Raw genomic sequence first — 72,089 nt, forward strand, 5'->3', positions numbered from 1 at the left:
GATAAAATGTAACTCCAGATTACTTTGTGTAACTCCAGATTATGAATCCTGGAGCAGCAATTGGTAAGGTTGTTTCTAGGTCACGTTACTTAACTTTTAAGTTCTGTTCCCTGAAATGAATTCAGCAAGGTAGCAGGGTAAAAGATTAATATACAGAAATCTGTTGCATTTCATTACACTAATAATGAAATATCAGAAAGGAAACAAATAATCCCATTTAAAATCCCATCAAAAAATGAAATACCTAAGAATAAACTTAACCAAGAGGTGAAAGACCTATATGATGAAAACTATAGAACGTTGATAAAAGAAATGGAAGGTGATTCAAAGATATGGAAAGGTGTCCCATGCTCTTAGACTGGAAGACTTAATATTGTTAAAATGGCCATACTACCTAAAGCAATCGACAGACTTAATGTAATCCCTATCAAAATACCTGTTACATTTTTCACAGAACTAGAAATAATAATCCAAAAATTTATATGGCACCACAAAAGACCCAGAATTGCCAAAGCAATCCTGAGGAAAAGAACAGAGCTGGAGGCATAACCTTCCCAGACTTCAGGTTATACTACAAAACTACAGTAATCAAAACAGCATGGTACTGGCACAAAAACAGACATATAGATCAATGGATAGAATAGATAGCCTAGGAATAAACCCACCCACCTACGGTCAAGTAATCTTCAATAAAGGAGGGAAGAATATACAATGGAGAAAAGACTGTCTCTCCAACAAGTGATGCTGGGAAAGCCGGACAGCTCCATGTAAATCAATGAAATCAGAACACTCCTTCACACCATATACAAAAATAAACTTGAAATGATTTAAAGACCTAAATATAAGACGTGACACCATAAAACTCCTAGAAGAGAACATAGGTGAACCAATCTCTGACATAAATCGTAGCAATATTTTCTCAGATCAGGGTCCCAAGGCAAAATAAATTAAAGCAAAAATAAACAAATGGGACCTAATTAAACTTAAAATCTTTTGCACAGCCAAGGAAGCCATCAACAAAATGAAAAGACAACTTATGGAATGGGAGAAAAATGTTTGCAGGTGATGTGACTGACAAGGGGTTAATATCCAAAAATATACAACTCCATATCAAAATATAAACAACTCAAGCAAAAAATGGGCAGAAGATCTAAATAGATATTTTTCCAAAGGAGACATAAAGATGGCCAACAGGCACATGAAAAGATGCTCAACATCACTAATTACAAGGGAAATGCAAATCAAAACCTCACATGAGTCAGAATGGTTATCATCGAAAAGTCTGCAAATAATAAATGCTGGAGAGGATGCAGAGAAAAGGGAACCTCCTACACTGTTGGTTCGAATGTAAATTGGTGCAGCCACGTGGAGAGCAGTATGGAGGTTTCTTAAATAGCTAAACACAGAGCTGCCATAGGATCCAGCAATCCCACTCCTGGGTATATATCCAGAAAGAAATGAAAACTCATACACACACACACACACACACACACACACACACACACACACTGGACTATTACTCAGCCATTTGCAACAACATAGTTGGACTTAGAGAATATTATACTTACTGAAGTAAGTCAGACAGAGAAAGACAAATATTATATGATATCACTTATATGTGGAATCTAAAAAAATAATACAAATGAATCTATATACAAAACAGAAACAGTCTCACAGATATAGAAAACAAACTTATGGTTACCAAAGGGGAGAAGGAGGTGGGAGGGACAAATTAGGAGTATGAGACTGACAGATACAAGCTACTATACATAAAATAGATAAGTAACAAGGAGTTATGGTAATAAAGTATGGGGAATTGTATTCAGTATCTTTTAATAACATATAATGGGAAACAATCTGATATCTGAATCACTTTGCTGTGCACCTGAAACTAACACAATATTGTAAATCAACTGTACTTCAATTTTAAAAAATACACACAAAAAATTCTGATTCTGATCATTTATAAGTACCTATTGGTCTTGAAAAGAGTTTAGGATTAAATGAGATAAAATATAAAACCCCTTTCATATAGTAGTTGTGTACATGTTAATATCCTACCATTCAGGTTCTCTTTCCAAAGGGCAACAGCTTGTGCTGCTTTCTGGGTCCAGTTCAGCACCTCAAGAATCAGCTAGTCATTGTGGCCCCCACACCCAGTCCTCTTGGCCCACAGAGTAGGATTTCATCCCTACCATCATCTTCATGTCCAATGGGGAGCATGACACAGCCCAGATTCCACATCAGGCGAGGTTTCCACTATCAGTCTTTTAAGCCCTGGAATTCTATCATCTAAAACAGGAGGCTGCTGCTTGATCTGTGTAGAGGGCAAAGTGTAGACATGTGACCCTGGAAAATTTACACATTCCGTGAGTCTGAGGTTGGCCCTCTGTAAAATGGGACTAAGGGCGCCTACTTCTAGACTTGTAAGAAGAAAAGGAGAAAATCTCAAAGAATGTCTGGCAGGCAATAGGACTTTGAGATATATTACTCCTGGCCCACCTTGCCTCCTCTGTCCTATAAAATAGATTTGAAACAGCATCTGGAAATGTAGCAGCAAGAAGTGAACTTTGGTGCCATCTCATCATTTCCTTTTTCCTCATGCTTTCTTGTCTCCTTTTTTTCATTCTAGTTTGACCAGAGGCAATTTCTTATTGAGCCCCAGGAAGAAGGATTAGCACAGAAGAGCAAAGAACAGGAACAGGTCAGCTAGACAGAAGTCATCAAACGTATGTCCAGTTCCAGAGCCATCAACTGACCACAGGACCTGGGTTGAGTCTCTTCCCCTGTGTTGGCCTGAGTCCTAACATAGAAGTACACTCAATATAGAAACAGGGGTTAGGGGTGGGGCCTTTTCGGTCAGAAGACCAGGGTTTGATACTGGGAACCAATACTGGCTGGTTGACTTATCTTGAGCAAGTAATTTATCTAATATGTGTGCTATAATTGTTGCTATCTTTTATTACTATTGTGGGTTTATTCTTTCAGTTTTATGAGTATTATTATTTTTCTTACCACCCAGCCAAGTATGAATGGTAGGAGTGGTGATTAGCACAAAGTTAGGGACGAACCCAACTGAGGCTGGAGAATATAGGAAGTGAAGACAGAGAATGGAGGTGAAGTAAGCAGACAAGCCCTGGGCTCTCTCTGGGTGCCAGGCCCTGTGCCCAACCTTTCATGACCCAGGGAAGGTTCTTACCCAACAGAACTCCTGGTTCTCAGCTGCAAACAGTGGCGACCTGGGGGCTGCCAGGGAGGTGCCCAGATGAAGGACTATACCCTTATTAGCTCCCTCCCCACTGAAGACCACCAGAGCTGCCTCTCCTTTGCCATCTCCCTGCTCTTGGCTTCTGGGTATCGGAAAAGGTACCCCGTGGAAACTTCCACACCTGACCCTTGAAGGGCTTTTTCCTCATACAAAAGATACTCTACCTTCCTCAGTCCTCAAAGGTTGTCCTGCACAACTTACATTCCCACCAACAGTGCAAGAGGGTTATGACACAGCAATCCCACTACTGGGCATATACCCTGAGAAAACCATAATTCAAAAAGAGTCAGGTAGCACAATGTTCATTGCAACACTATTTACAATAGCCAGGACATGGAAGCAACCTACGTGGCCACTGACAAATGAATGGATAAAGAAGATGTGACACATATATACAATGCAATATTTACTCAGCCATAAAAAGAAATGAAATTGAGTTATTTGTAGTGAGGTGGATGGACCTAGAGTCTCTCATACAGAGTGAAGTAAGTCAGAAAGAGAAAAACAAATACCGTATGCTAACACATGTATATGGAATCTAAAAACCAAAAGCGGTTCTGAAGAAACTAGGGGCAGGACAGGAATAAAGACGCAGATGTAGAGAATGGACTTGAGGACATGGGGAAGGGAAGGGTAAGCTGGGACGAAATGCGAGAGTGGCATGGACTTATATACACTACCAAATGTAAAACAGACAGCTAGTGGGAAGCAGCTGCATAGCACAGGGAGATCAGCTCGGTGCTTGGTGACCACCTAGAGGGGTGGGTTGGGGAGGGTGGGAGGGAGACGCAAGAGGGAGGCGATATAGGGATATATATATATATATATATATATATACACACACACATATACTGGATTCACTTTGTTATACAGAAGAAACTAACACAATGTTGTAAAGCAATTATACTCCAATAAAGATGTTAAAAAAAAAGTTGTCCTGCACACTAAGGAAGGGGGACTCTGAGGTAAAGAAGGAAGTGCCTGCCTCTCAGAGGTATGTCATCTCCACGTTTTTACCTGACATATTGTACTTTTATCACTAATGACTTTATACATTTCCTATACACAGCCCGTCGATACACACACACAAACACACACACACACGGAGATATGCTGTCAATTCCATTTGGTTCTACTTTACCTCCCCCATGAAATTGAGCACAATGAATGCTTTTCCAAGTTAATGAATGCATGTGCACATGTATGTGCACTATCATATTCTTCAATAGGGGTTTTGAGGGAGTACCCCTTGGGCCTGTTATATCAGGGGAGAACAAAAGGACCATTTCTCCAGGCCTAGAAGCCCACTGTCTAAAAGGGAGGCTGCTCCACTGTCCTCTAGAGAGGGCGAGGGATGGAACCTCATCCCCAAACTCCCACTTACCTGGATAGGTGATAGAAGCTATATGAGGAGGAGTTTGTCATCTGTGAAATGGGACTCATCTTTAACACAGAGCTGTCCTGACGGGTGAATGAGAAAACCTGGGGCTAAGGCAGGCATTATGGAAAGGTGTTTCTCATTGTTTCTCCTAATGAGAATATAGATATCTTTATGAAGGAAGCAAATCTCTCTCTGGTATGCCTTGAGTTCAAAGTTTTAACGACAGAAGGATCTCTAGCTTCTTGGGAGACTCAGAAGCTCCTAAGAGCTGCCCAACATCGTGCCTCTGAGCAGACCCTAACCCAGTTCCCCACGCTGGGAAGACAGGCTTGCCTTTGACTCACCTGGTGAGCTCAGTGAGAGATGGCACCAGGGCAGCAAGCCGTAGTGTTTGCCTAACTGCTGCTCCTGGACTGCTGCGCATGTTAATACGTTTATAGGAAAATTCTAGACCTGTCTCCCATTCAACAGTGCAGGGGTCCTCAGATCATGCGTCATCCAGCCACGTCACACCACAGTTTCAACCATGTGCTGCCTCCCTGTGAGACAAAAACCTAAAAAGTACTACCATTTCATTGAAATACAATTGTCCCTTCTTTCATTCACTAATAACTAAATATATATTGGGCTTAAAATTTATACTTTTCCATTTGAGGTGTCTCATTAGCTCTGTAGTAGAAATAAGATAAGAAGGAAAATTAATATATGGGCAAATTTAAGAGTTACAAATGAGCTGAGATGGCTCCTTCACATTAGCTGTTAACTTGCTCAAGTTTCAAGGCACTAAAGATTAAATAATCCCTCCTTGGACCCCTCTTCCCCATTCAGCCACAAGCCTCTCTTTCTCATTGTCTCAGTCTCTCTATTTCCTTCTCTCTCTCTCTCTCTCATGATGAGATCTCATTTTCTGTAGATAAATATAGAAATATATAAACATGCTTAATAAATATGTAAACACCTACATAAGCAAACTTACAGGAAGATATGATGAAGGTGAAAACATTCAACGGTTACCTCTGGGAGGTATGTTTTGGGGTAATGATTTTTTTCCCCTCCACATGTACTGTGACATATACAGTGGAATGAACCTCATGCACACTCCTGAACACCCAACTGCCTGTTAATACAGAAGCAGCAGCCATGAAATTAATAAAAATAATACAAGGCTGCTCAAAATAACTAGGTAGCTTTATATGTACCACGGATGAAATGTTCAGATTAAAAATGACTGAAATAAACAAGGAAAACAAATTACCTTCAAGTTCCCATTAATCACTCCTCTACTCCTCCCAGCTCCCTCCTATCCCCATGCAACCCCAGCACTCACTTCTGAGACCACTAGAGGTTCATCTCAGATGGGGTGGAGGATGCCTGCATGATGTCCTGCTGCTGCTGGGAGAGGGGGTGCATGGAGCTGGAGGTGGGTGTAGGCAGTGGGATGGAGAACAAACTCTGGGTCTTGCTGGGGTCGGCATCCCTCAGAAACAGCTCGTCATTCACGATGCACAGACTGAAGGAAAAATGGGCCCTCAGACAACTGGTGGATGGACACCCACACCCCCAATACTGACTCTGCTCCCACTGGCACTCAGCAACCAGATTCCTTCCACGTCCCTCCTGTGTCTGTCTCCCAGGTTCCTTGACTGGTACCTCTGCCCCTCCCCACAGAGCCCACCTTTGGAGAGACTGTCTACCACCTTCACTCGATTTATAGGTTTATCCCCAACTCACGGGCAATTTCACATTTACCCTTTACCACAGCCCAAGGGCTGGATGCTCTGATGCCCATTCTCAGAAGAAGACACTGAGTCACACAGAGGTCATGGGAATTGACCAAGGTCACACAGCGAGTGAGTGTTGTTTCAAGGAGAGAACCCATAGGCCGATTCCAGGCCCATACTCTTCTTAACCACTAGGCTACACTGCTCCTGGGATCTCCCTGCTGGCTTTCCACAATACTGAGTAAACCTAAGGTCTTTGCCACCACATTCCCTCGCCCCTGAGCCCAGGTGGGGATGGGCATTCCCGCCCACAACAGGGCTCTCACCTGCAGGAGCCAGCAGGGGTAGCGATGAAGGTCCGGGTGAAGGCACGCACACAGCCCTGAGAACTTCCTTCCACTTCAACAGCAAACAAACAACAGTACCCCTTAGAGCCACACGTGCTGTACATGCTCACATGGCGGTCCCCAGTCAGGGTGTGACTGGACACTCATGCTGAGAGGGCAGTTGTTCACGGGGGCCAGGGTGTCGGGAATGGGGAGGGCAACTATAGGAGCAGTCTGCACCCAGTGACAGGGCCCCTGACGACCACTACACAAGTTCACGGGATGCATTTTTCACAGCCGCCCAAGAGGTGGATACTACTACCCCATTTTGCAAATGAGGAAACTGAGACCTTAAGTAACAGCCCAAGTTCTCAGAGTAAGTATCTGGGTTGAGAGCCACCAAACGCCACAGCCTGTGTCCCCAACGCCCAGGGTGTGCAGGGCAGACAGGCATGGACACAGCTCAGACCTGGATTGTCTGTGGGAAGCCTGAGGGCAGGAGAACACAGTGGGGAAGGGGAGGGGAGAGGAGGGGAGGGGAGGTGGGGGAGGGCAGGTGGGGAGGGGAGGGGTGGAATGCAGGGAAGGGAAGGGAAGGGAAAGGAAGGGAAGGGGTCAGGGAAGCTAGGTGGTTCTGGGAGTGAGCCTGGCCAGGGGGAGGCAGCAGTGGGCCATCTGCGCTGGGGGTCTACACACACTCACCTGCCTTGAACACTCCGCAGACGGAGAAGCAGAGCATCGATTCCTGAAAGGGAAGAGCCCAGGAGCCCAGTCACCACCTCCACCTCCCACCCACCTGCGGCTTCCTGGGCCCACGCGAGGGAGGAAGCAGGCGCTCACCGTCTGGAACCACGTGTCCACCACAAAGGAGCTGAAGGCATGCTGAGTCTTGGGCAACACACAGAGGGTGTGCACAATGACACGTTTTGTGTGCTTCAGCAGCTGGACCCGCAGGTCTGTGAGGGGAGGGGAAGCGAGTGAAGGTCAGGGGCTGCCACGCCCTGGGCCCTATGATTGACCCCTTCACCGCCCTTTCCCACCCAGTCTTCCCATCACACACTCACAGGGGTCCTTGAGCTTCTTCATATTCCTGCTGTCCTTGAAATACTCGCACAAGCTGCTTCTAGGAGACAAAGAGCAACAGTGGGTGGTGGGTGTTTGCAGGAGCTGGCCTGTGTCTGCTGGGGAGCCACACGGCCCGGGAGCACAGCCTGTGCTGTCATACTCACGGGGCTGGGTCCTCGGGGTGGAAGGGAATCGTCAGGGAGAAGCAGGCCTCCTCGTGATAAGCACCTGCGAGAACCTGTCTGTCTCCATAGTCATGGATCAAGTAGTACCTAAGGAGGAGCAATGAAGACAGTCTATCTCTGTGGTCTGGACCTCAAATGAGACTTGAAAACTCCCCTGAGCAGACCTGTGCTTAGGTGGCCTCACCTGTCCTAGACCTGCCCCCCTTGCTCAGCTTCCCAGAGATACTTACTGCTTCAGGAATTGCAGGACTAGACTCTTCAGCTCATCAGATCCAAAGTAGCTTCCCTGGGATCAAATGGCACTTGAGACTATGCAGTAGATAAAGCCTCCCTGCAACACCCCAAATGTTGTTTGATCCTCTTCCTCACCTTGCAGGGCTTTACTATGTAGGGAGTGTCAACGTCAACGGTCACTGGTGATGGTAACTCCTGGCCATCCTGGAGAAGGGAAGAGGAAGTCAGGAGTGGAGACCAGGGGAGTGGCCCTGGATGATCCGGGAAAAGGATGGGCCCAGGAGGGTGAGGGTCAGAGGTCAGGTGTGAAAGGGCCCTGGAAATTCCATGGGAAAGCTTACAGTGGATGTCTTCATCATGAGGTCCTGGAAGTCTCTAGTGTTATATTCAACTTGTGTGTGTGCGTGTGTGTATTTATGGGTATTTTTCCAGCAAGTATATCCATGTCATTTTCAGGAGTCCATGTCCCCCAAAATGGTTAAGGTTCTGATGCTAATATGTGATCTAGGCAAGACCCAAAGGGCTTGAGGGCAGGTGCAGAGGCCACCGACATTCGTAAGAGACAATGATTTACGTAGGCACTTACCAGGCGTAACAACTTCGGGAAACATTCTCTGATGGCCCTGTCCAAAACCAAAAATAGAGAAGAGGTGGTTGATGGTTCAAGGTTGCAATGCTTCCTTTGAGTTAAAACAGTAATACCATAAACAGAGATCAGTGTGTTCTGGCCAATCCAGCAGCACCCTTTGCCCACCTCTGCTCCTGATTTTAGGGGTTTTCAGTCCACTTGCCTGTTGAGCACTGAGCATCTGTCATCTTACTGTCTGAAAGGCACTGTCTCCTCATCTCTCTCAGTACCTTCACTTTAATATTCCTTCCCTCCCTCCCTTCCTCTCCTTCGCCTGGGTAGCTCCCACCCAGACTACTCGGACTCCCTTCTCCAGTGCCACAGGGACCAGCCTTTCAAACCCGTGCTGCAGGGCTTCCTTCTCCTCCCTCCCTTCCTCCAGGGCCCCACTGAAGGCTGTGGGGAGAAGAGGGGATGGAGTGGGAGCCCGGGGCTCTGCTACCTCACTGGGGGTCCAGCATTCTGGCAAGACCCCGACACCCCCCAGGAATGGCCCAGGATGCTGGGCCAGCGAGGTGAGTGAGGTGGGGCTCAGGGAGGGAGATGGAGGGGATGAAGACAGAAAGGGAGTGAAGGTAGGAAGGGAGAGATGAGAGAGACATAGGGGCACAGAGACAGGGGAGAGAAAGACAACAAAGGGAAGGGAAAGAAGCTCTCCCGTGGTCGGGGTCCGGGAAGAAGAGAGAAGAAAGGGGAAACGGCACACTTGTTGCAGCTCTTCACCTGCCCCAGAATCGTCCAGACACACCAGGTAGGAAGGGAAAATATGCACATGTTCGGCTGGGGGCCCACTGGATGCTGGCTGAAACTTTGTCACCTGTGTGAACTCAGCCAGACTTGGGCATGGGAAACCGAGCAGCCATGGGGGCAGATCTTCCCCAGAAGGAGGAAAGGGTCAGGTCCCAGCTCAGTATGGGGCTGAGGATCCGTGGCCCCCTCTGATGATCACCGTCTTCTCTCCCGATGACCCCTGCACCTCTCTGAGTTGGTTCTTTATCTGAGGAATCATACCTGTCTCAGGCTGCCCAGGACTCCTGTGAAGGACCAGGCGGGATGATGTGACATGTGCAGGGAGGGATGGGAAGTGCCCCTGAGAGGCCTGTCCTTCTCTCTCCTCTACCACCTCTGCCCTCTGCCTTCCACTCCTGCCTCGGGAAGCCCTCTGATCACTGGCGGGGGCCCACGTCTGGCCCCTTGACTCAGGGAGCCCTGCTTCTTCCCAAGGAGGGTCCAGCTCCTGGCACTGGGCCAGAAGAATTGATGTCATGACAGCAGCCACCCATGGCCTCAGCCCTCAGCATGGCACAGGAAAGCCCCCATGGCAACCTGGCGGAGGAGGGGGGATCCCTTTGGAGGAAGGGGAAGAGGGCCCCTCTCAGAACGGGGAGGCAAACCCCATCTCAGCACGAAGAAGGAAGGCTTCTCTCAGCAAAAGGCCCTGGACTGGAGGACCCTTCTCAGTCCAGGGCGCCAGCATCTGGATCAAGGCTGGTCGCTCCTGGTCCTGGTGAGGAGGAGAAGCCCTGCTTCCTGGGGCACACTCTTGGGACGCCTTGCTGGAATATAACTGGGCACAGAGAGCTGGAAACAGACCCCAGAGCGCCTGCAGAGGTGAGCAGGTCAGGGGAAGGAAACTCCTCACCGGTGATAGGCACAGAGAGAGCAGAAGGTGGGGCCTGTGATCTTCCCAGAAGACCAGAGCTGCCACCTTTGGCAAAGGGGCACTGTCACAGATAGTCTAGGCTCCCATGGGTGAAGGTCACCAAGAAGGGTGACAGGGTGTTCACACTGACCTTACATAGGTGGACTGGTCTGGGAAGGCGTCACACAATGGGTTCCCTTGCAGCCACAGCTCTTCAAGCTTCAGCCCTTGCATCTTGCTCAACTCCCACACAGACGTCAGCTGAGAAATATGGCGCGGAAGTGGGAAAAGGAATCCCAGGGAAAGAGGGACATCTGGATCCTTGCACCCCCAGACCCCTCCCTCCCACACAGGTACCTTCACCTTCCTCCTGTCATCACTCTGATGGCCACTAACATGCCGCCCCACTCTCAACCCAACTTTGACCTGGCTCCCTCTTCTCACCTCATTTTTGGAGAGGTTCAGGATCTTGACCGTGGGGGCCATCTGTATAATGTCAGACAGGCCATCCAGCTGGTACAGTTTGTTGCTGCTCAAGTTCAAGGACAACAGCTTTGGGGCAAGAAGAGGTAGAGTGAAGGTTACTATCTAGGACCTTGGAGGCAAATCTGCCCTCCACTCCATCTCTTCCATCCCCTACCCTAATACCAGCACTGGGCCTACAGCCTCACCTCAGGGAAATACTTTTCGATGACCTGCGGGGTGGCAGCCATGCAGCTTCTTCGATTCAGAATTATATCAATATCATAGCCCACCAAGTCTTCAGGAAGGAGAGGGGAGGGAATAGGATGGCTGAGTGGGGTGTGGGGCCAGCACCAGCCCCTCCCCACGTTACCATCCCTAAGTCTCCCTCCAGGAAGACCCCTCTGCCCTCGCCCGCCCTAGAATTACTGCTGTCAGCCATACCTGGGTCAAGGCGGAGCCTGTGGAGGTCAAGAGCTTGCTGGGAGACATCAAATCGTTTGCTCAAGGTCAGCTGTGGAGAGAGAGATGGAGAGAGCCGCTCTGAGGCTCTTGTGGTGGCAGGGAAATCGGGGGCGAGGGGGACGGGGGACTGGAAGGAGAGGTGGGTCTGAGCGCTGGCACACTACTCGCCTTGAGTCTGCATTACCTTTAGCTGCTCCATTTCTTCTGGCTTCAACCTGTACCACACAGTGTAGGGAATAGCAGAGTGGCTGACAAAGACAGGTATCTGCAGGAAGAGGTGGGGTAAGCACCAGGAACTGTAGTTCGGAACTGTAGTTCCAAAAAGGAAAAACAGCCCCTGGCCTGTACTCCTTCCTCAGGACGAGGTACACGTAACGCCCTCGACACACACCTTTCGGCTCTCCTCGTCACAATTCTTGTAGCTGACATCCATCAGTGCAGAGGCAGTGCTAGCTTCCTGGACAAAGAATCGAGCCCCATTTTTCACAAAGTGGAACTACAGGGATTGAATGCAACAGCAATAGAATCAGAAGCCAGCAGACCCTGCTGAACCAGGTCTCTCTCTCCCCCTTCCCTGTGCCCACGCGTCTGGCTTCGGCATCCTCTCTTACGTCCACTGGAGTGAAGGGGACACTGCAATGGCTCTGGATTGACTTCATTAGCCATGTCTTGTCATACTTTATCCCACAAGGAATCTAAGGATGAAAAGAAGGCATGGGAGAGAGGACAGACAACAGGGAATTTAGGCTGCAGGAGGAACCTTTTCCTGTTCTTTTCTGGCCTTCTACTAAGCTTTAAAGGGCTTCTAAAAAAGGGTCCACTGGCATGATTTCTTATGGGTGTGCATAATATGGATTTCCTAAATACTCTTTCTCTCCAGTCAAACTCTCTTCCAAATAATCAAGGTGTCAGAAATGATCTTCCTTTTATAAATTTCCAGGAGATCCTACCCAGTGCAGACACAGCTTGCCCCTCAGACAAGGTCTCCAGAGGCTCAACCCTCTTTTTTCTCAAGATTGCTTTGGCAATTCGGGGTCTTTGTGGTTCCATATAAATTTTTGGATTCTTGGTTCTAGTTCTGTGAAAAATGGCATGGGTATATGATAGTGATTGCATTAAATCTGTAGATTACTTTGGGAAGTATGGACATTTTAACAATATTAATTCTTCCAATCCCACAGCATGGGATATCTTTCCATTTCTTTGTTCATCTTCAGTTTCCTGCATCAGTGTTTCATAGTTTTCAGATAGGGCTTTCACCTCCCTGGTTAGGTTTACTCCTAGGTGTTTTATTTTTTCCAATGTGATTTTAAATGGAGTTTTAAAAAAATTTCTGTTGGTGATATTTCACTATTAGTATATAGAAATGCAACAGATTTCTGTATGTTAATCTTGGATCCTGAACGTTTGCTTAATTCATTCATTAGTTCTAATAGTTTTTGGGCGGAGGCTTTAAAACTTTCTATACAAAGTATCATGTCATCCGCAAAGAGTAAGTTTTACCTTGTCCCTTCCAGTGTGGGTAACTTTTATTTCTTTTTTCGTCTGATTGCTGTGGTTAAGACTTCCAGTACTATGTTAAATATAAGTGGTGAGAGTGGGCATCCTTACCTTGTTCCTGAATTTAGTGGAAAGTCTTTCAGCTTTTCGCCATTCACTATGATGTTGGCTGTGGGTTTGTCATAAATGCCCTTGTCGTGTTGGGACATGTTCCCTCTATACACACTTTGTTGAGAGTTGTTGTCATGAATGGATGTTCAATTGTGTCAAAAGATTTTCCTGCGTCTATTGAGATAATCATGTGATTTTTATCTTTCATTTTGTTGATGTGGTGTCTCACACTGATTGATTTGCAAATGTTGAATCTTCCTTGTGACCCTGGAATAAATCCTACGTGATTTATGGTGTATGGTCCTTTTGATATATTGTTCGATTTGTTTTGCTAATATTTTGTCCAGGACCTTTTCATTTGTATTAATCAAAGATATTGCCCTGTCATTTCCTTTTTCTGTAGTGTCTTTGTCTGGCTTTGGTGTCAGGGTATCGGTGGCCTTGTTGCATTCTTATTTTATGATGTCTTTGAAATGCCATGTGTTATCATTTCAACAAAGCAACAACATATACAATTCATTTAACACGTTTATCTTTCTAAGTCAGAAATGCAGTAGCAAAATGGAGGTAACAACAAGTTATTAACTATTTTTATTTATTATTAATTAAGTTTTACATTATTTCCTCTGTTTTTGAAATGCAGTTTATCACTTCAACATGTAAGCAATAAGAAAAAAATAATTGTAAAAAATTTCTTACTGAGTCTTTAAAATGTGTGTGCTATCATTTCAACAAGGAAACAATGTAAGCAACATTCATTACTTTTACATTCTTCTTTCTTACTAAGTCTTTAAACTACAATCTGTTTTCATTTCAACAATGAAAATGCAATCTGTTTTCATTTCAACAAGGAAACACTATACACAAAATACTAATTATTTTTTCCATTCTTTTCTGTTATCGTTGATATTTTCTGTGTTACCATTTCAACATATAAACAGTAGGAACAACCTATTAATTAACTTTATTTTCTCTCAATTAGTCTTTGGAATGCAATGTTTTATCACGTTGACATGTAAACATATAAACAGGTAATTATTACAACATTTTTTCACTAAGTCTTTGAAATACAATGCTATCATTCTAACATGTAAGTATATAAAGAATTTAATTTACATTCTTTTATCTTTACTGTCTTTGATATGCAGTATGCTATCATTTCAAAATGTAAACAATACACGTAAATTATCAATTAGTTATTCTACATCCTTTGTTTCTTACTAACTCTTGGATACACAGAGTGCATTCAACACCTAGGGTACATCACATTTGAGAGTAGCCAAATTTCTAGAGTTCAGAAGCCACATATGGTTAGTGGGCACCATACTGAGCAGTGCAACTCTAGTGGAAGGGCAGAGGGAGCAAATACATAGGCAACAATGTGTACCATGAAGGAAATACACATGGTACCTTAAGAAAAAGCAGCCGCAGAATAAATCTACTTAAATGGGGAAGTAAGAGAAAACCTATCTGAGGACGTAACATTTGAGTCATAACCTAAGCCCTGAGCAGCTATCCAACAGCATAAAGAGGCCATTATCATTTGAGCAGACTACGTAAGGGGAAAGAGTGAAAAAAATACTGTGTTATGGGGGAATAAATAATTTCCCAAGTCCTCTAAGAAAGAGTAGAGAAACTGATAAATCATAGGAATGTCTACACTCTGAGTGAGATCAGGGACTTTATCTTCCTTAGCACCTGGAAAAGTACCTAAATCATAACAGATACTTGGTGAATGTGTGTGGAATAAGGAATAACTGAGCCAGGGGTCTGAGACCTGGGAAATCAGGTAGCAATATGCTGATGAAGATACCAGTAGGTAGTTGACATTGTTTGTTTGTTTCCTTTTAGTTGCATATCGTTTCTCATAAGCCACCTGAGGTAATCAGAAACACAAGAAGTTTGCAGGTCCCTAGAGGGTAAAATTATTCAACAACTACCACCTCTAGGAAGAGTTTCAATTGATCTGACTTGTGTCAAGTGCCCATAAATGGATAAGTGAACCAATCAGTGTGGATAAGGAAATGATGTACCATGACTGGGTCAGCTTACGTCACATACCCAACACTGTGGTTAGCAACCAGAGGATGTAGAGGGCAGTGGGCAAGAGATCCAGCGGACCTTTCAAATTCCTCTATTTCCGTTTTAAAGTTCCTCTTTTATAGAGATCAGTTTACATATCCAGCGTTACTAACCCCAGTTTCCTAGAACAGTAGAACTTTACATATGTGTCTCTACAAACTTGGGCTTCAGGCAAAAAAAAGAAAAAAAGTGAATGCTTTCATGGCCACACATCAGTGTTGAAACACCTCCCTGTGCTGTGGAAATCACTCTGAACAACTGACCCATTTCATGTCGTTCCTCTGTGCCCCGTGCAGCATCGCTTCCAACTGAGCCTGAACTTCAGCAAGTTTCTGTCGGTCCAAACGGTCATGAAAAATCCATTCCTCGTAGCAATGGACAGGGACAGGATAAATCACATGCTTCAGCTTCATCAAGGAAGTCAAGTGCTGCAGAAGGCTCTTGAGCACAGGCATTGTAATGGGATTGAAGGCAAAGCTAAGGACATGGAGCTGAGTACAGTGGCTCAGGGCTGGGATGACGGCAGAGAGAGTAGAATCAGTTATCATACAATTGTTTATCACCAGATGTTGCAGGGTGCTTGAGACCTTCTCCAGCAGAGCCTGGAAGGGCTCATAAACTTCTGAGAAGATGTGGTTGTTACTGAGACTCAATACCCTTAGGTGGGTGGCCTGAGAGCTCTGAGACAGGACAGTGACATCTCTGTGAGAAAGCTGACAGTGAGGTAGATACAGTGAATCCAACTGAGGTGGCACAACTCTATAGAGAGAAAAATGTAAGGTTATTTCAGAAGAATGAGGGCAATGAGCCCCAAATTATAGGTACCTAAGGATCTAGAATAAACTACTGTGTTCATGGTTTGCAATAAGTGGTTAACAATGTGGACTTTGGGATCAGACTTTATAGATTTGTGACCCTGAGAAAGTTACTTTACCACTCTGAGGTACAGGGTTTTAATCTTGAAAACGTGCACAGCAGTAATTATTATACAGAACTGCAGGAAAGATTAAGTGAAGAAATTGCATGCACTTAGTATATACGACATAATCAGTGTTGGATCTGATTCACTTATTTGGCGAGGATGGGTCTGGGAAAGCAGCCAACTGAGGGTTTCCTTTGACTAGTACCCAGATGACAAGCTCGCCATTCAGGTTGTAAGCCTGGGGGTTAATGCAGGAGCAAAATTATCTGGCAGTGTTAACTATTGGGGCCCATCCATGGGCATGTGCATTAGTCCTATAGCTTAATGTTTCTCCATCTGAATGCCTCCCCTTCCTCTCTAGAGAGCTGTAAAATCCAATAGGAGAAGGACTGAGTCTTTCACCAATATATTTACAGACATCTTTTAAGGTCTGCCCACGGTCACTGAATGAACAAATGAATGAATGAGCACAGCTTCCTTTTCTAACCTCATCTGCTGCTCAACATAAGGTACCCCTCTCTCCCCCAGCTATGTTCAAACTCCCAGCAGTGCCTATGCTGAGGCAAAGAGAGAAATGGGTTACAAGGAGCTTAGGAAGATCCAAGCATGGTCTCTTCTGTGTTAACAATGAGGTGATCAGGGAACCCAGGTTCCTCCCCACCCCCTCACCTGAGCAGTTTGTGCAGTTGATCTGTGAGGCAGAAGAAAGACAAGCTGAGCTCCTGGAGATGGTCCAGCCGCCCAAGGCAGAGGAGAAAAGATCTGAATTTCCTTCTATTATAAGTTTTAAAGGGGATGTTACACAGAGTAAGGCTGTTCAGGTGGATCATCTGAGCCAAAAGGGTGATGACTTCACTCAGATTAGCCTGATCCATTTCCAGGTTCTCAATGCACCCCAGATCCAGAAACTGCAGGATACTTTTGTGCCCAGACATTCTATCGATTTGCAAATCTCTGCAGCAGACGTGCAAGGACCCAACATTCTGCTGAATCTTACTACAAAGGAAAGAGAGGAATTGCTCTGTTCTCAAGGTACTATTGAGGGAAATATCCACTAGTAATTCCATGGGTTCCTGAGCTGACTGAGGCTCAGACCCAGAATTACCAATCCCGAGGCACATGACTCTATGCTGAGCTTCTTCTATCTTAAGGATAGAGTGCTGAGAGTAAATGCATGACTTAAAACAGAAAGGGAATGCAGTCCCAATCTCAGAGCATATTGTCTTACAGACCAGGTCACGTCTTAAATCTAGGATCCTCAGTTTGGGCCCCCTGTAAGGAAAGGAAGAGACAGAACACATGAGAGATAGCTGATTTTAATATAACCCAGCAAGATCAATGATGAGAAGCAGGGACAGAACACTTTAACCCTGGTTTTCACTTCATTGCCATTCACCAAGAAGTTCTTTCCACACAAATGCAGCGTCTTTCATCCTTTCCCCACCCCCTCCTTCACCTCCCGTCTTTCCCTGTCTCAATGCCCATATTCCACTTTTGTGTAATCGCACTCAAATCCATTCATAAATCCTCTATTCTATAATCAATTCTATAAGGCAATACAGTCCCAAAGGTGACCCCAAGTGCTGACCGACAGCTCTGCAAAGACTGCAGTATTCACCACTGGCTACTGTTGGGAGACCGTTAGGTATTCCCCTGCCCCAGGCTACAGCATACACTCCTGCTTACTCCCTGTGTCTCTACTGGTCATAGTCTTACCAAGAGGAAGAGTTCTGGGCAGGGAGGATCTGCAGACCATCAATCATGGCTTCCAAGATGTCATAGTATGACTCTCGTGTGTTCAGTGACCCAATATGGAGACAGCGAAAAGGCCAAACCCTCACCATTGCCCTTAGGATCGTCTTATGCCCACCCAAGAAGGCAGCGTTGAACAATGGAACAAAGAGGTCTCTTGGGATTTCGTCCAGGGCATGGATAGCTGCAGGCTCATTATTCAGCAGACTCTTTGCAGCAAGCTCAAGGAGGGCGACAGTGGTCTTTTGGTCCATCTTCAAAAACCTGCTTCAGAGTGGAGAATATTTAGAAATCCTGAGAAGATATCTATAGTCACTTGTTTGCTTCCAGGGTTCGCTATGGACAAAATACTTATTGAATAAGTATGTGGTGAACCATAGGGCCAACTCAAGTGACCTATACTATAGGAATAGAATGAAAATGGACTTCTGTGCAATTTAATTATATATGTGTCCACACACATGCCTGCGCGCGCGCACACACACACACACACTTACATGAGATAAAATGCCGTTAGAAATCAGACATAAGTTAGCAGAAGACAATGCTGACCACTTAGCTGCCTTCCTCAAATTATTTCCTCCTGAGGAGCTTCAAGACGGCAGAAGAGTAAGACGTGGTGATCACCTTCCTCCCCACAAATACATCAGAAATACATGTACATGTGGAACAACTCCTACAGAACACCTACTGAATGCTGGCAGAAGTCCTCAGACCTCCCAAAAGGCAAGAAACTCCCCCACGTACCTGGGTAGGGTAAAAGAAAAAAGAATAAACAGACAAAAGAATAGGGATGGGACCTGCACCAGTGGGGATGAGCTGTGAAGGAGGAAAGGTTTCCACATACTAGGAAGCCCCTTCGTGGGCGGAGACTGCGGGTGGCGAGAGTGGGAGCTTCAGAGCCATGGAGGAGAGTGCAGCAAGAGGGGTGCGGAGGGCAATGCGGAGAGATTCCCGCACAGGGGATCAGTGCCAACCAGCGCTCACCAGCCTGAGAGGCTTGTCTGCTCACCCGTTGGGTGGGCAGTGGCTGGGAGCTGAGGCTTGGGCATCAGAGGTTGGATCCCAGGGAGAGGACTGCGGTTGGCTGCATGAACACAGCCTGAAGGGGGCTAGTGCACCATGGATAGCCGGGAGGGAGTCCGGGAAAAAATCTGGAGCTGCCGAAGAGACAAGAGACTTTTTCTTGCCTCTTTGTTTCCTGGTGCACGAGGAGAGGGGATTAAGAGTGCTGCTTAAAGGAGCTCCAGAGAAGGGTGCAAGGAAATAGTTAATCAAATCCAGGAAGCACAGACAGTCCCATACAGGATAAATCCAAGAAGAAACACGCCAAGACACGTATTAATCAAACTATCAAAAATTAAATACAAAGAACAAATATTAAAAGCAGCAAGGCAAAAACGACAAGTAACACATAAGGGAATCCCCATAATGTAAACAGCTGATCTTCCAGCAGAAACTATGGAAGCCAGAAGGAAGTGGCAGGACATATTTAAAGTGATGAAAGAAAAAAATCTACAACCAAGATTACTCTACCTAGCAAGGATCTCATTCAGATTTGAAGGAGAAATTAAATGCTTTACAGACAACAAAAGCTAAGAGAATTCAGCAGCACCAAACCAGTTTTACAACAAATGCTAAAGGAAGTTCTCTAGGCAAGAAACACAAGAGAAGGAAAAGATCTACAATAAAAAACAACCCAAAACAATTAACAAAATGGTAACGGGAATATACATATCGATAATTACCTTAAATGTAAATGGATTAAATGCTCCAAGCAAAAGACATACATTGGCTGAATGAATACAAAAACAAGACCCGTATATATGCTGTCTACAAGAGACCCACTTCAGACCGAGGGACACATACAGACTGAAAGTGAGGGGATGGAAAAAGATACTCCATGCAAATGGAAATCAAAAGAAAGCTGGAGGAGCAATTCTCATATCAGACAAAATAGACTTTAAAACAAAAACTATTACAAGAGACAAAGAAGGACACTACATAATGATCAAGGAATCAATCCAAGAAGAAGATATAACAATTGTAAATATTTACGCACCCAACATAGGAGCACCTCAATACATAAGGCAAATACTAACAGCCATAAAAGGGGAAATCAACAGTAACCCAACCGTAGTAGGGGACAGTAACACCCCACTTTCACCAATGGACAGATCATCCAAAATGAAAATAAATAAGGAAACACAAGCTTTAAATGATACATTAAACAAATGGACTTAATTGATATTTACAGAACATCCCATCAAAAAACAACAGAATACACATTCTTCTCAAGTGCTCATGGAACATTCTCCAGGATAGATCATATCTTGGGTCACAAATCAAGCCTTGGTAAATTTAAGAAATTTAAAATCGTATCAAGTATCTTTTCCGACCACAACACTATGAGACTAGATATCAATTACAGGAAAAAATCTGTAAGAAATACAAACACATGGAGGTTAAACAATACACTACTAAATAACCAGGAGATCACTGAAGAAATCAAAGAGGAAATCAAAAAGTACGTAGAAACAAATGACAATGAAAAGACGATGAACCAAAACCTATGGGATGCAGCAAAAGCAGTTCTAGGAGGGAAGCTTATAGCAATACAATCCTACCTCAAGAAAGAACATTTCAAATACACAACCTAACCTTACACATAAAGCAATTAGAGAAAGAAGAACTAAAAAACCCCACACTTAGCAGAAGGAAATGAATCATAAAGATCAGATCAGAAATAAATGAAAAAAATTAAGGAAATGATAGCAAAGATCAATAAAACCAAAAGCTGGTTCTTTGAGAAGATAAACAAAATTGATAAACCATTAGCCAGACTCATCGAGAAAAAAAGGGAGAAGACTCAAATCAATAGAATTAGAAATGAAAAAGGAGAAGTAACAACTGACACTGCAGAAATACAAAGGATCATCAGAGATTACTACAAGCAACTCTATGCCAATAAAATGGACAACCTGGAAGAAATGGACAAATTCTTAGAAATGCACAACGTTCCGAGACTGAATCAGGAAGAAATAGAAAATATGAACAGTCCAATCACAAGCACTGAAATTGAAACTGTGATTTAAAATCTTCCAACAAACAAAAACCCAGGACCAGATGGCTTCACAGGCAAATTATATCAAACATTTAGAGAAGAGCTAACACCTATCCTTCACAGACTCTTCGAAAATATAGCAGTGGGAGGAACACCCCCACACTCATTCTATGAGGCCACCATCACTCTGATACCAGAACCAGACAAAGATGTCACAAAGAAGGAAAACTACAGGCCAATATCACTGATGAACATAGACGCAAAAATCCTCAACAAAATCCTAGCAAACAGAATCCAACAGTACATTAAAAGGATTACGTATTATGACCAAGTGGGGTTTATCCCAGGAATGCAAGGATTCTTCAGTATATGCAAATCAATCAATGTGATACACCATATTAAAAAACTGAAGGAGAAAACGCATATGATCATCTCAAGAGATGCAGAGAAAGCTTTTGACAAAGTTCAACACCCATTTATGATAAAACCCCCCAGAAAGTAGGCACAGAGGGAACCTTCCTCAACGTAATAGAGACCGTATATGACAAATCCACAGCCAACATCATCCTCAATGGTGAAAAACTGAAACCATTTCCACTAAGATCAGCAACAAGAAAAGGTTGCCCACTCACACCACTATCATTCAACATAGCTTTGGAAGTTTTAGGCACAGCAATCAGAGAAGGAAAAGAAATAATAGGAATCCAAACTGGAAAAGAAAAAGTAAAGCTGTCACTGTTTGCAGATGACATGATACTATACATATAGGATCCTAAAGATGCTACCAGAAAACTACTAGAGCTAATCAATGAATTTGGTTATGTAGAAGGATACAAAATGAATGCACAGAAATCTCTTTCATTCTTATACATTAATGATGAAAAATCTGAAAGAGAAATTAAGGAAACACTCCCATTTACCATTGCCACAAAAAGAATAAAATATCTAGGAATAAACCTACCTAGGAGACAAAAGACCTGTATGCAGAAAATTATAAGACACTGATGAAAGAAATTAAAGATGATACAAATAGATGGAGAGATATACCATGTTCTTGGATTGGAAAAATCAACATTGTGAAAATGGCTCTACTACCCAAAGCAATCTACGGATTCAATGCAATCCCTATCAAACTACCACTGGCATTTTTCACAGAACTAGAACAAAACATTTCACAATTTGTATGGAAACACAAAAGATCCCGAATAGCCAAAGCAGTATTGAGAAAGAAACACAGAGCTGGAGGAATCAGGCTCCCTGACTTCAGACTATACTACAAAGCTACAGTAATCAAGACAGTATTTTACTAGCACAAAACCAGTAATATAGATCAATGGAAGAGGATAGAAATCCCAGAGATAAACCCATGCACATATGGTCAACTTATCTTCAATAAAGGAGGTAAGAATATACAGTGGAGAAAAGACAGCCTCTGCAATAAGTGGTGCTGGGAAAACTGTACAGCTACATGTAAAAGAATGAAATTCAAACACTCTCTAACACCATACACAAAAATACACTCAAAATGGATTAAAGACCTAAATGTAAGGCCAGACACCATCAAACCCTTAGAGGAAAACATAGGCAGAACACTCTATGACATAAATCACAGCAAGATCCCTTTTGACTCACCTCCTAGACAAATGGAAATAAAAACAAAAATAAACAAATGGGACCTAATGAAACTTAAAAGCTTTTGCACAGCAAAGGAAACCATGAACAAGACAAAAAGACAACCTTCAGAATGGGAGAAAATATTTTCAAATGAAGCAACTGACAAACGATTAATCTCCAAAGTATACAAGCAGCTCATGCAGCTCAATATCAAAAAAAACAAACAACCCAATCCAAAAATGGGTAGAAGACCTAAATAGACGTTTTTCCAAAGAAGATATACCGATTGCCAACAAACACATGAAAGGATGCTCAACATCACTAATCATTAGAGAAATGCAAATCAAAACTACAATGAGATATCATCTCACACCAGTCAGAATGGCCACCATCAAAATATCTACAAACAATAAATGCTGGAGAGGGTGTGGTGCAAAGGGAACCCTCTTGCACTGTTAGTGGGAATGTAAATTGATACAGCCCCTATGGAGAACAGTATGGAGGTTCCTTAAAAAACTAAAAATAGAATACCATATGACCCAGCAATCCCACTACTGGGCATATACCCTGAGAAAACCATAATTCAAACAGAGTCATGTACCAAAATGTTCATTAGAGCTCTATTTACAATAGCCAGGAGATGGAAGCAACCTAATGTCCATCATCAGATGAATGCATAAAGAAGATGTGGCACATATATACAATAGAATATTACTCAGCCATAAAAAGAAACGAAATTGAGTAATTTGTAGTGAGGTGGATGGACCTAGAGACTGTCATACAGAGTGAAGTAAGTCAGAAAGAGAAAAACAAATACCGTATGCTAACATATATATATGGAATCTAAAAAAAAAAAAAAGGAAAAGGAAATGGTCAGAAGAATCTAGGGGCAAGATGGGAACAAAGATGCAGACCTACTAGAGACTGGACTTGACGATACGGGGAGGGGGAAGGGTAAGCTGGGACCAAGTGAGAGAGTGTCATGGACATATATGCACTACCAAACATAAAATAGATCGCTAGTGGGAAGCAGCGACATAGCACAGGGAGATCAGGTCGTTGCTTTGTGACCACCTAGAGGGGTGGAATAGGGAGGGTAGGAGGGAGGGAGATGCAAGAGGGAAGAGATATGGGGACATATGTATATGTATAACTGATTCCCTTTGTTATAAGGCAGAAACTGACACACCATTGTAAAGCAATTATACTCTAATAGATGTTATAAAAATATTTTCTCCCAAAAGGATACAAACCAATAAGAAGGAAAATGTACATCTACACAAAAGCCACACCCTCATCATTACTTTAAACTGGAGAAGGCCAAAAATTCAAAAGAATTGTAAGTAGAAAAAGAACAATCATGAATCCTGGCATAAGATTTGTCACACTCCCATTGCTAGGCTTTGTGGAAAACAAAAGACAGGCCAAGAAAAGCTGCCAAGAGAGAGGAAAGAAGATGGAAAAGGGCTGAAAGCTGATCTAAAACTACAGCAGAAGGACTAAGCCCAGAATAAATCTAAAAATACCAAAAAGTTGTCCTAGAATATGAGAGCCCGGACTACAGGGAAGGCACTCCAAAATCGGAGCTTATGAAGGGACAGGGATGATTTAAAGTGCAGTCTTTGAAAGATATAACTCTTAGGGAAGAATAAAGGCAAAGAGTTAAAGAGAAGCATCCGTTGGTGCTTGGGTAATGACGGAGAAAATAAACAAAAGGGGAAAATTAAGGATCTTGCAAGACATAAGAGAACCGCAAAATCAGAGCACTCAGGACTTCTCCCTTCATCACCAAAACAAACAAACAAAATAAAAAGGATATGGACTTTGCCATACTAACAAAAAAAATCACATTATTAAATTAGGAATCTTGTTGAAAAAACCAATATCATACAGATGAACAGAATGAAGGGAATTCCATACCAAACTTTGTAAAAAAAAAAAAAAGAGAGATGAGTATACAAAAGTGCATACATATTAAACAACCATGAAGGAGAAAAAGACTGGAAGTCAACACTCCAAACAAAATTCATTACACTCTAGCAAGCATTGGAGGATATGAAACCCACCTTAAATAGGATATTTAAAAAAAATCAAAAGACAGAGATTGACTAAACTGAAAGGCTGAAGCAAAGATTTTATAACCAACTGGGGTATCCTTTAAATATCACAGCCTACAGAAAAAGCTTTTCAACTTGTAGAAACTTAGGAAATTCTGCAGCCCTTCGTAAGGAAGCTACTAGAGCAGGGGTCTGCAAACTGGCCCACTGAGCCTAATCCAGCCCACTGCTTGATTTTGTAAATAACGTTTTATTCGAACAAAGCCATGATCAATCATTTATGTATTGTCTATGAATGCTTTTGCACTACAGTAGCAAAGTTGAGTAGAGTGACAGCGACACTGTGACCCAGGAACTTACAATATTTCCTATACTTCTCTTTACAGAATGTTTGCCAAGTAATCTAAAAGAGGAACTGGGATTGTGATCCCACTGCGATGAGAAGGAAAACTTCACCAAAATACCCAATGGTGAGTATTTTACATACAATAGTAAAATCAAGGTGGAGGAAAGGGGAGAAGACTAATGTACAAAAGTTTTATGCTGTGAAAAAAAAAAACACAGAAACTGTGCAACTAAAAATGAGAGAAGGGATAGAAGTAGAAGAAAATAGAACAAACTTTTTATCATAATGCAGTAGGAGAGTGTTAAATGATACTGGAGGAAAAAATGCATAGGCCAGCGAGTAAAGTGTTAAGAAAACAGGTGGTTCAGGATGATTTTAAGAAATCATTAAACGTGACCAATAACATGTCTTAATGATAAAAGCCAAAACTCACAATGAAGATATAACCCTTAAGAATATTTATGCACCAATAACAAACAAACATCTTTATAAAGCAAAAATGCAAGGAAACATAGATAAAATAATAATAATAACAGGAAACAGTAACAGTAGGAGATTTAATACACCAAACTCAGTCTAAGGCTGATCAAGTCATACAGAAAAAAGAGAAAGCTAATCAACAATGTTATATAGGGAATATATTCTTGTCAAAAATGGATAATAGGGCTTCCCTGGTGGTGCAGTGGTTGAGAATCTGCCTGCTAATGCAGGGGACACGGGTTCGACCCCTGGTCTGGGAAGATCCCACATGCCGCGGAGCAACTGTGCCCATGAGCCACAACTACTGAGCCTGCGCGCCTGGAGCCTGTGCTCCGCAACAAGAGAGGCCTTGATAGTGAGAGGCCCGCGCACCGCGATGAAGAGTGGCCCCCGCTTGCCACAACTAGAGAAAGCCCTCGCACAGAAACGAAGACCCAACACAGCCAAAAAAATAAATAAATAAATAAATAAATAAATAAACAAATGTGGGGTTTAAAACAAAAAAAAGAAAATAATTTACAATTAATACAATCATAAATAGCATGTAGGTCAAATAATAAAGCATAATTAAAATTAGTAAAATATTTTTAAATGGATCATAATTATCTCACAGAGATTAGATAATTAATTTCTATAAAGTAGAAATAGTACAAACAATCCTCTCTAACCCCAATGCAATAAAATTTAGTAACAAAAATTGAAAACAGAAAGGCCTTTCCACCTGAAAAAATTTTTTACAGCTTCTCTTAAAAACTGTTGAATATAAGAAGAGATGCAAACTGAAGTTGTAAAGAAATTTTTTAAAAGATTGACTGAAAAACTACATATTGGCATCTATGGGATACATTTAGAGCAGTGATCTGAGGCAAATTCACACAGTAGGCACTTTTATAAGTAAAAATGGAAGAATGAAGATAAATTAATTAAAGTATGGCCTCAAAAAATGAAGAAAAACAACTAGGAAAAAAAGAACAACTAAAGAAAGCAAAACGTAAAAGCAGAAATGAATATGATACAAAATAGAAAAACGAAATCTTGTTTTTCAAAACAGGCAAACCCCTAGCTGGCTTGATGAAGGAAGAAAGGGAGAGATCACACATAGACAAAATAATAAAAGACAAAGGAGAAATAATCATTGAAACAGAAAAAGGAAGAGATTACTTTGCCAACCTCTATGCAAATAAACTTGAAAATCTATATGAAATAGGTAACTTCCTAGATAAATACAAATTACCAAAATTCTGATTCTAGTGTTAGAAAGCTTAAATTAGGCAATTTTCATAGAAGAAATAAAGTTATTACAGCAATACCCCCAAGAAGCACCTTGCTCAGATGGTTTTACAGGAGAATCCTAGTAAACCATCAAAGATCAAATAGTACCAAAGCTCTATGAGTTATGTAAGAACATTAGAAAGGAAGGAAACTTCCCTAACTTCTTATATGAAGCCAGTAGGATGCTAACAGGTAAAAGGTAGATACCAAAATACTAAATAGAATATTAGCAAACATCCAACAATACATTTAGAAACTAATATACTGTGATCAAGTGCAATTTATTCCATTAATACAAGGCTGGCTCTATATTAGGAACTCCATTGATATCATTCACCATCGTCATATAATTAAGGACAAATATCATATGATTAAAACCACAGATGCCAAACAAATCTTTGGGAAACTTCAACACCCATTCATGTTAAGAAAAGAAAAACCTCAAGAAGTGGGAAAGAGGGATGCATTCTTTTTTTTTTAATTTTTTTTTATTTTTTTTATTTTTATTTTTTTTTTAACATCTTTATTGGGGTATAATTACTTTACAATAGTGTGTTAGTTTCTGCTTCATAACAAAGTGAATCAGTTATACATATAGATATGTTCCCATATCTCTTCCCTCTTGCGTCTCCCGGGATGCATTCTTAAGATGATAAAAGATATATAATTAATTCCTCATGCAAGTATTTTATTTAGTGGGGGACTACCAGAGGTTTTCCAATAAGCTCAGGAACAAGAAAAGTATGCCCATTACATCATTCCTGTTCAGTCTTCAACTACAAGCATTAGTCAGTTGACTAGAGAAATCAATTAGATTTATGAGAATGAATAACAAGAAGTAAAGCCACCTCTGTGTGCAGATGATATTACCGTACACCTGAAAAGCCCTATAGAAACAATGACAGATTGAGTAAAACAATAAGAGAAATCATCAAGGTAGTAGGATATAGAGCGACATACAAAAGTCAATGGTCTTTGTGTACACACACACACACAGCTGGAGGACACTTTAGTAGAGAAAATTCCATACACAATAGCAAAAACAAAGCTTAAATGCATAGAAATAAACTTAATGAGAGCAGCTATGCAAGGACAATTTTTAGACACTCCTGAACGACATAGAAGGAAACTTGAATAAGTACAAAGACATTGGTCAATGTTCTTGGATAGAATAACACAACATTAAGAAGATGTCAGTTCTCCCTAAACTAATGTATAAATTTAATATAATCTCAAAAATACCAGCAAATGTTTCTATGGAGTTAGATCAATGGATAATAAAATTAATATATTTTTTAAAAATCATGCAAGAATAGCCAGGATATAAGTGAAAAAGAAAACCTGTAAATGGGGAGTAATGATACCAGACATTAAAGCATGCTATAAAGCCTCAGTAATTATAACACTGTGGTACTGGTACATGAGTAGACAAATAGTCCAGTGAAACAGAATAGAAAACCCAGAAAAATGAGAATAATATATGGAAATTTCAGTATATGATGAAAGGGCATTTAAAAGCACTGAGGCAAAGATGGACGTTCAATAAATGATGCTGGAACAAATGAGACATCTGGGAAAAGAATCAATGTAGATCCATACCACACACCATACACAGAAATAAACTGTAAACGGGTTAGGAATCTAAACAAATGAAACCATAACAAAATCTTTAAGAAAATATGGCAGGACTCTGCTTTAACCTCAGCGTAGGGAAAGGCTTTCTAACTGTGACTCAAATTTCCAGAGGCAATGAAAGAAAACAATGATCTATGTGACTACGAAGGATTTTTTTAATGTACAGCAAACACATCATAACTAAGTCAAAAGGCAATTGACAAACTGAGATAAAGTATTTGCACATGCCTCACTGACAAATGAATAATAGTCCAAGTATATACAGAACTCTGAAGTATTGAAGGACAAAAGGCTAATATTTCTACAGAAAAATGGGAAAAGATATGAACAGATAATTCACAAAAAATATATAAAACAGTCCTCAAAATATAGTCACACTTTCTCATAATTAGACAAGTGCATACTAAGACAATGCCGAGATATCATTTCTCACCTACCACATCAACAAAGGTCACAAAAGTAGGGCAACATGTTCTGTTAGTGAGTCTGTGGGGAAACAGTCACAGTAGCTAGTGGGAGTGAAAACCAGTACAACCCTTCTGGAGAGAAATTTGGAAATACCTAACAGAAATACACATGCACTTAACTTTCGGCCCAACAATACTACTGCTGGGAATAAAACTTGAAGATCCATTTCCGCCAACACAAAAATACTTATGCCTAAGGTTATTCACTGCAGCATTGTTTGTAGTTGCAGAATGTTGAAAACCAGTTAAATGCCCCTACATATGTCAGCCGAGTCCAATGCAGCTGTATAAAAAGAGAAACAAAAACAAAAAAACAATGAAGCCCTCTATGGCATAAAGAGTTTTTTATGGGATGCTGTTAACTGAAAAAGGAAAAGTGCAAAGGAGCATTATAAAATGCCATCCTTCATTTAATATACAAGGGAATATAAGAACACATATATGTATCAGTTCATTTGTGCAGAGTAAATACAGGAAAGATTAAACCAGAAGCTAACGAGATTGGTTATCTACAGGGGGAGTGTGGGAAATAAGTGGTGAATGGGAGGGGCTTAGAAGGCATGAGGAAAGAGTGACACTTGTCTAATAGATGTTTCTGTGCAGTCCTGACTCTTTGAATCACAGTAATATTTCACATACCCCAGAATTAAATAAAAAATTAAAATCAACTAAGATGTGGGGAGGAGGCAAAGTCAAATACAAACACCAACAAATTAACCTAACTATATTACAAATGAATGTCTTAACCACAGCTGAAGAGGGGAGAAAGAAAATAGCTAAGCTAAGCAACTTAGGGAAATAGTAGTTCTTTGACTGCATCCTCTGAGGCCTAAGACATAAAGAACTGTACACAAACACAAGTTATCAAATCTGTTTCTAACAGGTGTATTGGGTAGCCTTTCTGCAAGTACTTCATGTATATATCAGGAATGAACAAGTAAGTAAATATTGAAGATAAGGAGACAGGTGAGACAAAGAAGTTACAAACAAGGCTACAATGGATTAAAATAAGAAGTATCAGTATGAGCTCCTGGCTTTCAATATCCATACATATAGGTAGAGAAATTGAGAAGTATCTGTAAGCATGAGTATATACATACAATATATTTCCTTCATTTGTGGATGGAGAGGGAGGACTTAGCAGCAATGAAACCGCAACAGCAATGAACACACACTGAGATATTGGTTTCCAAATGTCATTTTCCAAGAAAAGGAAGCATGGCTCTTTGCAGAAGTGTTTTGATTTCAGGGCCGTGGTGGGGACAAAAACACAAGATGAACAGGAATACCTTACAATGCCAGCAAGGAAGTACACAAAAAAGGATCAGGTCATGCTGAAAGAACACAGACCCCACCAAAAGGAGCTTGCAGTCACCAAAGCTGGAACAATTCAAGAAACTAAATAATGATTTAATTTGATTATAAGTCACAATATAACATAGTTATTCATGATTCAATACTGACAAATAATTTGATTAGCTATTTGATTCAATAATTTGAAATAAAACAAGTTTTATCAACAATTTGAAAATTTATAAATAAATAAATGGGGGAGAAAAGACAGTTCTTCAGAATTCCAGTGAACCAATGTAGTAGGAATAAGGAAATAGAAAGTCACCATTAAGTCATAATTGTTGTAGGCAAGATCAACAGATGGATTTTAAAAGTCGTGAATAACAGTCTGAGAAGAAATAGGATATTTTCATGGTCTGAAAGTATTTCCTACACGATATTTAGTACTTACAAATAGGAAAACAGTACTATTACAATGAAGCAACACAGTTGTCCCTACCTTAATCAAGTGTTGCAAATGAATATCATCATTAATACAACATATGGACATCATGTACCCCCTCACATGATGCTTGGAGCAAGGAACAGAATCGCTTTTGCAGCACCGTGGTATAAGACCTAAAGTTAAGGCACAGTGACACGTATGCCTTGACATTTGGGGGAAAACCCAGAGGGTCTCAAATGGACTAACCACAAGTACCCATTCCCCTTTTGTGCTGCCGGGAAGAAGGTCCCCTAGCCAAAGAACCAGCCTTATCATGGGAACTAGCCACAGTGCCTGCTCGTCCCTGACTATCAGGTTTCAGTTCCCTACCAGCTCACAGAAGTATTCAAACAAGCCAATCACATCCTCCCATGTGAACCAAGGGTCACCTCGTCCTCTTGCTACTACAGACTGCCCCCCACAGCCCCTGCTTGTTCACTCTCTTCCAGAGAATGTCTCCTGTGGGGCTCTATCTGGCCAGTAATGCCCTCCTCCCCAGGCTGTGAGTAAACGTTACTAATAAGCTGCCGTGGGTAGTATCTGTCCAGTGTCAGGTGTCGTGTGTTCAGCCACCCCCATAACACTAGGGTGGAAATTCCTCCATCACCAATGGGATGAAGGGGAGGAGAATAAAACAGGTATTGTTGCCAAAAATGTGTAAGTTCAATCAAATCACAAGAACACATCAGACAAACCCAAGTTGACACACATTCTATAAAATACCTGACCAGTATCTTCAAAAGCGTCAAGATTGGGAAACACCCAGAAAGCTTAAGGAACTGTCAGCCTGGAGGAGACTAAGGAGAAATGATGGCCAAATGCAATGTGGTATCCAGAATGGGATGCTGGAATAGAAAAATGAGATTACTGGGACAAATGGTGAAATTCAAATAAAGTATGTAGATTAGTTAATAGTACTGCATCAATGTTAATTTCCTAATTTTGATACGTTTTTCTATGGCTATATAAGATGTTAACATTAGGGAAATCTGGGTGAAGGCTTTCTATACTACTTGCAAAGTTTCTGTGAGCCTAAAATTATTTCAAAATAAAGAATTAAAAAAAAATTCAGGGCTTTCCTGGTGGCACAGTGGCTTAGAGTCCGCCTGCTGATGCAGGGGACACGGGTTCATGCCCCGGTCTGGGAAGATCCCACATGCCATGGAGCAGCTAGGCCAGTGAGTCATGGCCACTGAGCCTGCGCATCCAGAGCCTGTGCTCCACAACGGGAGAGGCCACAACAGTGAGAGGCCCGCGTACCACAAAAAAAAAAAAAAAAAAAGAATTCAGTGGTTAAAGGAATGGTTATTGTATAAACGACACTGTTTAATAATAGTTTAACTAATTGAAATATGGTTAGGAGGATGGATATATGCTCGTGTCGCATCATACATTAAAAAGCTATTTCAAACTGCTTTAGAGAGCCCATTAAAATAAATGAAAGTGCAGTTATCTCCAAGATGTAGATGAGTATTTATCTGCTTTTCAGAAGATAAACATTTTAAGTATGAAAGCAATGAAATACCATAAATATATATATATAGAGAGAGAGAGAGACCAGAGAGAGACAGGGAGAGGTGGGGGGGGGAGAGAGAGACATACATTTCAATCCTTACAATTTAAAGTCTGAGATATCAAAACAAACCACAAACAAAACTGAGGTGCAAAGGAGAAATACAATTTTTTTTTTTTAAGAAGCGGAAGGCTGATTGAGGGATTTTAAAGAGAGAGCAGGAAATGATTAGCCACACAACTGAAGCGAATCTCAGCTGAGGAAAGAGGAACCCACGGAGAGTGGACAGGACAGTGGACCCAGCAATCCGTTCCATTGCCTTTCTTATTAACCCCCAAACCTTGATCCTGGGTAATTTAATTTAGGTCAATAGAGGCGTAATTTACAGAAAGAATGCTGTTGTAATTTACCTGATTGGAACAAGAGTTGGAAAAAACTTCAGCTGTCCAAGACCCCAGCAGTAGGAGCAGGTTCCTCCCTCTCCAGAGCTCGCAGCGGAAAAGCCTCAGTGTTTCCGGAACTGGGCGTCTTAACCGTTCCCTCTCAAAGTTAAGCTCGCCGGAAAAGGACTTGGATTGGTGCAGCTCAGGTCACGTGACCCTCTATCACTCAATCTACTCTGTACTGGGAGGAGGGGCCGGATTCCCGACCCCACCCAGAGGGACCGAGGGGAGAGAGCCTCGTGCGTGAGAGGGTTCTTCTCAGGCGCCAGCGCCACCCTCTGACATCTCCTTGTCACAGTGTCTCTCCTTGTCGCCTGGGCACTGCCTGGCCAGGGTTTCTGCCAGGCCGGGTCTCAAACCTAGAGAATTGATGTCCAAATTGATAGTCTACACAACAGAGGGTGTGAACTTAAAAATGAGTGGCGGGCTTCCCTGGTGGCGCAGTGGTTGAGAGTCCGCCTGCTGATGCAGGGGACACGGGTTCGTGCCCTGGTCCGGGAAGACCCCATGTGCCGTGGAGCGGCTGGACGTGTGAGCCATGGCTGCTGAGCCTGCGCATCCCGAGCCTGTGCTCCGCAACGGGAGAGGTCACGACAGTGAGAGGCCCGTGTAGCGCAAAAAAAAAAAAAAAAAGAAAAGAAAAGAAAAAGAAAAAACACGAGTGGCCAATGACGACATAAAGCCATCAGACTTTAGTTTCCCTGGGGCTCCGCTATATTAAACAAGCAGTCGAGTCCCCACCAAAACATAGGAAAAATGTATTCTTGCCTCTGTGCAGTAAAGCCAGCATAGCATTTACACTGATATTTGACAAAAGCAATGTAATGGAGAAAACTGCCGCCCACTAATAACTCTACTATCAATTGCAAGAATAGCTAATAGTATTTGTTTCCAACCCTCTCCCTGGACTCCTGCTTCCACTTCTTCCCTGTCTGCTTCCTTTTCTGGTCCCAATTGTTTACCACATTTTGGACTACAATACACTTTATTCATATGCAATTTTGTAAATTGGCCATCTCCCTTCGTGGAAAAATATAAATTCCAGGAGGGCAGGAACCTTTGTTGGTTTGTTCATTAACATCTGCTAAGTGCCTATAGTAATGCCTGGTTCACTGGATACTTGAATATTTGTTGAATGAATTTTTCTCCAGCCTCACTAGCCTCTTTTCTGTGCCTCTAACCCTAACTCACCAAACATGTTCCCCTACAATTATATGTTTTCCTGTAACAGCCTGCCCCAGATAGCCCTATAACCACCTTCCTTACTAAACTCACATCTCTGTCAACTTATCAGACAAGGCTTACTTTTCTTCATGACACTTAGCATTTGATCATCGCTTTTCTGGGTTGTTTCCTTTGTTTGTTCGTTTGTTTTCTTTTTTGTTTCTGTTTTGCTTTAGTTTACTTTTTTTTTCTGTTTTCTTTCTTCAACACTTTTTCTTTTCCTTTTTGAATTTTAATTTTAGTTTATTTTTGGCTGCGTTGGGTCTTTGTTGGTGCGCGTGGGCTCTCCCAAGTTGCAGCCAGTGCGGACTACTCTTCGTTGCGGTGCACAGGTTTCTCATTGCAGTGGCTTCTCTTGTTGCGGAGCACGGGCTCTAGGTGCGCGGACTTCACTAGCTGTGGCACACGGGCTCAGTAATTTTGGCTCACGCACTCCAGAGCACAGGCTCAGTAGTTGTGTCACATGGGTTTAGTTGCTCCGTGGTTGTGGGATATTCCCGGACCAGGGCTCGAACCTGTGTCCCCTGCATTGGCAGGCAGATTCTTAACCCCTGTGCCACCAGGGAAGACCAACATTTTTTCTTACACTCTAATTGAAGATAAAGAAGTAGACCAGCCACAGCCATTTTAATTTTTGTAGTACAATGTCATCTGTCAGTAGATGGGGTAATGGCATCAAATATCTTAAGACTGGATCCCTGGTTTTATGGCTTTACCACTTAGTGGTACCACAAGCTACATGACCTTGGCCAGGCACATCAACTCTTCCAAGATTTCATTATCCATATTCAAAAGGAGAATGGCAATTTTTTTGAATTTTATTTATTTACTGATTGATTTTCAGCAGGTTCTTATTACTTATCTATTTTATACATATTAGTGTATACATGTCAATCCCAAGCTCCCAATTCATCCCAGCACCACCCACAACCCACCCGCCCGCACTTTCTCCCCTTGGTGTCCACACATTTGTTCTCTATATCTGTGTCTCCATTTCTGCTTTGCAAACTGGTGCATCGGCACTATTTTTCTAGATTACACATATATGTGTTATTCTACGATATTTGTTTTTCTTTTTCTGACTTAATTCAGTCTGTATGACAGTCTCTAGGCCCACACACATCTCTATAAATGACCCAATTTTTTTCTTTTTATGGCTGAGTAATATTCCATTGTATATATGTACCACATCTTCTTTATCCATTCATCTGATGATGGGCATTTACGTTGCTTCCATGACCTGGCTGTTGTAAATAGTGCTGCATTGGTGTGCCTGTGTCTTTTTGAATTATGGTTTTCTCTGGGTATATGCCCAGTAGTGGGATTGCTGGGTCATACGGTAATTCTATTTTTAGAATTTTATTCTATTTTATTTTATTTTTATCTATTTTATTTTATTTTTAGTTTTTTAAGGAACCTCCATACTACTCTCCCTATTGGCTATACCAATTTACATTCCCACCAACAGTGCAAGAGTTTTCCCTTTTCTCCACACCATCTTTAGCATTTGTTGTTTGTAGATTTTCTGATGATGCCCATTCCAATTGGTGTGAGGTGATACCTCATTGTAGTTTTGATTTGCATTTCTCTAATAATTAGTGATGTTCAGCAGCTTTTCATGTGCCTCTTAGCCATCTGTATATCTTCTTTGGAGAAATGTCTATTTAGGTCTTCTGCCCAGTTTTTAATTGGGTTTTCCTTTTTTTTAATATTGAGCTGCATGTGCTGTTTATATATACTTGAGATAGTTCCTTTGTCCATTGATTTGCTTGCAAATACTCTCTCCTATTCTGAGGGTTGTCTTTTTGTCTTTTTTATAGTTTCCTTTGCTGTGCAAAAGCTTTTAAGTTTCATTAGGTCCCATTTGTTTATTTTTGTTTTTATTTCCATTACTCTAGGAGGTGGATAAAAAAGATCTTGCTGTGATTTATGTCAAAGAGTGTTCTTCCGAAGTTTTCCTTTAAGAGTTTTATAGTGTTCGGTCTTACATTTAGATCTCTAATCCATTTTGAGTTTATTTTTGTGTATGGTGTTAGGGAGTGTTCTAATCTCATTCTTTTACTTGTAGCTGTCCAGTTTTCCCAGAACCACTTATTGAAGAGACTGTCTTTTCTCCATTGTATATCCTTGCCTCCTTTGGCATACATTAGTCAACCATAGGTGCATGGGTTTATCTCTGGCTTTTCTACCCTGTTCCATCGATCTGTATTTCTGTTTTTGTGCCAATATCATATTGTCTTGACTACTGTAGATTTGTAGTATAGTCTGAAGTCAGCGAGTCTGATTCCTCCAACTCTGTTTTTCTCCCTCAGGATTGCACTGGCTATTCAGGGTCTTTTGTGTCTCCATATAACTTTTAAGACATTTTGTTCTAGTTCTGTAAAAAAATGCCTTTAGTAATTTGTTAGGGATTGCATTGAATCTGTAGATTGCTTACGGTTGTATAGTCATTTTCACAATGTTGATTCTTCCAGTCCAAGAACATGGTACATCTCTCCATCTGTTTTTGTCATCTTTGATTTCTTTCATCAGTGTCTTATAGTTTTCTGAGCCCAGGTTTTTTACCTCCTTAGGTAGGTTATTCCTAGTTATTTTATTCTTTTTGTTGCAGTGGTAAATGGGAGTGTTTCCTTACTTTCTCTTTCTAATCTTTTGTTGTTAGTGTATAGGAATGCAAGAGATTTCTGTGCATTCATTCTGTATCCTGCTATTTTACCAAATTCATTGATTAGCTCTGGTAGATTTCTGGTGGCATCTTTACGATTATCTATGTATAGTATCATGTCATCTGCAGACAGTGACAGTTTTACTTCTTCTTTTCCAATTTAGGTTCCATTTATTTCTTTTCCTTCTCTGATTGCCGTGGCTAGGACTTCCAAAACTATGTTGAATAATAGTGGTGAGAGTGGACATCCTTGTCTTCTTCCTGATCTTAGAGGAAATGCTTTCAGTTTTTCACCATTGAGAATGATGTTTGCTGTGGGTTTGTCGTATATGGTCTTTATTATGTTGAGGTAGTTTCCCTCTATGCCCACTTTCTGGAGAATTTTTATCATAAATGGGTGTTGAATTTGGTTGAAAGCTCTTTCTGCCTCTGTTGAGATTATCATACAGTTTTTATCCTTCAATTTGTTAATATGGTGTTTCACAATGATTGATTTACATATATTGAAGAATCCTTGCATTCCTGGTATAAATCCCACTTGATCCTGGTGTATGATCCTTTTGATGTGTTGGTGGATTCTGTTTGCTAGTATTTTGTTGAGGATTTTTGTATCTATATTTATCAGTGATATTGGTCTGTAATTTTCTTTTTTTCGTAGTGTCTTTTTCTGGTTCTGGTATCAGGGTGATGGTGGCCTAGTAAAATGACTTTGGGAGTGTTCCTTCCTTTGCAATTTTTTGGAAGAGTTTGACAAGGATGGGTGTTAGCTCTTCTCTAAATGTTTGATAGAAGTCACCTCTGAAACCATCAGGTCCTGGACTTTTGTTTGTTGGAAGATTTTTAATCACAGTTTCAACTTTATTACTTCTGATTGGTCTGTTCATATTTTCTATTTCTTCCTGTTCAGTCTTGGAAGGTTATACCTTTCTAAGAATTTGTCCATTTCTTCCAGGTTGTCCATTTTATTGGCATATAGTTGCTTGTAGTAGTCTCTTATGATCCTTTGTATTTCTGCTGTGTCTGTTGTACCTTCTCCTTTTTCATTTCTAATTTTATTGATTTGAGCCCTCTCCCTCTTTTTCTTGATGAGTCTGGCTAAAGGTTTATCAGTTTTGATAATCTTCTGAAAGAACCAGCTTTTAGTTTCATTGACCTTTGCTATTCTCTTCTTTGTTTCTTTTTCATTTATTTGTGCTCTGGTCTTTACGAATTCTTTCCTTCTACTAACTTGGGGTTTGTTTGTTCTTCTTTCTCTAGTTCCTTTAGGTGTAAGGTTAGATTGCTTATTTGGGATTTTTCTTGTTTCTTGAGGTAGGATTGTATTGCTATTAACTTCATTCTTAGAATTGCTTTTGCTGCATCCCATAGGTTTGGGGTCGTCATGCTTTCATTGTCATTTTTTTAACATCTTTATTGGAGTATAATTTCTTTACAGTGGTGTGTTAGTTTCTGCTTTATAACAAAGTGACTCAACTATACATATTCATATATCCCCATATCTCCTCCTTCCCTCTTGTGTTCATTGTCATTTGTCTCTAGGTATTTTTCGATTTCCTCTTTGATTTCTTCTTGATCTCTTGGTTATTTTGTAACATATTGTTTAGCCTCCAGGAGTTTGTGTTTTTTACGTTTTTTTCCTATAATTTATTTTTAGTCTCATAGCTTTGGGGTCCGAAAACCTTCTTGATATGATTTCAATTTTCTTAAATTTACTGAGGCTTGACTTGTGACACAAGGTGTGATCTATCCTGGAGAATGTTCCGTGTGCACTTGCGAAGAAAGTGTAACCTGCTGTTTTTGGATGGAATGTCTTATAAATATCAATTAAAGCTATCCGGTCTATTGTGTCATTTAAAGCTTGTGTTTCCTTGTTAATTTTCTGTCTGGATGATCTGTCCATTGCTCTAAGTGAGGTGTTAAAGTCTCCCACTATTATTGTGTTACTGTCAATTTCCCTGTTTATAGCTGTTATCATTTGCTTTATGTATTGAGGTGCTCCTATGTTGGGTGCATATATATTTATAATTTTTATATCTTTTTCTTGGATTGATCCCTTGATCGTTATGTAGTGTCCTTCCTTGTCTGTTGTAACATTCTTTATTTTAAAGTCTATTTTGTCTTGTATGAGTATTGCTACTCCAGCTTTCTTTCGATTTCCATTTACATGGAATATCTTTTTTCCATCCCCTCACTTTCATTCTGTATGTGTCCCTAGTTCTGAAGTGGGTCTCTTGTAGACAGCATATATATGGGTCTTGCTTTTGTATCCATTCAGCAAGTCCGTGTCTTTTGGTTGGAGCATTTATGCATTCACATTTAAGGTAATTATCAATATGTATGTTCCTATTACCATTTTCTTAATTGTTTTGGCTTTGTTTTTGTTGGTCCTTTTCTTCTCTTGTGTTTCCCACTTAGAGAAGTTCCTTTAGCATTTGTTGTAGAGCTGGTTTGGTGGTGGTGAATTCTGTTAGCTTTTGCTTGCCTGTAAAGCTTTTGATTTCTCTGTCGAATCTATCCTTGCTGGGTAGAGTAATCTTGGTTTAAGGTTCTTCCCTTTCATCACTTTAAATGTACCGTGCCACTCCCTTCTGGCTTGTAGAATTTCTGTTGAGAAATCAGATGTTAACCTCTGCAAGTTCCCTTGTATGTTGTCATTTTTCCTTTGTTGCTTTTAATGATTTTTCTTTGCCTTTAAATTTTGTCCGTTTGATTACTATGTGCCTTTGTGTGTTTCTCCTTGGGTTTATCCTGCCTTGTACTCTCTGTGCTTCCTGGACTGGGCGGCTATTTCCTTTCCCATGTTAGGGAATTTTTCGACTATAATCTCTTCATATATTTTCTTGGGTCCTTTCTCTCTCTCTTCTCCTTCTGGGACTCCTATAATGCAAATGTTGGTGCATTTATTGTTGTCCCAGATGTCTCTTAAGCTGTCTTCATTTGTTTTCATTCTTTTTTCTTTATTCTGTTCCACAACAGTGAATTCCACCATTCTGTCTTCCAGGTCTCTTATTCGTTCTTCTGCCTCAGTTATTCTCCTGTTGGTTCCTTCTAGTGTATTTTTCATTTCAGTTATTGTATTGTTCATCTCTGTTTGTTTGTTCTTTGATTCATCTATGTCTTTGTTAAAGATGTCTTGCATCTTCTCGATCTTTGCCTCCATTCTTTTTCTGAGGTCCTGGATCATCTTCACTATCATTATTCTGAATTCTTTTTCTGGAAGGTTGCCTATCTCCACTTCATTTAGTTGTTTTTCTGGGGTTTTATCTTGTTCCTTCATTTGGTACAAAGTCCTCTGCCTTTTCATTTTGTCTATCTTTCTGTGAATGTGGTTTTTCTTCCACAGCCTGCAGGAATGTAGTTCTTGCTTCTGCTGTCTGCCCTCTGGTGGATGAGGCTATCCAAGAGTGGCAATTGATGTGACTTCTTAAGACTGTTGATTGTGTTCCGTTCAGATAATGCATATATAGGGCTTAGCAGAACACTTGACAGTGATGGTAAATGGATAATTATTATCATTATCATTGACTTATGTTATCAGGATTGAGCATCAAGAGATCTACGGTTCTTCCTAGTCTCTATTGCTTAAAAATATATTTTGCAATTTCCAAGAAGTCACTTTAAACCACACTGTGCTTTAGATTGTGTTTCAGTCCAAGGGAATAATAACCCCTGTCAATACTATTTACCATAAGTGGTTTAAGGAAAATGTAATGATTTAATGAATCTCAAACCCAGTATCACTTTTTTAATGGGTAATCGCCAGTTGAAGTGCTTAGGGTGTCCAGAAAAATTTCTAAAGATCCCCAGGCAAGGATAATGAAAAGCCAGTTCTCCCTCCATCAAAGGACAAGACATTAGCCCAGCCTAATGTCAGGTTCTGCCCAGACCATCCTGAAGAGAAAACAACTGATAGGTTGAATTGGTGCGCCACTTATACAGACAGCAACTGGGCAGGGTGCAATGATAATGCACTTAACATCTTCCTCTAGGTCGACCATTGCTGGGTGAAGATCCAGAATAGCAGAAACTTTTCAAAAGAAGAATTTTAAGGTAATATTTTCCTTCTCATACTCCTACAAGAATCTTGAAAACAGGCTTCTCATATTTTTAATTTGCAAAGGATGTAATTTCTGGTATATTGTAGATATACCTGATGAATATGTTTTAGATATCCTTTTTCCAAATCTTGGCACTACAAGTATAGTTCACTCAGTTTATGGAAAATGTTTAGCATATGACTGAACAATTGGAAATATAGTTCTCACTGAAAAAAATTTCAAATATGAAGAGAATTACCATTTATAAGTAAAAGTCTGACTTCATTTGTCAATTTCAGTAAATGTGTAAATGACACTCTATTGTATCTTCCTTCTGAATTCCAAATCTAATATTAATTGGTGGATAGTAAGATAGAAAGCAAGGTAGAAGAAGCCCACTTTGTGGTCTCAGAACTATCTCCCAGGATCCATGCAGTTTCAATAAGAGATACACTATTTTTGAGTTCTATAGTTTCCACTTGTTTCTTTCTTTTAAATCCCAATGCTTTGCTGAGATTTTCATTTGTTTTAAGAGAATCTGTAACTGCTTCATAATTACTTTAGGATGGTCACTTCAAAATTCTTGTCATTATTCCAACATTATTCACTTCAGCGTTGGCATCTGTACATTGTCTTTTATTATTCAAGATGTGATTTTCTTGATTCTTGGTATTTTGATCTCTGTCATATCCTGGGCATTTTGAATACCACATTATCAGACTCTGGACCCTATTTATCTTTATTGTTTGCGTGATATTTCGGTGTAACACAGAGTGGTATGGGTTATATGTTCAGATTCCTGTTCTGATTCCACCCTAGCAAAAGTGGATTACTCTGTCACACTGCCTCAGTGGTAGCTGAACTCCCACCCCAGCGCTGCCTACCTTTCCAATGAACGAGAGGCACCAATTCACAACATTTTGTTGCCTCAGAATGGGAGTATAAGCTCAGTTCCCCTCTGGGCATTGGTGACACTATGGAAGGGGGATGGGAATGGCAGACTGAATAATTTGTGGCTGCCTGCAGGGCTGGGGGAAGAAGCTTGGCTAGCTTGCCACTGGTCTCTGAGACTTCAAGGGAAAAAGAGGGAAAGCTGAGTGCGAAGCAACCCTGCCTCCCACTACCGGGTTTTGTCTTGATGATGAGTGGAGGAGAGGCTCAGCTCTCAAAAGGGCCCAGCACACAAAGACGGGTGAGGGAGAAAGTGGAGTGTTGAGTAGTCCCACCTGATACCACCTCATTAATGCCGGGTGGACGTGGAGGTTCAGCTAACCACTGGCATCACTGACACCAGAAATGGGGATAATGGAATGCTTACTAGTCCCAATCTGCACTGCCTCCTTCAGTGTCATTGTTGTTGAATGGGGGTGGAGCCTTAGGTTGCTGATGGACCCCTCTGATATTACCCTGATGGGTGAATTGAATGGTCATCACCTGCTTCAGAGAGGCAGGGTAGCAGATTAGCCCCCCACCCCAGCCTCTGAAACCTCAGGGGTTGGGGTAAAGTTTTTCCATTGGTGTTTGTCTGGAGAGGAGGTGCATTATTACCAAACAGGTCTTCTGTGTTTAGACCACACTTTTCATGATCCTTTGGCTAGAGGAATAGACTTTTCTTAGAGCTTTGTGTGTATCATTGTTGGTGGTTCTGAGTTGGAGGCTTCTGCAGTGCCCTATCTGGGACGTTTTGGAGGAAATAAGAAAACTGAGGGAACTTTACTCTTGTGTCCTTGTTCAAGTCCCAAGGACAGTAAGCAGTTCATCTTCTGCTTTCTACCCTTTACATTTTCCTTTGCTTTTTTGCTATGCTATAGCCACGTTGTTGTTATTATGTTCTCAAGCTTAGCTGGTACTGGAAATTTCAAGGAAATTGATTTTAATCAGTATTTTTTTTATGTGAACCATTTTTAAAGTCTTTATTGAATTTGTTACAATATTGCTTCTGTTTTACGCTTTTGGGTTTTTTGTCTGCAAGGCATGTGGGATCTTAGCTCCCCGACCAGGGACCAAACCCGCCCCCCCTGCATTGGAAGGCAAAGTCTTAACCACTGGACCATGAGGGAAGTCCCTAGTCATTGTATTTTGATGATTCTGGTGAGCTTACCAGAATCTGCTCATCTTTTGATCACCCACTGGATTGGAGAGCAGTTCCTCAATAAGAAAATGTAACATCAAGCTTGCCTTTTCAGTACTTTGCTTCTCCTTGAACTTCCTGATGCCTGAGCTGCCATGGCCCGTGATGGGCTCTTCCTGAAATGTGGCAGATCAAATTCATTTTCTGTGTTTTCAGGTTTCCAAGTATGATGCTCATTTAACTCTCTAAGTTATACATTATTTTAAAAATATGTTTCTCTGAGTAGTAAAGCAATACTAGTTGCAAACCACTGCGTCTTGCTTATTCAAAAGTATTCTTTACCAGTGGGAGTCTCAATGATATGGTCTGGTTTGCCAATGGAATTCATGAATGAAAATTTCAGCTACAGAGAAGAGACTGGTAAACTTTTCTCTCAGTTTAGGGACTGGTGTCCTAGTTTTGATAACTAGGTTCAAGACTGGAAGCCTGTGAAACCTTCAAAATGTGGAAAAGAGTATTATGGTTTTTTGTTTAATGAATTCCATGGGTTGGGAAGGGGGTCATGAAATTCTTGAGTGAATGTGAAAGAATGGCGAGAATATTATATGAAGAACACATAAAGTTCCTATACGAATGAGTAAAAAGGCCAAGTATCCATTCTCTGTCATCTCCTTGTAATGATTATTTTTTTTTCCTGCAGAACTTGTTTGCATATGTATTTGTGTCTGATTTAGCATTAGACTCATTGGTCAGGTTGTGGAGCTGAAGCTGTGAGCTCTCTGTCTGTGAATCTGTAAATGAAAAGCTTTTCTTCCTAAGACTGTGAGGGTTTAATATTTTTTATACTAAAAAGGATTTAATAAGTCTTATTATTTTCTTAAAATTATCATATCTTAGTTTGTTTGGCTTATTGCATCTGAAAAATGTTTAAATAGTTTTAATAAAAAGAAATACGATAAGTCCCAGAGAAGAAACTAATCTTCCACTACTTTCAATTTGCTGTCCTTTCAATATACGATCAATATACAGAAGTCACTTGTCTTTCCACACACTTGCAATGAGCAATCTAAAATGAAATTTAGAAAACATTTCCTTTTACAATGGTATCAAAAAAATAAAATACTTATGAGTTAATTTAACAAAAAAATTACAGAATCCACATCTGAAAAATACAAAATATTGTTAAAAGTTATTAAACAAGATCTAAATAAATGGGAAAATATCCCATGATCGTGGATCAGAACACTTAATAATATTAGGATGGCAATAATCTCCAAATTGATCTACAGATGTAATGCAATGTCTGTCAGAAACACAGCAGATTGCTTTGTAGAATTTAACAAGCTGACTTTTAAATGCATACATATGGAATTGCAAGGAACTCAGATTAGTCAAAACAAACTTGAAAAAGGATAAAGCAAGAGGACTCCCAGTTCTCTATTTCAAGGCTTACCACAAAGCAATGGTAATCAAGATACTGTGATACTGGCACAGGGATATACATACAGCTTAACAGAATGGAATGGAGAGTCCAGAAACAACACCAAGCATCTTTGGTTAAGCAATTTTTGACAAGGGTTTCAAGGCCATTCAATGGGAAATAAGAATAGCCTTTTCTGCAAATGCTGCTGGGACAACTAGAGAGCCACATGCAAAAGAATGGAGCTGGAACTTTAATCTCACATGATATACAAAAATTAACACCAAATGGATCAAAAACCTAAATGTGAGATCTAAATCCATAAAATCCTTAGAAGAAAATATAGTGGTAAATCTTGATGACCTTGGATTTTGCAAAGAATTATTAGACATGTCAACAAAAGCATGAGCAAGAAAATATAGATATTAGGGACTTTATCAAAAGTGAGACTTTTCTTCAAAGGACATCATCCAGAAAGTGAAAATAGCACCCACAGAATTGAGGGAACTATTTGTAAATCATATATCTGATAAGAGACTTGTATCCTTAATATGTAAGGAACACTTACAACTCACTAATAATAAGACAACTAACCCAATTTTTAAAACTGGGCAAGTGATCTTAATAGACATTTCTCCAAGCAACATATAAAAATGTGCAATGAGATACTCAACATCATTAGTCATTGGGGAAATTCAAATCAAAACCACAATGAGATACCACTTCAAACCCACTAAAGTAGCTGGAATGAAAAAGGCAGGTAACACCGAACATTAGTGAGGATACGGAGAAATCCGAACCCTCATACACTCCTGGTGGGAATGTAAAATGGCACAGCCACTTTGTAAAACAGTCTGCAATTTCCTGAAATGAACGAACAGAGTTACCATACAACCCAATAATTCCACTCTAGGTATATATCCAAGAGAAATGAATACATATTCAAACAAAAATTAGTGGGAAGCAGCCGCATAGCACAGGGAGATCAGCTCGGTGCTATGTGACCACCTAGAAGGGTGGGATAGGTAGGGTGGGAGGGAGGGAGACGCAAGAGGGAAGAGATATGGGAACATATATATATGTATAACTGATTCATTTTGTTATAAAGCAGAAACTAACACACCATTGTAAAGCAATTATACTCCAATAAAGATGTTAAGAAAATTACAGAGTAAAGTTTATAGCAGCATTATTCATAATGGCCCAAAGTGGAAACAATCCAATTGCCCATCAACTGACTGACAGTTAAACAAAGTGAGGTATATCCACACTACAGACTATTATTCAGAAATGAAAAGGAGTGATTTACTGATATATCCTACAACATGGATCAACATTGAAAATATATACTAAGTGAAAGAAGCCAGTCACAAAAGGCCACATATTATATAATTTCATTCACGTAAAATGTCCAAAATAAGCAAATCTTTAAAGACAAAGTAGATTATTAGTTGCTTAAGGCTTAAGGGATAGGAGTATAAGCGGTGACAACTCAAGGGTTGGGTGCGTCTTTTTGAAGTGATGAAAACGTTCTAAAATTGCCTATGGTGGTGGTGGCTGTGAATATCCTAAAGACAACTGAATTGTACAGTTTGGGTGAATTGTATGATATGTGAATTATATCTCACTAAAGCAGTTAAATACACAAACAAAACAAAAAAAAACCCCAAGAGACATAAATCTATATATTTCAAACTTAAAATATATTTCAAATAGACAATTTTTATAAGCCTATATCTGTTAAAGAAATTGAATCAATAACTAATAACTTTCTAAAACAGAAAGCATCAACCCAGATGGCTTAATTGGTGATTTATACCAATACATTTATGTAAGAAATTAGAATAAGTCTCTATAATCTCTTCCAGAAGATAGAAGCAGAGAGAGTACTTCCTAACTCAGTCTATGAGGCCAACATTAACCCAATACAAAAACCAGACAATCACCATTACAAAAATAGAAATCTACAGACCAATATTTCTCATGAAGATAGATGCAAAAATCCTCAACAACATGTTAGCAAATAGAATCTTACAATATATTTAAAAATTATACACCATGACCATGTGGGATTCATTACAAGTATGTAAGGTTGATTCAACATTTGAAAATCAATTAATGTAATCCTTCAAATCAACAGCATAAGGAAGAAAGCTCCCATGCTTATATTAACGATGCAGAAGTATTTGACACAATCCAATACCCATTAATGATAAAAGCTGTCAACAGACTGAGAATAGGGTGTAATTTCCTCAACTTAAAGGGCTTGAGGACAGGTTCAGAGGTCACCAATGTTAGTAAGAGACAATGATGAATGTAGGCAGTCACTGGCTATCAACTTGGGGAAACAATTCCTATGGCACTGTCTGAAAACAAAAATAGAAAGAAGTAATTAACAGTTCAGGGTTGTGAAGCCTCTCTCTCTCTGCCTCTCCATCTTTCTCTCCTTCCTCTCCTTCCCCTGGGTAGCTCCCACCCAGACTACCCAGACTCCCTTCTCCAGTGGCACAAGGGCCAGCATTTCAAACCCATGCTGCGGGGCTTTCTTACACCCTCTTCCTTCCTCTAGGGCCCCACTGAAGGCTGTGGAGAGAAGAGGGAATGAGGTGGGAGCCCAGGGCTCTGCTACCTCACTGGGGGTCCAGCACTCTGACAAGACCTGGACACCCCCCAGGGATGGCCCAGGATGCTGGGGCAGAGAGGAGAGTGAGGTGGGGTTCAGGAGGCAAGGAGGGAGACGGAGGGGAATGAAGACAGGAAGGGAGTGAAGGTAGGAGGGGAGAGATGAGAGAGACATAGGGGCACAGAGACGAGGGAGAGAGAGAAAACAAAGGGAAGGGAAAGAAGCTCTCCCGTGGTGGGGGTCAGTGAAGAAGAGGAAAGAAAGGGGAAATGGTGCCTCTGCTGCAGCCCTTCCCTTCACCTGCCCCTGAATGGCCCTGGTACCCCAGGTAGGAATGGAAAATATGCACAATTTGGGCTGGTGACCCATTGGATGCTGGTTGAAACTTCGTCACCTGTGTGAGCTCAACCAGACTTGGGCATGGAAAACAGAGCAGCCATGGGGGCAGACCTTCCCCAGAAGGAGGAAAGGGTCAGGTCCCAGGTCAGCATGGGGCTGAGGATCTGTGGCCCCCTCTTATGATCACCGTCCTCTCTCCTGATGGCCCCTTCACCTGTCTGAGTTGGTTCTTTATCTGAGAGCTCATACCTGTCTCAGGATGCCCAGGGTTCCTGTGAAGGACCAGGCAGGATGATGTGACATGGGCATACTGGCACAGGGATATACATACAGCTTAACAGAATGGAATGGAGAGTCCAGAAACAACAGGAGGGAGGAGAAGTGCTCCTGAGAGACCTGTCCTGCTGTCTTTTCTACCACCTCTGCCCTCTGCCTTCCACTCCTGCCTCAGGAAGCCCTCTGCTCACTGGGGGGGTGGGGCCCACGTCTGGCCCCTTGACTCAAAGAACACTGCTTTTTCCCAAGGAGGGCCCAGCTCCTGGCATTTGGCCAGAGAAATGAATGTCATGATGGTAGCTAAATAGAACCTCAGACCTTAGCCTGGGGAAGTAAAGCCCCCATGCCAACCTAGGATTGAAAGGGAGACCCTTTAGGAGCAAGGCAAGGAGAGCCCCTCTCAGACAGAGGAGGAAACCTCTATGTCTGTATGGATTAGGCAGGCCTGCCTCAATATTAGACTGCAAGAAGGACCGCAGAACCTCCAGCCCCCATACTGTCAACTTGAGGCAAACTGAGGTACTGGTGAGGAGTTGCTGCATCTCCTTAGCAGGAGTTTCCTCCTTTGCCTTTAGACAATCTCCCTGGTCCTTCTGTAGTCAGCCTGTTCCATGTTGTCACTTCTCTGAACCTGCCCTTAGAAGACTGAGAATATTAACTCCTAGTAATGAAAAGGACAGATCATCAACTTTTCCTGGCTCCAGCAAAGTACCTAGCATTTCTACATAAGACTAATACAACTCCTTCTGAGCTACCTCACCTATATATTCTCTGTACTTTGCCAAAGTACTCACTGTGATCTCAAACCACCTCCCTGAAGTTCCATCCTCCCAATTCTACATCTCTTTCTTTGGAGGAATTATTCCTCTCCACATGTTAACATGGATATGGTCTTGATAATGCCTTTGGTTCACTGAAAAGAATTTTCCTGAGATGAGGCCATAGGCTCAGAGCTGGTATTATGGTATGGGGTAGAACAGATGGAATAGAGGGCAGATTTGTCTCCCTGACCCTAAACAGTAACACTCTAATTCTTCTTTCATCACTCTAAACCCTTGAACTTGGGCAGCAACAAACTGTACGCGCTGGATGGCCTGTCTCCCATTATACAGACGGTCCCCATAGTAAAGATCCTGAACCTCTGCCAAACTGAGGTGAGAAGAGGGAGCCAGATCAAAGTTGTGTTGAGAGTGGAGGTGGGTAGTGGTCCTCACAGTGATGACAGGAGGAAGGTGAGGGTACCTGTGGGGGAGGGTGGGGATTTGGGAAGTGGAGAGAAGGAAGGAGTTCATGAATTCTAAGAAAGTCCTCTACACATGTTCACTCCACTGATACCACCACTATAATAAAGCAATTAATTAATCCTTGTATTCCTCAGGCTGCCAAGAGGGAGAAAGGAGAAGAATGAAAGTGTTAAATGTTTGGCCATCTATTCTGCTTGCTGACACATTGCACTCATACTGACTACACAGGGGCCCATTTGGAAATCACTCATTGCTCTGTCTCCATCTTGCTCCTGGTGGGATGAAAGATGTATACCAAAACTGTTGTGTTCAGGACAATTGCCATACCTCCCTGGGTAAACATCCTCGGATTTGCTCTTCTTTGAAATGAACTAACTTGGTCATTGTAATCTGATTTGGGAACAATACATCAATGCTCCAAATGCCAGAACAAAGTCCTAGGAAAATATCATAACCAATGAAGCAAAATCACTGACTTTTATAATCTAAAAAGAAGTATTTCACAGCTCTAAAAACGTTGGAAACCTCACTATGGTTTTATTTCCTGGGATATGAGAGATTGGGAGTATCCACAGCCCAGGAGAAAGCAAGCACAGTTGGAAGGACTTCGGCTGAGGGACTAATCTATGATGTTAGTTTGGGCTCTGTGTTTTTCATGCTGGGTCACCTGGGAATATTCATTTAACATCTCTAAACCTTACCTCCCTTTAATACGCTAGGGGCATCATAAAATATGCCCTGAATGTTTGGTGCTGTGGTTCAAAGGTCAAAGGTAAATTTTCTACTTGAAAGAAGAATTAGAAAAATGAAAAAGAGGTCTGAAGAAATTATACAGAATGTAACATGAAGAGACAGAATGATGGAAAGTACCAAAAGAGAGTGGGTGAGAGTTAAAGGGAATATGGTGAATAAATCTAATACATGTTTAATCAGAGTCCAAGAAAGAAAGAGTGGAGAATTATTTGAAGAGATTATGATTGAGAAATATCCAAAGTAACCAAAGACATCAAACTGTTATAACCATATTAATAAGAGAAAAATACATTAAGAAAAATATGACTGTAGAAGAGTACTTCAGGTGCCAAATTCAGAGCAAGACATGTTTGAAGAGTCCTTGGTTTTGGTAGAATGACTTTGATTCATTCTACCAAATAATATTCCTGAACTGAGGAGACTGCGGTTCATTTCCACAACTAGTCTTAGTGCTCCAGCTGTGTGTCAGACATGAGCCTCTGAGGTGGGAGAGCCGAGTTCAGGACATTGGTCCACCAGAGACCTCCTGGCCCCATGCAATATCAAATGGTGAAAGATCTCTCAGATATCTCCACCTCAATGCTAAGACGCAGCACTACTCAATGACCAGCAAGCTACAGTGATGGACACCCTATGTGAAACAAATAGCAAGACAGGAACATAAACCACCAATTAGCAGAGAGGCTGCTTAAAATCATAATAAGGTCACAGACACCCCGTAACACACCACCAGACACAGTCCTGCTCACCAAAAAGACAAGATCCAGCCTCATGCACCAGAACACAGGCACCATTCTCCTCCACCAGGAAGCCTACACAACCCACTAAACCAACCTTACTCATTGGGGGCAGATACCAAAAAAATGGGAACTACAAACCAGCAGCCTGCAGAAAGGAGACCCCAAACACAAAGAGTTAAGCAAAATGATAAGACAGAGAAACACACAACAGATGAAGGAACAAGGTAAAACAAATGAAGAGGAAATAGGAAGCATACCTGAAAAAGAATTCAGAGTTATGATAGTAAAGATGATACAAAATCTTGAAAATAGAATGGAGAAAATACAAGAAACGTTTAACAAGGACCTAGAAGAACGAAAGAGCAAACAAACAATGATGAATAACACAATAAACAAAATTTTAAATTCTCTAGAAGGAATCAATAGCAAAATAACTGAGGCAGAAGAACGGACAAGTGAACAGGAAGATAAAATAGTGGAAATAACTACTGCAGAGCAGAATAAAGAAAAAGAATGAAAAGAATTGAGGACAGTCTCAGGGACCTTTGGGACAACATTAAATGCACCAACATTTGAATTATAGGAGTGCCAGAAGAAAAAGTGAAAAAGAAAGGGACTGAGAAAGTATTTGAACAGATTATGGTCAAAAACTTCCCTAATATGGGAAAGGAAACAGTTAATCAAGTCCAGGAAGCACAGAGAGTCCCATACAGAATAAATCCAAGGAGAAACACGCCAAGACACATATTAATCAAACTGTCAAAAATTAAATACAAAGAACAAATATTAAAAGCAGCAAGGGAAAAACAACAAGTAATAGATAAGTGAATAGCCGTAAGTTTAACAGCTGATCTTTCAACAGAAACTCTGAAAGACAGAAGGGACTGGCAGGACATATTTAAAGGGATGAAAGAAAAAACCTACAACCAAGATTATTCTAACCAGCAAGGATCTCATTCAGATTTGACAGAGAAATTAAAAGCTTTACAGACAAGGAAAAGCTAAGAGAATTCAGCACCACCAAACCAGCATTACAACAAATGCTAAAGGAACTTCTCTAGTCAGGAAACAAAAGAGAAGGAAAACACCTACAATAATAAACCCAAAACAATTAAGAAAATGGGAATAGGAACATACATATTGATAATTACCTTAAATGTAAATGGATTAAATGCTCCCACCAAAAGACACAGATTGGCTGAATGGATACAAAAACAAGACCCATATATATGCTGTCTACAAGAGACCCACTTCAGACCTAGAGACAAGTACAGACTGAAAGTAAGGGGATGGAAAAAGATATTCCGTGCAAATGGAAACCAAAAGAAAGCTGGAGTAGCAATTCTCATATCAGACAAAATAGACTTTAAAACAAACACTATTAAAAGAGACAAAGAAGGACACTAGATAATGATCAAGGGATCAATCCAAGAAGAAAATAAAACAATTGTAAATATTTATGAACCAAACATAGGACCATCTCAATACATAAGGCAAATACTAACAGCCATAAAAGGGGAAATCGACAGTAACACAATCATAGTAGGGGACTTTAACACCTCGCTTTCATCAATGGACAGATCATCCAAAATGAAAATAAATAAGGAAACACAGGCTTTAAATGATACATTAAAAAAAGATGGACTTAACTGATATTTACAGGACATTCCATCCAAAAACAACAGAATACACATTCTTCTCAAGTGCTCATGGAACATTCTCCAGGAGAGCTCATATCTAGGGCCATAATCAAGCCATGGTAAATTTAAGAAAATTGAAATCAATGAAGTATCTTTTCTGACCACAACGCTATGAGACTACATATCAATTAGAGGGAAAAAATCTGTAAGAAATACAAACACATGGAGGATAAAAAACACACTAACCAAGAGATCACTGAAGATACCAAAGAGGAAATCAAAAAAAACATAGAAACAAATGACAATGAAAACACAACGACCAAAACACTATGGGATGCAGCAAAAGCAGTTCTAAGAGGGAAGTTTATATCTTTACAAGCCTACCTTAAGAAACAAGAAATATCTCTAATAAACAACCTAACCTTACACCTAAAGCAATTACAGAAAGAAGAACAAAAAAGCCCCAAAGTTAGCAGAAGGAAAGAAACCATAAAGATCACATCAGAAAGAAATGAAAAATAAATGAAGGAAACGATAGCAAAGATCAATAAAACTAAAAGCTGGTTCTTTGAGAAGATAAACAAAATTGATAAACCATTAGAGAACTTATCAACAAAATAAGGGACAAGGCTCAAATCAATAGAATTAGAAATGAAAAAGGAGAAGTAACAACTGACACTGCAAAGGATATACAAAGGATACACTGAAATACAAAGGATCATCAGAGATTACTACAAGCAAATATATGCCAATAAAATGGATGACCTGGAAGAAATGGAAAAATTCTTAGAAATGCACAACCTTCTGAGACTAAACCAGGAAGAAATAGAAAATATGAACAGACCAATCACAAGCACTGAAATTGAAACTGTGATTAAAAATCTTCCAACAAACAAAAGCTCAGGAACAGATGGCTTCACAGGCGAATTCTATCAAACATTTCAAGACAAGCTAACACCTATACTTCTCAAACTCTTCCAAAATATAGCAGAGGGAGGAACACTCCCAAGTCACTCACCACAATGACAACAAAAGCAGACAAATATGTCACAAGGAAAAAAAACTACAGGCCACTATCACTGATGAACATAGATGCAAAAATCCTCAACAAAATACTAACAAACAGAATCCAACAGCACATTAAAAGGCTCATACATTATGATCAAGTGCGGTTTATCCCAGGAATGCAAGGATTCTTCCATATATGCATATCAATCAATGTGATACACCAATTTAACAAATTGAAGGGGAAAAACCATATGATCATCTCAATATATGCAGAGAAAGCTTTTGACAAAATTTAACACCGATTTATTAAAAAATGCCCTCCAGAAAGTAGGCGTAGAGGGAACTTTATTCAACATAATAAAGGCCATATATGACAAATGCACAGCCAACATCATCCTCAATGGTGAAAAACTGAAACCATTTCCACTAAGATCAGGAACAAGACAAGGTTGCCCACACTCACCACTATTATTCAACATAGTTATGGAAGTTTTAGCCACAACAATCAGAGAAGAAAAAGAAATAAACAGAATCCAAATTGGAAAAGAAGTAGTAAAGATGTCACTGTTTGCAGATGACATGATACTATACATAAAGAATTCTAAAAATGCTACCAGAAAACTAGTAGAGCTAATCAATGAATTTGCTAAAGTATCAGGATACAAAATGAATGCTCAGAAATCTCTTGCATTCCTATACACTAATGATGAAAATCTGAAAGCTAAATTAAGTAAACACTCCCATTTACCATTGCAAAAAAAGAATAAAATATCTCGGAATAAACCTACTAGGAGACAAAAGAACTCTGTGCAGAACATTATAAGATACTGATGAAAGAAATTAAAGATGATACAAATAGATGGAGAGATATACCATGTCCTTGGATTGGAAGAATCAAAGTTGTGAAAATGACTCTATTACCCAAAGCAATCTACAGATTCAAAGCAATCCCTATAAAACTACCACTGGCATTTTCCACAGAACTAGAACAAAAAATTTCACAATTTGTATGGAAACACAAAAGACCCCAATTAGCCAAAGCAATCTTGAGAGAGAAAAAGAGAGCTGGAGGAATCAGGCTCCCTGACTTCAGACTATACTACAAAGCTACAGTAAACAAGACAGTCTGGTACTGGCACAAAACAGAAATATACATCAATGGAACAGGATAGAAAGCCCAGAGATAAACCCATGCACATATGGTTACCGTATCTTTGATAAAGGAGGCAAGAATATACAGTGGAGAAAAGACAGCCTCTTCAATAAGTGGTGCTGGGAAAACTGGACAGGTACATGTAAAAGTATGAGATTAGAACACTCTCTAACACCACACACAAAAATAAGCTCAAAATGGATTAAAGACCTAAATGTAAGGCCAGAAACTCTCAAACTCTTAGAGGAAAACATAGGCAGAACACTCTATGACATAAATCACAGCAAGATCCGTTTTGACCCACCTCCTAGAGTAATGGAAATAAAAACAAAAATAAACAAATGGGACCTAATGAAACTTCAAAGCTTTTGCACAGCAAAGGAAACCATAAACAAGACCAAAAGACAACCCTCAGAATGGGAGAAAATATTTGCAAATGAAGCAACTGACAAAGGATTAATCTCCAAAGTATACAAGCAGCTCATGCAGCTCAATATCAAAAAAACAAACAACCCAGTGCAAAAATGGGCAGAAAACCTAAATAGACATTTCTCCAAAGAAGATATACAGATTGCCAACAAAGACATGAAAGAATGCTCAATATCATTAATCATTAGAGAAATGTAAATCAAAACTACAATGAGATATCATCTCACACCGGTCAGAAGGGCCATCATCAAAAAATCTACAAACAATAAGTGCTGGAGAGGGTGTGGAGAGAAGGGAACACTCTTGCACTGCTGGTGGGAATGTGAATTGATACAGCCACTGTGGAGAACAGTATGGAGGTTCCTTAAATAAATAAAAATAGAAATACCATAAGATGCTTCAATCCCACTACCTGGCATATACCCTGCGAAAACCATAATTCAAAAAGGGTCATGTACCAAAATGTTCATTTCAGCTCTATTTACAATAGCCAGGACATGGAAGCAACCTAAGTGTCCATCAACAGATGAATGGATAAAGAAGATGTGGCACATATATACAATGGAATATTACTCAGCCATAAAAGAAACGAAATTGAGTTATTTGTAGTGAGGTGGATGGACCTAGAGTCTGTCATACAAAGTGAAGTAAGTCAGAAAGAGAAAGACAAATACCATATGGTAACACATATATATGGAATCTAAGGAAAAAAATGTCATGAAGAACCTAGGGGTAAGACAGGAATAAAGACACAGACCTACTAGAGAATGGACTTGAGGATATGGGGAGGAGGAAGGGTAAGCTGTAACAAAGTGAGAGAGTGGCATGGACATATATACACTACCAAACGTAAAATAGATAGCTAGTGGGAAGCAGCCACATAGCACAGGGAGATCAGCTCAGTGGTTTGTGACCACCTAGAGAGGTGGGATAGGTAGAGTGAGAGGGAGGGAGACACAAGAGGGAAGAGATAAGGGAAGATATGTATATGTAAAACTGATTCACTTTGTTATAAAGCAGAAACTAACACACCATTGTAAAGCAATTATACTCCAATAAAGATGTTTAAAAAAAAAAGAAAAAGGGGAGGAACCGAAAACAACACTTTGCCTAAATAACTAGAAAATGTTAATACCTTTTACAGAAAACAAAAGAGATAAACACAAAAACAAGAAAAAGTTGTGTTTGGGGCGGGCAAACAAACAAGCCAAAACAAAGAATTCAGACGGAAAGCTCTCACGGTCAGGAAGAAAAAAAAAAAAACAGAAGAAGATGTGGCACATATATACAGTGGAATATTACTCAGCCATAAAAAGGAATGAAACTGTGTTATTTGTAGTGAGGTGGATGGACCTAGAGACCATCATACAGAGTGAAGTAAGTCAGAAAGAGAAAAGCAAATACCGTATGCTCACATATGTATATGGAATCTAAACAAAAAAGAAAAAGAAAAAGGTCAGAAGAACCTAGGAGCATGACAGGAATAAAGATACAGACCTACTAGAGAATGGACTTGAGGATACGGGGAGGGGGAAGGGTAAGCTGGGACAAAGTGAGAGAGTGGCATGTACATATATACACTACCAAAGGTAAAATAGGTAGCTAGTGGGAAGCAGCCGCATAGCACAGGGAGAACAGCTCAGTGCTTTGTGACCACCTAGAGGGGTGGGATAGCGAGGGTGGGAGGGAGGGAGATGCAAGCGGGAAGAGATATGGGGACATATGTATATGTACAACTGATTCACTTTGTTATGAAGCAGAAACTGACACACCATTGTAAAGCAATTATACTCCAATAAAGATGTTTTTAAAAAAAGACATATTAATCAAACTATCAAAAATTAAATACAAAGAAAATATATTAAAAGCAGCAAGGGAAAAGCAACAAATATCACACAAGGAAATCCCAATAAGGATAACAGCTGACTTTTCTGCAGAAACTCTGCAAGCCAGAAGCGAGTTGCAGGACATATTTAAAGTGATGAAAGAGAAAAAACTACAACCAAGATTACTCTACCCAGCAAGGATCTCATTCAGATTTGATGGAGAAATTAAAACCTTTACAGACTAGCTAAAGCTGTAAGAATTCAGCACCACCAAACCAGCTTTACAAGTGTTAAAGGAACTTCTCTAGGCAGGAAACACAGAGAAGGAAAAGATCTACAATAACAAACCCGAAACAATTAAGAAAATGGTAATAGGTACATACATATAGAAAATTACCTTAAATGTAAATGGATTAAGTGCTCCCACCAAAAGACATAGACTGCCTGACTGGTTACAAAAACAAGACCAATATATATGCTGTCAACAAGAGTCCACTTCAGACCTAGGGACACATACAGACTGAAAGTGCGGGGATGGAGAAAGTTATTCCATGCAAATAGAAATCAAAAGAAAGCTAGAGTAGCAATACTCATCTCAGGAAGAAAAGATAGTTTAGTTTGATAGGGATTGCATTGAATCTGTAGATTGCTTTGGGTAGTATAGTCATTTTCACTATGTTGATTCCTCCAATCCAAGAACATGGTATATCTCTCCAACTGTTTCTATCATCTTTAATTTCTTTCATCAGTGTCTTATAGCTTTCTGCATACAGGTCTTTTGCCTCCTTAGGTAGGTTTATTCCTAGGTATTTTATTCTTTTTGTTGCAATGGTAAATGGGAGTGTTTCCATAATTTTTTCTTTCATTTCTTTTTCATATTTTTCACCACTAGTGTATAGGAATACAAGAGGTTTCTGTGCATTAATTTTGTATCCTGCTACTTTACCAAATTCATTGAATAGCTCTAGTAGTTTTCTGGTAGCATCTTTAGGATTCTCCATTGATAGTATCATATCACCTGCAAACAGTGAGAGTTTTACTTCTTTTTTCCAATTTGGATTCCCTTTCCTTTCCTTCCCTTCTCTGATTGCTGTGGCTGTAACTTCTAAAACTATGTTGAATAATAGTGGTGCGAGTGGGCAACCTTACCTTGTTCCTGATCTTAGGGAAAATGGTTTCAGTTTTTCCCCATTGAGAACGTTGTTCGCTATGAGTTTGTCATATATGGCCTTTATTGTGTTGAGGTAGGTTCCCTCTATGCCTACTTTCTGGAGAGTTTTTATCATAAATGTGCGTTGAATTTTGTCAAAAGCTTTTTTGGCATCTATTGAAATGATCATATGGTTTTTATTCTTCAGTTTGTTAATATGGTGTATCACATTGGTTGATTTGCATATATTGAAGAATCCTTGCATTCCTGGGATAAATCCCACTTGATCGTGCTTTATGATCCCTTTAATGTGCTGCTGGGTTTTGTTTGCTAGTATTTTCTTGAGGATTTTTGCGTGTATGTTCATCAGTGATATTGGCCTGTAGCTTTCTTTTTTGTGACATCTTTGTCTGGTTTTGGTATCAGGGTGATGGTGACCATGTAGAATGAGTTTGGGAGTGTTCTTCCCTCTGCTATGCTTTGGAAGAGTTTGAGAAGGAGAGGTGTTAGCTCTTCTCTAAGTGTTTGAGAGAATTCGCCTGTGAAGCCATCTGGTCCTGGGCTTTTGTTTGTTGGAAGATATTTAATCACAGTTTGAAATTAAATGTTTGTGATTGGTCTGTTTATATATTCTATTTCTCCCTGGTTCAGTCTCGGAAGGTTGTGCTTTTCTAAGAATGTGTCCATTTCTTCCAGGTTGTGCATTTTATTGGCATATAGCTTCTTGTAGTAACCTCTAATTATCCTTCGTATTTCTGCAGTGTCAGTTGTTACTTCTCCTTTGCATTTCTAATTCTGTTGATTTGAGTCTTCTCCCTTTTTCGCTTGATGAATCTGGCTAATGGTTTATCAATTTTGTTTATCTTCTCAAAGAACCAGCTTTTAGTTTTATTGATCTTTGCTATCATTTCCTTCATTTCTTTTTCATTTATTTCTGATCTGATCTTTATGATTTCTTTCCTTCTGCTAACTTTGGGGTTTTTTTCTTATTCTTTCTCTAATTGCTTATGTGTAAGGTTAGGTTGTTTATTTGAGATGTTTCTTGTTTCTTGAGGTAGGATTGTATTGCTATAAGCTTCCCTCCTAGAACTGCTTTTGCTGCATCCCATAGGTTTTGGGTCGTCGTGTTTTCATTGTCATTTGTTTCTAGGTATATTTTGATTTCCTCTTTGATTTCTTCAATGATCTCTTGGTTATTTAGTAGTGTATTGTTTAGCCTCCATGTGTTTGTACTTCTTAAAGTTTTTTTCCTGTAATTGATATGTAGTCTCATGACACTGTGGTTGGAAAAGACACTTGATACGATTTTAATTTTCTTAAATTTACCAAGGCTTGATTTGTGACCCAAGATATGATCTCTCCTGGAGAATGTTCCATGAGCACTTGAGAAGAAAGTGAAGTGTTTTGTTTTTGGATGGAATGTCCTTTAAATATCAATTAAGTCCATCTTGTTTAATGTATCATTTAAAGCTTGTGTTTCCTTATTTATTTTCATCTTGGATGATTTGCCCATTAGTGAAAGTGGGCTGTTCAAGTCCCCTACTGTGATTCTGTTACTGTCGATTTCCCCCTTTATGTCTGTTAGCATTTGCCTTATGTCCTGAGGTGCTCCTATGTTGGGTGCATAAATATTTACAATTGTTATACCTCCTTCTTGGATTGATTCCTTGACCATTATGTAGTGTCCTTCTTTGCCTCTTGCAATAGTCTTTATTTTAAAGTCTATTTTGTCTGATATGAGTATTGCTACTCCAGCTTTCTTATGATTTCCATTTATATGGAATATCTTTTTCCGTCTCATCACTTTTAGTCTGTATGTCTCCCTAAGTCTGAAGTGGGTCTCTTGTAGACAGCATATATATGGGTCTTGTTTTTTGTATGCATTCATCCAGTCTATGTGTTTTGGTTGGAGCATTTAATCCATTTACATTTAAGGTAATTTTCTATATGTACGCTCCTATTCCCATTTTCTTAATTGTTTTGGGTTTGTTGTTGTAGGTCTTTTCCTTCTCTTGTGCTTCCTGCCTAGAGAAGTTCCTTTAGTATTTGTTGTAAAGCTGGTTTGGTGGTGCTGAATTTTGTTACCTTTTGCTTATCTCATAAGGTTTTAAATTCTCTGTCAAATCTGAATGAGATCCTTGCTGGGATCTTCGTTGTAGGTTTTTCTCTTTCATCACATTATATATGTCTCTCCCTTCTGGCTTGAAGAGTTTTTGCTGAAAGTTCAGCTGTTAACCTTATAGGGATTCCCTTGTATGTTATTTGTTGCTTTTCCCTTGCTGCTTTTAATACTTTTTCTCTGTATTTAATTTTTGATAGTTTGATTAATATGTGTCTTGGCATGTTTCTCCTTGGATTTATCCTGTATAGGACTCTCTGTGCTTCCTGGACTTGACAGACTATTTCCTTTCCCATATTAGGGAAGTGTTCAACTATAATCTCTTCAAATATTTTCTCTGTCCTTTTCTTTATCTCTTCTTCTTGGACACTTATAATTAGAATGTTGGTGCATTTATCATTTTCCCAGAGGTCTCTGAGACTGTCCTCAGTTCTTTTCATTCTTTTTTCTTTATTCTGCTCTGCAGTAGTTATTTCCACAATTTATCTTCCAGGTCACTTATACGTCCTTCTGTCTCAGTTATTCTGCTATTGATTCCTTCTAGAAAGTTTTAAATTTCATTTATTGTGTTGTTCATCATTATTTGTTTGCTCTTTAGTTCTACTAGGTCTTTGTTAAATCTTTCTTGTATTTTCTCATTCTATACCAAATTTTGGATCATCTTTACTATCCTTACTCTGAATTCTTTTTCAGGGTGACTGCCTATTTCATCTTCATTTGTTCGGTCTGATGGGTTTTTGCCTCGCTCCTTCATCTGCTGTGTATTTCTCTGTCTTCTCATTTTGTTTAACCTACTGTGTTTGGGGTCTCCTTTGAGCAGGCTGCAGGTTTGTAGTTTCCATTGTTTTTGGTGTTTTCCCCAAGTGGGTAAGGTTGGTTCAGTGGGTTGTGTAGGCTTCCTGGTGGAGGGGACTGGTGCCTGTGTTCTGGTGGATGAGGTTGGATCTCATCTTTCTGGTGGGCAGGGCCGTGTCTGGTGGTTTGTTTTGGGGTGTCTGTGAACTTATTATGATTTTAGGCAGGCTCTCTGCTAATGGGTGGGGTTGTGTTCCTGTCTTGCTCATTGTTTGGTATGGGGTGTGCAGCATTGGAGCTTGCTGTTCGCTGAGTGGAGCTGGGTCTTAGTTTTGAGACAGAGATCTCTGGGAGAGGTCTCACCAATTGATATTACCTGGGGCCAGGAGTTCTCTGATGGACCAATGTCCTGAACTCGGCTTCCTACCTCAGTGGCTCAGGCCTGACACGCAGCTGGAGCACCAAGACCCTGTCACCCACATGGCTCAGAGGATAAGTGAGAAAAAAAAAGAAATAAAATTTTTAAAATAAAAAAATTTTTAAATAAAAAATTTAAAAAGCAATTAAAAAACGAAAAAGACAGCAAACAAACCAATAAGCAAATCCACCAATGATAACATGTGCTAAAAACATACTCAAAAAAAAAAAAAAAAGGACAGACAGAACCCTAGGACAAATGGTAAAAGCAAACCTATAAAGACAAAATCACACAAATAAGCATACACATATGCCCACAAAGAGAGAAAAAGGAAAAAAAAATGTATATATATATATATATATATGGAAGAGAGCAACCAAATGAATAAACATATCTACCAATGATAATAAGCTCTAAACACTAAACTAAGATAAACATAAAACGAGAAACAAATCAGATGCAGAAAGCAAACCCCAAGCCCACATTTGCTCCCAAAGTCCACTGTCTCAGTTTTGGGATGATTCTTTTTCTATTCAAGTATTCCACAGATGCAGTGTACATCAAGTTGATTGTGATTTAATCCACTGCTCCTGAGGCTGCACAAAGAAATTTCCCTTTCTCTTCTTTGTTCCCACAGGTCCTGTGATTCAGTTTTGCATTTGGCCCCGCCTCTGATATAGGTAACCCTCTGGCGTCTGTTGTTCACCCAGACAGGAGGGGGTTAAAGGAGCAGCTAATTAGGGAGCTCTGGCTCAGTCAGGCCGGGGGGAGGGAGAGGTACAGAATGTGGGGCAAGCCTGCACCGGCAGAGACTGGCATGACATTGCAACAGCCTAAGGCGCACCGTGTGTTCTCCTGGGGAATTTGTCCCTGGATCACAGTACCCTGGCAGTGGTGGGCTGCACAGGCTCCTGGGAGGGGAGGTGTGGATAGTGACCTGTGCTTGCACACAGGCTTCTTGGTGGCTGCAACAGCAGCTTTAGCATTTCATGCCCATCTCTGATGTGCATGCTGATAGCCGCGGCTTGCACCAGTCTCTGGAGCTCGTTTAGGTGGTGCTCTGAATCCCCTTTCCTCCCTCACCCTGAAACAATGGTCTGTTGCCTCTTAGGCAGTTCCAGACTTTTTCCTGGACTCCCTCCCTGCTAGCTGTGACAGACTAGCCCCCTTCAGGCTGTGTTCACACAGCCAACCCCAGTCCTCTCCTTGGGATCTGACCTCTGACGCCCGAGCCTCAGCTCCCAGCCCCCACCTTCCTTGGCAGGTGAGCAGACAATCCTCTCAGGCTGGTGAGTGCTGCTTGGTACCGATACTCTGTGTGGGAATCTCTCCGCTTTGCCATCTACACCCCTGTTGTTGCACTCTCCTCCGTGGCTCTGAAGCTTCCCCACACACACACCCCGTTTCCACCAGTGAAGGGGCTTCCTAGTATGTGGAATCTTTTCCTCCTTCACAGCTCCCTCCCAGAGGTGCGGGTCCCATCCCTATTCTTTTGTCTCTGTTTTTTCTTTTATCTTTTGCCCTACCCATGTATGTGGGGATTTTCTTGCTTTGGGGAAGTCTGAGGTCTCTGCCAGTGTTCAGTAGGTGTTCTGTAGGAGTTGTTCCACATGTAGATGTGTTTTTGATGTGTTTGTGGGGAGGAAGTGATCTCCACATCTTACTCCTCCACCATCTTGAATGTACCCCCACACCATTTTATATAAGGGACTTGAGCACCATGGATTTTGGTATCGTAAGGGGTGGGGGGAGGGAGAGTCCTGGAACGAATCCCTTGTGGATACAGAGGAATAGCTGTACAGACTAAATTACAGCAAAGACACATAGTAAGCACACATAGTAGTTATAATTATTACTTGGTATATAAAATAAACCATGCAATAAAACTATTTTCTCTCTCACTTTCAATACTGTTCCATAATTTGTTCAAGAACTATTTATAACCAAAATATAAAAAGACTCACATATAAGAATCCTAAAACTTCACCAAGAAGATGGTTTCCTTATGTACGTTTATCTCTGATTTAAAAAGTCTTTCACCAAAAGTTAGTATCATCAATCCCCTCCCCATCAAGCTAACCAAAAAAGCTACATATGTTAAAATATACCATCAAATCAATTCAATAAGCCATTTATTTGAGAGACACTGTGAACTAATAATTGTTCCATTCCATTTACTAGCAGTGACCCTAAATGGCCACTAGAGAAACATACATGATTCAAGTTGATAATATTGTGGCTTCCAACTATTTTTCCCATTTCTGTCTTCAAGAGTTTAGATCAAGTCACTACATTTGGACAGATATTCAGATTTATGTTTGGTTAAATTCATTGGAGATTTTCATAAAAGAATTGCAATTTGAGTTCCTATGTGGTTGGACTAGCCAAACAAAAACCTCAAATAAATGCCTACCATAAGATGTGGAAGAGGCCTCATGCCTCTATGTATCTGTTATTATAGATCTAAAAAATTTACCCTAGGGCTTCCCTGGTGGCACAGTGGTTGAGAGTCCACCTGCCGATGCAGGGGACACGGGTTTGTGCCCCAGTATGGGAAGATCCCACATGCCGCGGAGCAGCTGGGCCCGTGAGCCATGGCCACTGAGCCTGCGTGTCTGGAGCCTGTGCTCCACAATGGGAGAGGCCACAACAGTTAGAGGCCCGTGTACTGCAAAAATAAAAAAATAAAAAATTTACCCTAGAGCAATGATAATTCTTATGTCAACAAAGTACTCCTGGAAAGAACAGAACACAATTCCAGCATTAGGTAATTAGAATTCTTTCAAATCCATCCTAGATCTATTATTTACAATCTACAATATCAAAATATAAGAGTGGAACCAATTTCCCATGTTTTGAACTAACTTAGACACTTCAGGTCTTTTCAATCACAAGTCATTATGCTTTGTTGGCCTCTTTCTCTAGAGTTAAAAAGTCTTTTAATTTCACTTGACAATCAGGGACCTAGGTCCAATATGTTAAGATTAGAGGGGAAAAAAGACAAGGAAAAGAATAATCTGAAAGAGGAGTAGCAGAAGGATGAGGGAACAACGTAAGGTTGCAAGAGCCTTCTATGCTCCTTAAAGGTACTTAAGCCATCTATTCATTTAACCTAACTGCTATCAAGCACTACCCAAGTAAGTGACAATAGAATTCTAGACCTACCAGAAGAGTGGTTATCTAAACAGAAGCTCTTATTTTTCTTGCTCTACCCTCGTGTTTTAGGCTTATGGGCTCCACTCTCTGCTTCACTGGGATCATTCTGGAGCACATGTTTTTCAATCTTGGGCATCTTGATGTTATCTGGAATTGGGGCAAAAAGAAGAGGCAAGCTGTTGGTGGTGTAAGATTTGGCTCTGACCCAGGGATGAGGGGAGGAGGGCTCTTCAACTGCCTTTTTGTACCTTGACCGAACCTACTGGTCCAAGTTGAGGAAGTTGGAGACAAGGGCTTCATGGGGCTCTTACTGGAACAACTAAGTTCCTCAAACAGGCTTGGGGGAAGGAGAACGTGGGTCTAGTGGGGTTGCCTTTCCTGAAATCAAAGAAGTTTAGCATTGGGCAAGCAAAAGAGAAAAATCAAGGCCCAGAGATGGACAATGACTTGCCAGAGGGCACACTGCATGGGACTGGCCGAACTGGGAGAGGAAACTTCCTCAACTCCAGCTGTCTTTAATTAGTCTGGGAATAACCCCCTTCCTCCTTAACTTCGGCCCCAGACTCGCCTTTGTTTATGAAGAGGGCTGGCAGCTGGACTCAGGCAGCAAGAGACACCCCACAGCCCATGGGACCCTGGCTCCTCACCTCCTCCCAGTCCTTGACCAGCTGCCCCACAGTTGTCTGTTAGTGAGGCCCCTCTGCCTCTCCAATCTGGTCCTGGGATATACCATGGAGGACAGGGCAGGAGGGGAGATCAGCAGGAAGGGGTTGGGCACAACTGTGGAGATGATGAAACCAACCCAGAGTGCACCCCTGCTAATGACTCTAAGTAGAAGAGTCCAAAACCTGAAAACAAAGAGTGGCCAGTCTCCCAGGTAGCAGGACGGGTCACGTGCCCAAGGTACCATGGGAACCAAGAGAGCAGGAAAGGCAAGTGGGGATGCACCATTTGGTGATAAAGGCGGGAGGGTGAGATTCTCCAGGCTACGGGCTCATACCCTTCTTCAAATGCTCAAAGCCCTTCAGGAGCTTGCAATTAATCTTCTCAAGTCCTGTTCCTCCCCCACAGGCAGGGAACTGTCTAAAACTACTATCCTCTCTCACCTAGTGGAAAAAAACAACACATTTAAATAACCATTTAGAAAGGAAAAGGAGAATTATTTTTTGTTTGTTTCACCTCAAGCTCATGTAGCCTTTGAAATGAAGAATCAACAGGGTTACAGAAATCCAGAGTTATGTTTTGAAGGGTTTTTTTTTTCTTTTGTTTAGGTGAATCCTCCACACAATGTGAAGGAGACAAATAGGCAGTTAAACTTCCATTTTACAAATATGGAAACCAAGCATCATTTTAAAGGCCTGGAAAGGACCAAAGATGGTGGAAGAGTAAGACACGGAGATAACCTTCCTCCCCACAGATACACCAGAAATACATCTACACGTGGAACAACTCCTACAGAACACCTACTGAATGCTGGCAGAAGACCTCAGACCTCCCAAAAGGCAAGAAACTCCCCACGTACCTGGGTAGGGCAAAAGAAAAAAAGAAAAAACTGAGACAAAAGAATAGGGACGGGACCTGCACCAGTGGGAGGGAGCTGTGAAGGAGGAAAGGTTTCCACACACTAGGAAGCCCCTTCGCGGGCGGAGACTGCGGGTGGTGGAGGGGGGAGCTTCGAAGCCGCGGAGGAGAGCACAGCAACAGGGGTGCGGAGGGCAAAGCGGGGAAATTCCCGAACAGAGGATCGGTGCCGACCGGCACTCACCAGCCCGAGAGGCTTGAATGCTCACCCGCCGGGGTGGGCGGGGCTATGAGCTGAGGCTCGGGCTTTTGGTCGGGGAGCAAGGAGATGACTGGGGTTGGCTGCGTGAACACAGCCTGAAGGGGTTAGTGCACCACGGCTAGCCGGGAGGGAGTCCAGGAAAAGGTCTGGAGCTTCGGAAGAGGCAAGAGACTTTTTCTTCCGTCTTTGTTTCCTGGTGCATGAAGAGAGGTGATTAAGAGCACTGCTTAAAGGAACTCCAGAGACGGGCGTGAGCCGTTAAGGCTGCTGCTGCTGCCACCAAGGGGCCTGTGTGCGAGCACAGGTCACTATCCACACCCCTCTTCCAGGGAGCCTGTGCAGCCCACCACTGCCAGGTTCCCGGGATCCAGGGACAACTACCCCGAGAGAATGCACGGCGGGCCTCAGGCTGGTGCAATGTCACGCCGGCCTCTGCTGCCGCAGGCTCGCCCTGCACACCACGCCCCTCCCTCACCCCGGCCTGAGTGAGCCAGAACCCCCACATCAGCGGCTCCTTTAACTCCGTCCTGTCTGAGCGAAGAACAGATGCCCTCCAGCGACCTACACGCAGAGGCGGGGCCAAATCCAAAGCTGAGCCCCTGGGAGCTGTGCGAACAAAGAAGAGAAAGGGAAATCTCTCCCAGCAGCCTCAGAAGCAGCAGATTAAAGCTCCACAATCAACTTGATGTACCCTGCATCTGAGGAATACATGAATAGACAACGAATCATCCCAAATTGAGGAAGTGGACTTTGACAGCAAGATTTATGATTTTTCCCCTTTTCCTCTTTTTGTGAGTGTGTATGTTTATGCTTCTGTGTGAGATTTTGTCTGTATAGCTTTGCTTCCACCATTTGTTCTAAGGTTCTATCTGTCCGTTTTTTAAAAAAATTTTTTCTTAATAATTATTTTTTAATTTAATAACTTTATTATATTTTATTTTACTTTACCTTATTTATTTCTTTCTTTTTTCCTTCCTTGCCTCCTTCCTTCCTCCCTTCCTTCCTTCCTTCCTTCCTCCCACTGTCCCTCCCTCCCTCCCTCCTTTCTTTCTTTCTTTCTTTCCTTCTTTCCTTCTTTTCTTCTTTCTTTCTTCCTTCCTTCCTTCCCTCCTTTCTTTCTTTCTTTCTTTCTTTCTTCCTACTTCTGCTAATTCTTTCTCTCTATTTTTTCTCCCTTTTATTCTGAGCCATGTGGATGAAAGGCTCTTGGTGCTGCAGCCAGGAGTCAGTGCTGTGCCTCTGAGGTGGGAGAACCAACTTCAGGACACTGGTCAACAAGAGACCTGCCAGCTCCACATAATATCAAACGGCGAAAATCTCCCAGAGATCTCCATCTCAACACCAGCACTCAACAACCAGCAAGCTACAGTGCTGGACACCCTATGCCAAACAACTAGCAAAACAGGAACACAACCCCACCCATTAGCAGAGATGCTGCCTAAAATCATAATAAGTCCATAGACACCCCAAAACACACGACCAGACGTGGACCTGCCCACCAGAGAGACAAGATCAAGCCTCATCCACCACAACACAGGCACTAGTCCCCTCCACCAGGAAGCCTACACAACCCACTGAACCAACCTTAGCCACTGGGGACAGACATCAAAAACAACGGGAACTACGAACCTTCAGCCTGCAAAAAGGAGACCCCAAACACAGTAAGATAAGCAAAATGAGAAGACAGAAAAACACACAGCAGATGAAGGAGCAAGATTAAAACACACCAGACCTAACAAATGAAGAGGAAGTAGGCAGTCTACCTGAAAAAGAATTCAGAATAATGATAGTAAACATGATCCAAAATCTTGGATATAGAATAGAGAAAATGCAAGAAACATTTAACAAGGACCTAGAAGAACTAAAGATGAAACAAACAATGATGAACAACACAATAAATGAAATGAAAAATACTCTAGATGGGATCAATAGCAGAATAACTGAGGCAGAAGAACAGATAAGTGACCTGGAAGATAAAATAGTGGAAATAACTACTGCAGAGCAGAATAAAGAAAAAAGAATGAAAAGAACTGAGGACAGTCTCAGAGACCTCTGGGACAACATTAAACGCACCAACATTCGAATTATAGGGGTTCCAGAAGAAGAAGACAAAAAGAAAGCGACTGAGAAAATATTTGAAGAGATTATAGTTGAAAACTTCCCTAATATGGGAAAGGAAATAGTTAATCAAGTCCAGGAAGCACAGAGAGTCCCATACAGGATAAATCCAAGGAGAAATATGCCAAGACACATATTAATCAAACTGTCAAAAATTAAATACAAAGAAAGCATATTAAAAGCAACAAGGGAAAAACAACAAATAACACACAAAGGAATCCCCATAAGGTTAACAACTGATCTCTCAGCAGAAATTCTGCAAGCCAGAAGGGAGTGGCAGGACATACTGAAAGTGATGAAGGAGAAAAAGCTGCAACCAAGATTACTCTACCCAGCAAGGATCTCATTCAGATTTGATGGAGAAATTAAAACCTTTACAGACAAGCAAAAGCTGAGAGAGTTCAGCACCACCAAACCAGCTTTACAACAAATGCTAAAGGAACTTCTCTAGGCAAGAAACACAAGAGAAGGAAAAGACCTACAATAACGAACCCAAAACAATTTAGAAAATGGGAATAGGAACATACATTTCGATAATTACCTTAAATGTAAATAGATTAAATGCTCCCACCAAAAGACACAGATTGGCTGAATGGATACAAAAACAAGGCCCATATATATGCTGTCTACAAGAGACCCACTTCAGACCTAGAGACGCATACAGACTGAAAGTAAGGGGATGGAAAAAGATATTCCATGCAAATGGAAACCAAAAGAAAGCTGGAGTAGCAATTCTCATATCAGACAAAATAGATTTTAAAATAAAGACTATTAGAAGAGACAAAGAAGGACACTACATAATGATCAAGGGATCGATCCAAGAAGAAGATATAACAATTGTAAATATTTACGCACCCAGCATAGGAGCACCTCAATACATAAGGCAAATACTAACAGCCATAAAAGGGGAAATCGACAGTAACACATTCATAGTAGGGGACTTTAACACCCCACTTTCACCAATGGACAGATCATCCAAAATGAAAATAAATAAGGAAACACAAGCGCTAAATGATACATTAAACAAGATGGACTTAATTGATATTTATAGGACACTCCATCCAAAAACAACAGAATACACATTTTTCTCAAGTGCTCATGGAACATTCTCCAGGATAGATCATATCTTGGGTCGCAAATCAAGCCTTGGTAAATTTAAGAAAATTGAAATTGTATCAAATATCTTTTCCGACCACAACGCCATGAGACTAGATATCAATTACAGGAAAAGATCTGTAAAAAATACAAACACATGGAGGCTAAACAATACACTACTTAATAACGAAGTGATCACTGAAGAAATCAAAGAGGAAATCAAAAAATACCTAGAAACAGATGACAATGGAGACATGACGACCCAAAACCTATGGGATGCAGCAAAAGCAATTCTAAGAGGGAAGTTTATAGCAATACAAGCTCACCTTAAGAAACAGGAAACATCTCGAATAAACAACCTAACCTTGCACCTAAAGCAATTAGAGAAAGAAGAACAACAACAAAAAAAAAACCAAAGTTAACAGAAGGAAAGAAATCATTTTAAAGGGCTGGTCGTAAAATCTTTGTGGTGAAGGAACAAGACCATAAGTCTCAGAGGGAGCCTAGGTTTTGGTTTGGTTCTTCCAACTGTATTCCTGGCTTGTTCTTCATTACAATCCAATTGTGAGCCTTGAAGATCGTCTAGAATGTGTGGGTGCTGGAATAGATGACTCTAAGGGCCCTTGTATTGTTCACTCATTACTCCTAGTTTACTTTTTCACTTTACTGGCCAATTACCACAGTGATTTGAGGCCCCCTGGATTGGCCCATTTCCAAATTTTTGAAAAAAAATTTTTTAAAGATGTCTCTACCCTGCACTATTCCATCCTGCTCTTTTATTCTGACAGGTTTTTAACCCACTAACTTCTTTTCGTAAAACAAAACTATAATTTGATCAAATTCTCATCCCAATCCTGCCTTGTTAGGGTCAATAATTAAGTGTGGATATCTTGCACAACAGTTATAGAGGAAAGATCCAAGAACTTTCCAGTCTAAGGAAACTCCACCAACCCTCTAGGTCCAAAAGGCTGTGAGGGCCAGTAAAGTTTCTGCTTAGCTGGAGAGTGTATAATACTAATAAATGCTAAATCTAAATGCCTTCCTCATCCTCTCTTGATATTTGCCTCAGTAATCTCAACTTTGAAACAAAATGCTGTCATACAAAACACAAAAGAAATGGTTAAGTATATTTTTCTTGATTTGAACATCAAATTTTACATACATAAAGCATAGGTTTCTCTAGATCAGAAATCAATTTCTCTTTTACAAAACAGGATTTCTACTTGGTTTCAAAGAAAAATTGTCCAGAATGACACAGATTTTTTTTCTCACAAAAATTGCATTGTTTAAAAGACTCTCCTCAGTGATGCTTGAAATTCTATTAATACTAAATTTATTTAAGTTAAACTGTCTTTTTAAAAATAGAGTATATTTTATAGAGCACTTTTAGGTTCACAGCAAAATTGAGCAGAAGTTACAAAAATTTCTCATATGCCCCCAGACCCTATTCATGCATAGCCTCCCCCATCATCAACATCCCCCACCAGAGTGGTACATGTGTTACAATTGATGAGATACATCATTATCACCCAGAGTCCATAGTTTACATTAGGATTCACTCTCGGTGTTGTACATTCTATGGTTTTGGACAAATGTATAACAACATGTACCCACCAATATAATATCATACAAAGTAGTTACACACTAAAAATCCTCTGTGCTCCGCCTATTCATCCCTCCCTTCCTCCTAACCCCTGGCAGCCATTGATCTTTTATTGTCTCCATAGTTTTACCTTTTCCAGAGTGTTATTTAGTTGGAATTATCCAGTAAGTAGTCTTTTCAGATTGACTTTTTTCACTTTTCCAGAGTGTTATTTAGTTGGAATTATCCAGTAAGTAGTCTTTTCAGATTGACTTTTTTCACTTAGTAATATGGATATAAGTTCTCTCCACTTCTTTTCATGGCTTGATAGCTCATTACTTTTTAGCTCTGAATAATATTCCATTGTCCAGATATACCACAGTTTATTTATGCTTTCACCTACTGAAGGACATCATGGTTGCTTCCAAGTTTTGTCAGTTATGAATAAATCTGCTATAAACATCTGTGTGCAGGGTTTTGTGTGGATATTAGTTTTCAGCTCCTTTGGGTAAATACCAAGGTGTATGATTACTGGATCATATGGTATGAGTATGTTTAGTTTTGAAAGAAACCTCCAAACTGTCTTCCAAAGTGGCTATGTTATTTTGCATTCCCACTAGCAATGATTGAGTGTTCCTGTTGCTCCATAACCTCGTCTTCATTTGACGTTGTCATTGTTCTGAATTTGCCATTCTGATAGATGTGTAGTGGTATCTCATTTTTTAGTTTACATGTCCCTCTTGACATATGAAGTGGAAGTTTTCATATGCTTATTTGCCATTTGTATATCTTCTTTGGCAAGGTGTCTGTTAAGGTCTTTTGTCCATTTAAAAATCAGGTTGTTTGTGTTTTGATTGTTGAGTTTTAAGAGTTCTTTGTATATTTTAGATAACAGTCTTTTATCTGATATCTATTGCAAATATTTTCTCCCAGTCTGTGGCTTGTCATTTCATTCTCTAGACAGTGTCTTTCACAAAGTGGAAGTTTTTAACTTTGATGAAGTCCAGTTTGTCAGTTCTTTCTTTCATGGACTGTGCCTACGGTTTTGCAACTAAAAAGTCATTGCCAAACCCAAGGTCATCTAGATTTTGTCCTATGTTATCTCACAGGAGTTTTATAGTTTTGTATATTACATTTAGGTCTGTGATCCATTTTGACTTAATTTTTATGAACTCTGTAGGTCGGTATCTGTATTCATTTTTTTTTTGCATGTAGATGTCCAGCTATTCCAGTACCATTCATTGTGGAGACTATCTTTTCTCCACTCTATAGCCTTTGCACCTTTGTCAAAGATCAGTTGACAATATTCATGTAGGTCTATTTCTGAGATCTCTGTTCTATTCCATTGACCCATTATTTTGTCAATACCACACTGCTTAGATTATTGTAGCTTTATAGTATGTCTTGAAGTTGGGTGTCAGTCTTCCAACTTTGTTCTTCTCCTTCAATATTGTGTTAACTATTCTAGGCCTTTAGCTTCTCCATATAAATATTAGAATCATTTTGTCAATATCTGCAAACTAAGCTGCTGGTATTTTGATTTGGATTTCATTGACTCTATACATCAATTTGGGAAGAACTGACATCTTGACAATACTGAGTCTTCCTATCCATGTATATGGAATATCTCTTTATTAACTTAGTTTTTCTTTGATCTCATTCATCAGAGTTTTGTAGTTTTACTCATATACATATTGCACATAATTTGCTATGTTTATACCTAATTATTATATTTGGGGTACTAATATAGATGTGTTTTTTTGTTTGTTTGTTTTGATTTTTTGTTTGTTTGTTTTTGCAGTACATGGGCCTCTCACCGTTGTGGCCTCTCCCGTTGCGGAGCACAGGCTCCGGATGCACAGGCTCTGTGGCCATGGATCACGGGCCTAGCCGCTCCGCGGCATGTGGGATCCTCCCGGACCGGGGCACGAACCCGCTTCCCCTGCATCGGCAGGCAGACTCTCAAGCACTGCACCACCAGGGAAGCCCTAGGTGTGTTTTCTTCCATTTCAA

The 72,089-nt window shown here is 40.7% G+C and overlaps 2 protein-coding genes across 2 annotated transcripts; both read right to left on the bottom strand.

Moving 5' to 3' along the window:
* Positions 1–5,987: 5,987 nt before the first annotated feature.
* On the bottom strand, positions 5,988–48,695 carry LOC309817576 (nuclear RNA export factor 2-like; the record flags this gene model as incomplete). Its single annotated transcript, XM_082646861.1, has 18 exons — positions 5,988–6,159; positions 6,697–6,769; positions 7,399–7,441; positions 7,537–7,652; positions 7,761–7,819; positions 7,926–8,033; positions 8,177–8,232; positions 8,316–8,438; positions 8,767–8,803; positions 10,602–10,732; positions 10,895–11,002; positions 11,122–11,210; positions 11,357–11,426; positions 11,562–11,642; positions 11,769–11,873; positions 11,989–12,072; positions 47,862–47,903; positions 48,639–48,695. 18 exons carry the CDS (start codon positions 48,693–48,695, stop codon positions 5,988–5,990), a joined length of 1,554 nt encoding a protein of 517 aa, XP_082502987.1.
* On the bottom strand, positions 15,316–17,998 carry LOC309839436 (melanoma antigen preferentially expressed in tumors-like; the record flags this gene model as incomplete). The annotated part of the gene is made up of 3 exons (XM_082681189.1): positions 15,316–15,829; positions 16,662–17,264; positions 17,709–17,998. The coding sequence occupies 3 exons, from the start codon at positions 17,996–17,998 to the stop codon at positions 15,316–15,318; spliced, it is 1,407 nt and encodes a 468-aa protein (XP_082537315.1).
* Positions 48,696–72,089: the final 23,394 nt, after the last annotated feature.

This window comes from Grampus griseus (genome assembly GCF_964374135.1).
Source record: "Grampus griseus genome assembly, chromosome: X".
NCBI lineage: Eukaryota > Metazoa > Chordata > Mammalia > Artiodactyla > Delphinidae > Grampus > Grampus griseus.